Source organism: Hyla sarda, chromosome 7 (genome assembly GCF_029499605.1).
Source record: "Hyla sarda isolate aHylSar1 chromosome 7, aHylSar1.hap1, whole genome shotgun sequence".
Taxonomy (NCBI): Eukaryota; Metazoa; Chordata; class Amphibia; order Anura; family Hylidae; genus Hyla; species Hyla sarda.
In genome coordinates, this window is record NC_079195.1 from 64,477,528 (window position 1) to 64,549,616 (window position 72,089).

A 72,089-nucleotide genomic window follows, 5' to 3' on the forward strand; every position below is an offset into this window, starting at 1 on the left:
GCAGGCATCGGGGCATATCGCCCAGGGGGGTCATTATGCCCCCCCATGTCGGCGATGGCCGCAGATCGCTGGACAATTCAGTCCAGCGATCTGCGGCAGATTCCGGGTCAATCGGGTCTCCAGTGACCCGGTGACCCGGACTTACTGGCTGTTCGGGGCCGTCTCCGACGGCCCCGAACAGCCAGAGCCTGCAGGGGTGAGGTGGCACTGGTGCCACCTCACGATCGCCCTGATTCGTCGGCCGGATTACCGGCCGACCAATCAGGGCGCCTGCTGCGGGTGTCACTCCCGCAACCCGCTCCGCCCCTCTTCCGGAGGGCGTGAGCGGGTGCGGGACGTGCACCCCGGGTGCTGGGGACCCCGATCCCCGCCGTCAATGTTGGGATCGGGGCCCCAGGAGCGACGGCCGCGGCGGAGACGACGAGGGACTGACCTGCAGCGTCTGGATCGTTGGAGGTGAGTGACAGCCTCCTGCTGTTGCTTAGCAACAGCTCCCAGCATGCAAAAAGGGCATGCTGGGAGCTGTAGTTATGCAACAGCAGGAGGCAGACCACCACAACTCCCAGCATGCCCTTATGGGCATGCTGGGACTTGTAGTTTTGCAACAGCTGGAGGCACATTTTTTCTATGGAAAAGTGTACCTTCAGCTGTTGTGTAACTACAACTCCCAGCTTGCACCAACAGCTAAAGTGCATGCTGGGAGTTGTAGTAGTGCATCTGGTGGTTGCATAACTACAACTCCCAGCATGCCCGTTGGCTGTCGGTGACTGCTGGGAGTTGTAGTTTTGCAACAGCTGAAGGCACACTGAGTTATGTAGCAAGCCAGTGTGTCTCCAGCTGTTGCATAACTACAGTCCCCAGCATCCCCAGCCAAAGTAGTATGCCTCCAGCTGTTGCATAACTACAAGACCCAGCATGCCCTTCCGCTGTCCGTACATGCTGGGGGTTGTAGCTTTTGCAACAGCTGAAGGCACACTGGTTGCAAAACACTGAGTTTGTTACCAAACTCTGTGTTTCACAACCAGTGTGCCTCCAGCTGTTGCAAAACTACAACTCCCAGCATGCACTGATAGACCGTACATGCTGGGAGTTGTAGTTTTGCAACAGCTGGATGTTCCCCCCCCCCCAATGTGAACGTACAGGGTACACTCACATGGGCGGAGGATTACAGTAAGTATCCAGCTGCAAGTTTGAGGTGCGGCAAAATTTCTGCCGCAGCTCAAACTGCCAGCGAGAAACTACTGTGAACCCCCCGCCCGTGCGACTGTACCCTAAAAACACTACACTACACTAACACACAATAAAAAGTAAAAAACACTACGTATACACATACCCCTATACAACCCCCCTCCCCTCCCCAATAAAAATGAAAAACGTCTGGTACGCCACTGTTTCCAAAACGGAGCCTCCAGCGGTTGCAAAACAACTACTCCCAGTATTACCAGATAGCCACTGACTGTCTAGGCATGCTGGGAGTTTTACAACAGCTGGAGGCACCCTGTTTGGGAATCACTGGCGTAGAATACCCCTATATCCTCCCCTATGCAAGTCCCTAATTTAGGCCTCAAATGCGCATGGCGCTCTCACTTTGGAGCCCTGTCGTATTTCAAGGCAACAGTTAAGGGTCACATATGGGGTATCGCCGTACTCGGGAGAAATTGTGTTACAAATTTTGGGGGGTATTTTCTGCTTTTACCCTTTTTAAAAATGTAAAATTTTTGGGAAAAGAGGCATTTTAGGTAAAAAAAAAATTATTTTTTTTACATATGCAAAATTGTGAAACACCTGTGGGGTATTAAGGTTCACTTAACCCCTTGTTACGTTCCCCGAGGGGTCTAGTTTCCAAAGTGGTATGCCATGTGGTTTTTTTTTTCTGTCCTGGCACCATAGGGGCTTCCTAAATGCGGCATGCCCCCAGAGCAAAATTTGCTTTCAAAAAGCCAAATGTGACTCCTTCTCCTCTGAGATCTGTAGTGCGCCAGCAGAGCACTTTTCACCCCCATATGGGGCGTTTTCTGAATCGGGAGAAATTGGGCTTCAAATTTTGGGCGGTATTTTCTGCTTTAACCCTTTGTAAAAATGTAAATTTTTTGGGAAACCAAGCATTTTAGGTAAATTTTTTTTTTTTTTTTACATATGCAAAAGTTGTGAAACCCCTGTGGGGTATTAAGGTTCACTTTACCCCTTGTTACGTTCCCCAAGGGGTCTCGTTTCCAAAATGGTATGCCATGTGGGGTTTTTTGCTGTCCTGGCACCATAGGGGCTTCCTAAATGCGGCATGCCCCCAGAGCAAAATTTCCTTCAAAAAAGCCAAATGTGACTCCTTCTCTTCTGAGACCTGTAGTGCGCCAGCAGAGCACTTTTCACCCCCATATGGGGTGTTTTCTGAATCGGGAGAAATTGGGCTTCAAATTTTGGGGGGTATTTTCTGCTTTAACCCTTTGTAAAAATGTAAATTTTTTGGGAAACCAAGCATTTTAGGGAATTTATTTTTTTATTTTTTTTACGTATGCAAAAGTTGTGAATCACCTGTGGGGTATTAAGGTTTACTTTACCCCTTGTTATGTTCCCCGAGGGGTCTAGTTTCCAAAATGGTATGCCATGTGTTTTTTGTTGCTGTTCTGGCACCATAGGGGCTTCCTAAATGTGACATGCCCCCCAAAAACCATTTGTCGCTCCTTCCCTTCTGAGCCCTCTACTGCACCTGCCGAACACTTTACATAGACATATGAGGTATGTGCTTACTCGAGAGAAATTGGGTTTCAAATACAAGTAAAAATTTTCTCCTTTTTACCCCTTGCAAAAATAAAAAAATTGGGTCTACAAAAACATGCGAGTGTAAAAAATGAAGATTGTGAATTTTCTCCTTCACTTTGCTGCTATTCCTGTGAAACACCTAAAGGGTTAAAACGCTGACTGAATGTCATTTTGAATACTTTGGGGGGTGCAGTTTTTATAATGGGGTCATTTATGGGGTATTTCTAATATGAAGGCCCTTCAAATCCACTTCAAACCTGAACTGGTCCCTGAAAAAAAGCGAGTTTCAAAATTTTGTGAAAAATTGGAAAATTGCTGCTGAACTTTGAAGCCCTCTGGTGTCTTCCAAAAGTAAAAACTCATCAATTTTATGATGCAAATAGAAAGTAGACATATTGTATATGTGAATAAAAAAAAAATTATTTTGAATATCCATTTTCCTTACAAGCAGAGAGCTTCAAAGTTAGAAAAATGCAAAATTTTCAAATTTTTCATCAAATTTTGGGATTTTTCACCAAGAAAGGATGCAAGTTACCACAAAATTTTACCACTAAGTTAAAGTAGAATATGTCACGAAAAAACAGTCTCGGAATCAGATTGATAACTAAAAGCATTCCAGAGTTATAAATGTTTAAAGTGACAGTGGTCAGAATTGCCCTTAAGGTGAAAAAGGGCTCAGTCCTTAAGGGGTTAAGGGGTTAAAGCAATTTAAATTTTTTTTTTTTTTTTTTTTTTAAATAGCATTTTTGCATTGTTTTTCCTGCAGTTTTTGCATTGTTTTTATCAGGAGAAAATGTGCAGAAGTCAGATGTTTGCTGTAGGTCAACAGAAAGTTAACTCCACAACAAGCTGTTATTTGTGTCTTTTTTTTTTTTTTTTCCCCCTCCATTTGGTGCATTTTTGGTGAATTTTTTTTAAAACCCAGCTCACTTTAGTACTGGTTATGTTCAGATACCCTGTGTTTGTTTTCTTATATACCTCATTTTTTTGTTTTCTTTCTGTATGTGGCTCTGTATAAGAGGCAAAAAAAGGACATAAGTGTTAAGCACCCACAGCTAATTCAGTTTGATGTATAGAAATACACTTTCTCCATACTGCTACCCCTGCACCCCCTTTAGCTAAGCCCCTGAACAGAAGGCAGATTAATTGGGGAGCTTGTCCAGGTAGCAACCCACAATAGACTCTCTAACGCATCTAGCTGTATACTTACCGTCTTCAAGTTCCCTCCATCTGATGTGCCATAACGCCATTTTCAGAGGAGATCCCCTTAATGCCCATTATCACATGTAGTTAGTAGCACTGGCATCATTTTATTTTACATGGGAACGGTTTGGGAAGCGTAGCTAGAGAGGTGAGGTTTCCAGTGACCTAGCCACTACATTGGCTGGACACTAAGGGAAAGTGCTCCGAGGTCACAAGGTCACTAAAAACACCACTTTGGCGCATCTCACAAGCAAAGCACAGAGATAAAGAGTGAGTAAAGAGTAAATAAAGAGTACCCACTCTATTACAGATATAGGGGCCAATGTGGGTTTCTAGCAGGAAAACCTTTTCAATATGGCTGGCCGGTGATGGTGTTTTAGTAATTTAATGCTCATATTGATCTGCCTGCGCTCATGAATAGAAATGAGATTCAAAGCATGCAGAAACCTTTATAGGCAGTAAGAACACCTGCAGAGGACAAATACATTATTGTAACCTGACTGTTCAGGAATACACAGCTGTACTGTAGCTTTTATTACTTATAATGTTGAGCAGATACAGTATAATGTACAGAATACCTTGGAAACTTAATTTTTTTTGGACCAGAGTAAAGAAATGCATGATCCTAATATTATTAATGACTATTTAATATTTAGTAAGCTCTATTCACCATAAACTTCTAACAATGGTATCCTAAGAGGTATCTTATCAATACTGAGACATGTTAGAAGACTGGTAAGATCTGGCACAAAATGTTTCTCTAATAACTATTATGCAATTAAAATGCTAATGAACTTCCTGATTCCCTGTCGTGAGACAGCAAATATTTAAAAGACATTTTCTCTGCTGGTTTTATCTACAGAATTCCTCCTCGTAGCCTGCAGATGTCTCTGTTTAAAACACATTACATAATAGCATACAAGGTGAAAGACTTCTTTATAGAATGCATGGCACGTGCATAATGTGTCACTAAAAACTGGTAGGAGTGTTTTCAGGAATGTGTAAAATGTTTTTATCAGATATTTTGCACATATTAAGAAGGAAAATAAAGGTGGCTCTTTAGGGGAATTTGAAGAGTCAGTGTTTTTGCACCCCAATCCCATAATGTCATACAGAAACCAAGAACAGGCAAAGCCAGTTGTTCCAAAAAAGATATAATATAATATAAATGCTACTATTAATATTTTACTTTACTTTTAACAGTCTGTATCACTTGGGGTTGATGGTAAAGTATGTCCATCTGCCACCATGTTATGTTGCTCCAGTAAATCTGCCAAAATTGAACAACTTAGACAGGATAAAGTCTTACCTTTTTTTCACAAATCTGTTTTTATTGAAAATCAGTAAAAATATGAACAAACAAAGAGAGCAGTATCGCCTGAGGTCTTCTCAGGTGAAAGAACATATTAAGAAAATTGCTTTCAGGTTTACCACATAAACCTGTTTAAGCCATGGAAAGATCGCGAGGCTTTGGTGGCCACCCAGACTGGGCTTAAGATGTGGTGCAACCAGTTCCCCCAGTAACAACAGGTGAGACATTGTCAGTGCACCAGAAGCAGGAGGTGAGGGAATTCCTGCAGAGAAATAAATGCAAGTTTTCTGACCTAGCGGGCCGGACTCCCCTAATAAAACACCATATTAAAACTGAGCCTCACAGTAAAATGAACGTAAAGCCATACAGGATTCCAGAAGCATACAGGGAGGCAGTGTCCTCTGAGGTCAAACGCAGGCTGGAATTAGGTGTCATTGAGGAGTCTACTAGTGAATGGTCAAGTCCCATTGTGCTAATCCCAATGAGATGTGGAGATTCTGTAATGATTTCAGAAAATTAAATGAGGTCTCAAAATTCGATACATACCCCATGTCCCGGGTAGATGAACTTATCGAGAGGCTTGGGAGAGCAAGGTACATCACAACACTTGACCTTACAAAGGGTTATTGGCAGATACCGCTATCTGAGGAGGCTAAAGAGAAAACAGCATTTTCCACTCCAGAAGCAGTATGTTGTGATGCCATTTGGGTTACATGGGGCCCCTGCTACAGTTCAGAGGCTGATGGATCTAATCTTGAGACCACATCGTGATTATGCCGCTACTTACCTGGACAATGTGGTAATTTTTTCATCTGACTGGAAAAGTCACTTCTTTAAGGTACAGGCTGTGTTAGATCCCATCAGTGATGCAGGCTTAACTATAAACCCTGAGAAATGTGCAGTGGGTCTAGAGGAAGCAAAATACATTGGTTATATTATTGGTAGAGGGCTGGTTAAACCCCAGATCAATAAGATTGAGGCGATACAGAACTGGCCAGGCCATTAACAAAGAAACAGGTGAGGGCCTTCCTTGGCATAGACGGGTAATATTGTTGGTTTCTGCCCAACTTTGCCTCAATTGCTACACCATTGACAGACTTAACAAAAGGTGGTAAGTCAGTAATGGTGAAGTGGACCCCAGAGGCAGAAAAGGCTTTTCATAGCCTAAAGTCTGCCTTGTGTGAACAGCCAGTGCTTGTTTCCCCAGATTTCAGCAAACAGTTTCTGGTCCATACGGATGCGTCTGATACAGGTTTGGGAGCAATCCTGTCACAAGTGGTAAATGGGGAAGAACACCCAGTAATGTACCTGAGTAGGAAACTGACCCCAGCAGAGAAAAATTATGCCATAGTGGAAAGAGAGTGTCTTGCCATCAAGTGGGCACTGGAGTCCCTGAAATATTATCTGCTGGGTAGAGAATTTGAGTTGGTGACAAACCATGCTCCTCTGGCCTGGATGAAACAAAATAAAGAGAAATGCAAGAGTGACCAGATGGTTTCTCTCCTTACAAAATGTCAGTTTTAAAGTGGAACATAGACCTGGAAAATTACAAGGGAATGTGGATGCATTGTCCAGGGTGTACTGTATGGTCACTTTAAATCCCCAGACCTCTGGTCTGAAGAAGAGGGGGATATGTGGTAAAGTGAACAGGAAAGTGGTGAATGGGGTGTATATTTCGCCTGGTTTCCTCAGCCAGGCACAATAAAGGAAATTCAGAAGGTTATGCTGCTTTTAGCAGAGCTACTCTTCTAGGCCTCTTTTGTTTAAACTTCATGGGCTGGATTTCCTGGACTGGAGGCCAGGTAGGATGTGGGAGTGCTCCAGTCCACACCCCTAGTCCACTATGGGTTTCCCTATTTCAAGGTGTCCTCAGGTGAGGTTGGGTGGCTGCTGATTGCTGTAGAGACAGAGGAGAGAAAGCCAGAGCTTCAGCTGAAACCTACTGCCTGTGTGAATACTGTCATTGCTGACCCCACCGTGTGAGCTGTTCCCTACAAAGTGTATCTAGAAACAAATATAAACAAACAATGAACAATAAACAGCACATAGTCATGGTACAGTAGAAGTAGAAAAGTATAAGTGTACATTCAGTGTAATTCACCTACTGTGTATTGAAAATTGTACAATAAGCTCCGCTTTTACAGGGAACCATAGGAAAGAGGGGGGGGAGGCAGTGGATGCGTTAGTGGGAGTTGGTATATGTAGGGGGGGGGGGTAAGTAGAGCACTCCATAAGCATCTACATAAAGGCAAGGTGGTACAGCATAAAGGCATGTGTGTAGGGCATTTGTAAGAGATCCAGGGGCTCCATAAGGCTTAGAATTTGTCATGGGAGAGGGAGTGCCAGCTAGTCAATTCTTCCATGCAACATATTTTGTTCAGTTTCTCAATCCATTGAGCCTTAGAAGGCGGTTGCTGTTGTCGCCAAAGTAGCGGAATAAGTGACTTGGCAGAAGCTATCATGTGGGTGGGAAGAGACTTTACTGATGGTCTGAAGGAAGAGGAAGGTAAGGCCAGCACAATAATATCTATAGAGAGGGAGATGGAGCATTTACATATAGAATTGATAGCATCTTGCACTTCCTTACAGAAAGATTGGAGAACAAAACACATCCACCATATGTGTACAAACATACCCACCGCATCACCGCATCTCCAACATGTATTATTAGTAGATAAGCCAAAACAGAAAAAGGGTTTCCAGGATTACCATCTTGTAAGTAGTTTAAAATGGTTTTCCTGTATTTTGATGCAACGAGAGAAGCCGTGGGAACATCGAAGCACATGACGGTGGAGGTCGTCCATTAGGGTAACACCCAACTCCTTCTCCCAGGAAAGTAGGTATAGGGGAGGGGAGCGAGTAATATCCTGTGTCTAATGGTTGTAAAATACTGAGAGTTTGAGTTTAGATTTGGAACTATGGACATACAGCTCCTCTAGCCATGTCAGTGAGTTAGCAATTGAAAAGTTTTTTAGGAATGTGAGGCAAGTGTGTCTTGCAATGAAAGCAGGGAGTGTGGCGGAAGGGTGAGAGTCCACCAGTGACTGCAGCACCTCAACCTGGGGTAGCCATAAGAGGTGTGTTTTAATGTCACCTAGTTTGGCAGTCTCCAAGTCCAGGCCCTGGAGAATACCCCTATCCCATACCAGTTCCACCCATCATTTCAAGTGGGTGGCCTTATAGTATTGTTCTATACCTGGAAGTCCAAGACCGCCAAGGTTTTTCTTACGGATCAGGACAGAGTGTGCCAGCCGTGGTTTATCCGAGGATTTAGGGAGGTGAATGGGGATGAGGGATAGGGTATAAAGATATAAGGGGAGGACATATGTCTGTAAAAGATTCTTCTGGCCCCTCCACGAAAGGTAGGGAAGGTCGTAAAAATGTAGTGTTTATGTCAATTTCCGTAGAAGAGGGACATAGTTAGATTAAAAAAGCTTGGGAAGTTCTCTGGGGACTTGTATACATACATTTTTCATGGAGACTGAGGGCCATATGATGGGCGCTAGTTTTTTTTAAAGTCTGTGGTGGCATTGATAGGATAAGAGATGTTTAGTATCTCTGACTGTGTATAATTTACCTTGAAGTTCGATACCTCTCCGAACAATGACAGAACCCGAAGAACCCCTGGCAGAGAACTATCTGGGTTTGTAAGCAGTAGCAGAAGATCATCTGCAAATGCAGAGGTTAAGTGGACATGAGAGCCTACCTTTAAGTCTGAAATCTCAGGGTCCTGTCTAAAGCTCTGGAGGAGCGTCTCTACAGTCAAGACATATAAAGATGGCGACAGGGGGCAGCCCTAACGTGTCCCATTAGTTCTTTGGAAAGGGGGAGAGAGAGTGGTATTGACCTTAACCCGAGCATATGGCATAGTGTAGAGAGAGAAAATTGCTGTTATTAACTGCAGAGGGAAATTATATTTATGAAGGTATGTTCCATAAAATCCCACGCCATCAAAAGCCTTTTCGGCATCAGTACCCAGTAAAAGCATCGGGGTGTTGGTATCGTGTGGATAGCATGAAGAACCCTAATAACGTTGTGCCTCCCCTCTCTTCCCCTCACAAAACCTGTCTAGTCCGGTTTTATTAATTTTGGTAGGACTTTGCTAAGTCTAATCGCAATAAGTTTGGCCCAGATCTTCAAATCCATGTTAAGGAAGGATATGGGTCTATAGTAAGAACAGAGAGTTGGGTCTTTACTGTCCTTGGGAATTACAGTCATGTGTGCTTCTAAGGATTGTTTGGGAAGGCGGTCACCTCTGAGAAGTACATTGCAGGTCTAAGTCAAGTGCGGAGTTAAGACATCGATGAACTTTCAGTAATAAAGAATGGTGAACCCGTCAGGGCCAGGACTCTTACCAGAGGGGAAAGTAGTGATAGTATCTCTAATTTCCTGTTGCGTAATGAGCCTGATCAAAGTATCAGCTTCGTCAGGGGTAAGAGATGGGAGGCAAATCTTGTCTAAAAAGTTAGAAATTTGGAGGGACCTGTCTTGTGGGCAGGTGGATGATAGCGGAAGGTTTGTATAGAGATGAGTAGCAATTTGTAAAGAGTTTAGCAATATCTTTAGTGGAGAAGTGGGGAGGGGTGCCATCAGGGGCTTTAATTGTGTGAATAAATGACCATTCTCTTTGTTTCTTTAACCCCTTAAGGACCCAGCCATTTTACACCTTAGGACCAGGCCATTTTTTGCACATCTGACCACTGTCACTTTAAACATTAATAACTCTGTAATGCTTTTAGTTATCATTCTGATTCCGAGATTGTTTTTTCGTGACATATTCTACTTTAACCCCTTAACGACGCAGAACGATCGCGCCGCGATCCCGCATCATATCGCGTCCGTCCCGGCGCTCATCAACGGCCGGGACCCGCGGCTAATACCACACATCGCCGATCGCGGCGATGTGCGGTATTAACCCTTTAGAAGCGGTGGTCAAAGCTGACCGCCGCTTCTAAAGTGAAAGTGACCCGGCTGCTCAGTCGGGCTGTTCGGGACCGCCGCGGTGAAATCGCGGCGTCCCGAACAGCTGACCGGACACCGGGAGGGCCCTTACCTGCCTCCTCGGTGTCCGATCGACGAATGACTGCTCCGTGCCTGAGATCCAGGCAGGAGCAGTCATGCGCCGATAACACTGATCACAGGTGTGTTAATACACGCCTGTGATCAGGATGAGAGATCAGTGTGTGCAGTGTTATAGGTCCCTATGGGACCTATAACACTGCAAAAAAAATGTAAAAATAAAGTGTTAATAAAGGTCATTTAACCCCTTCCCTAATAAAAGTTTGAATCACCCCCCCTTTTCCCATAAAAAAAAATAAAACAGTGTAAAAAAAAAAATGTCCGAACTATAAAAATATATCATTAATTAAACCGCACGGTCAATGGCGTACGCGCAAAAAAATTCCAAACTCCAAAAAAGCGTATTTTGGTCACTTTTTATACCATTAAAAAATGAATAAAAAGTGATCAAAAAGTCCGATCAAAACAAAAATCATACCGATAAAAACTTCAGATCACGGCGCAAAAAATTAGTCCTCATACCGCCCTGTACGTGGAAAAATAAAAAAGTTATAGGGGTCAGAAGATGACATTTTTAAACGTATAAATTTTCCTGCATGTAGTTATGATTTTTTCCAGAAGTGCGACAAAATCAAACCTATATAAGTAGGGTATCATTTTAACCGTATGGACCTACAGAATAATGATAAGGTGTAATTTTTACCGAAATATGCACTGCGTAGAAACGGAAGCCCCCAAAAGTTACAAAATGGCGTTTTTTTTTTATTTTGTCGCACAATGATTTTTTTTTCCGTTTCGCCATGCATTTTTGGGTAAAATGACTAATGTCACTGCAAAGTAGAATTGGCGACGCAAAAAATAAGCCATAAATAATATGGATTTTTAGGTGGAAAATTGAAAGGGTTATGATTTTTAAAAGGTAAGGAGGAAAAAACGAAAGTGCAAAAACGGAAAAACCCTGAGTCCTTAAGGGGTTAACATAGTGGTAAAATTTTGTGGTAACTTGCATCCTTTCTTGTGAAAAATCCCAAAATTTTATGAAAAATTTGAAAATTTTGCATTTTTCTAACTTTGAAGCTCTCTGCTTGTAAGGAAAATGGATATTCCAAAAAAAAAAAATTTTATTCACATATACAATATGTCCACTTTATGTTTGCATCATAAAATTGACGTGTTTTTACTTTTGGAAGACACCAGAGGGCTTCAAAGTTCAACAGCAATTTTCCAATTTTTCTCAAAATTTCCAAACTCACTATTTTTCAGGGACCAGTTCAGGTTTGAAGTGGATTTGAAGGGTCTTCATCTTCGAAATACCCCACAAATGACCCCATTATAAAAACTGCACCCCCCAAAGTATTCAAAATGACATTCAGTCAGCGTTTTAACCCTTTAGGTGTTTCACAGGAATAGCAGCAAAGTGAAGGAGGAAATTCACAATCTTCATTTTTTACACTCGCATGTTCTTGTAGACCCAAAAGGAGAAAATGTATACTTATATTTGTAGCCCAATTTCTCTCGAGTAAGCACATACCTCATATGTCTATGTAAAGTGTTCGGCGGGCGCAGTAGAGGGCTCTGAAGGGAAGGAGCGACAAGAGGATTTTGGAGAGTACGTTTTTCTGAAATGGTTTTTGGGGGGCATGTTGCTCTTAGGAAGCCCCTATGGTGCCAGAACAGCAAAAAAAAAACACATGGCATACCATTTTGGAAACAAGACCCCTTGACCCTTGAGGAACGTAACAAGGAATTAAGTGAGCCTTAATACCCCACAGGTGTTTCACGACTTTTGCATACGTAAAAAAAAAAAAAATCACTAAAATGTGTTCCCCCCCCCCCCAAAATTTCACATTTTTGCAAGGGTTAATAGCAGAAGATACCCCCCAAAATTTGTAACTCCATCTCTTCTGAGTATGGAGGTACCCCATAAGTTGACATGAAGTGCACTACGGGCGAACTACAATGCTCAGAAGAGAAGGAGTCATATTTGGCTTTTTGAGAGCAAATTTTGCTCGGGGGGCATGTCGCATTTAGGAAGCCCCTATGGTGCCAGGACAAAAAAAAAAACACATGGCATAGGGGTGGACATAGGGGTATTCTACGCCAGTGATTCCCAAACAGGGTGCCTCCAGCTGTTGCAAAACTCCCAGCATGCTTGGACAGTCAACGGCTGTCCGGCAATACTGGGAGTTGTTGTTTTGCAACAGCTGGAGGCTCCATTTTGGAAACAGTGGCGTACCAGAAGTTTTTCATTTTTATTGGGGAGGGGAGGGGGGCTGTGTAGGGGTATGTGTATATGTAGTGTTTTTACTTTTTTTTTATTTTGTGTTAGTGTAGTGTAGTGTTTTTAGGGTACAGTCACACGGGAGGGGGATTACAGCGAGTTTCCCGCTGTGAGTTTGAGCTGCCGCGCAAAATTTGCTGCATCACAAACTTGCAGCCTGATACTCACTGTAAGCCCCCTGCCCATGCGAATGTACCCTGTACATTCACAGGTGGGGGACCTCCAGCTGTTGCAAAACTACAACTCCCAGCATGCACGGTCTATCAGTGCATGCTTGTAGTTATAGTTTTGCTACAGCTGGAGGCACGCGGGTTGGGAAACACTGAGTTAGGAAACAGACAATGTTTCCCAACCAGTGTGCCTCCAGTTGTTGCAAAACCACAACTCCCAGCATGCCCAGACAGCGAAGGGCATATTGGGAGTAGTGGTTACGCAACAGCTGGAGGAGAACAGTTTGGGGACCACTGTGTAGTGGTGTCCAAGCTGTAGCCCTCCAGATGTTGCAAAACTACAACTCCCAGTATGCCAAAACTGTCCAGGAATGCTGGGAGTTGTAGTTCTGCAACATCTGAAGGGCCAGATGTTACAGAACTACAACTCCCAGCATGCCCCTGGACAGTATGGGCATGCTGAGGATGTGTAGTTTTGCAACATCTGGAAGGGCACAGTGGTCTCCAAACTGTGGACCTCCAGATGTTGCAAAACTGCAACTCCCAGCATGCCCAGACACCAAGGGCTGTCTGGGCATTCTGGGAGTTGTAGTATACAGGTTCCCATTACAGCAATGCATGTCGCTTTACGGCGACGTGCATTGCTGTAAAGGGCCCGACCACGGCTGAAGAGGAACTCACCTGTCGCCGCCGCCGCCGTCTTCATCGCCAGAATCCGGGTCTTCAGGGACGAGGTTCTCCGGTCTTCCTCCCGTCCTCTCCGGATTTCCAAGGGCCGGGCAGGGCGGGAGGAAGTAACCCGATCAGCCCGGTATCGCCTCAGATCGCAGGGACGATTTGCGGCAATCGCCGACATGGGGGGCCTACATGGCCCCCCTCTGCGTTTGCCCTGGATGCCTGCTGAAGCATTTCAGCAGGCATCCGCTTCCGATCTCTGCCCGGGGCGCAGCAGAGACCGGAGAAACACCAGGACGTACTAGTACGTCCTCGGTCCTTAAAGCCCAGGCTGCCAGGATGTTCCAATACGTCCTGGGTCCTTAAGGGGTTAATAGGGCCGTCATCATCTTCCCTCCTTTTGTGTCTGTGGGTGTATATTTTCTGTTTAAGGTAAAGGAGAGATTTCGCACTATTCGCCTTAAGGAGATCTTTAAGTTTATCCCTAAGGCCGTTTAAATCATAAACTGCTTGTGCAGCCGACTGTTTGTGTTGTCTCTCTTTGTTTGTGTTTGTGTTCATCTCTTTGGCCTTTTTCCTCTTGACTCTGCTGCCCAAGGAAACAAGAAGCCCTCTCATATATGCCATGTGGGCCTACCAAACGTAAGGAGGGGTCAAATTAGGTGAGGTGTTAAGAGTGAAGCGCTCCTGTAGCTGCACATGGGCAGCTGAGTCAAGAAGAGTGTTGTTTAGTTGCCATGTCATTTCTCTTCTAGGTAAGGTAGTGAAAGCAATAGTTGCGTCTATAGGTGCATGATCTGAGAGGGTGACAATGCCAATACTGCCTGAGTGAAGGCAGGAAAGGAGGCTGGAGTGAATGAAGATGTAATCCAGTGTTTGGTGTGATCTATGGGGGCGGAGAAAAAGTTGTAATCAGAGTCCGAGTCTTCAAGTGTCGACCAGGCCCAATCCATTCAATTTACACTGAAAGCGGTTGAGAGCTGAGGAGTGCACAGAGCGGTGCCTAGAGGAGTCCCGGAGAGGGTCCAGGGTGAGATTAAGATCAGCACCCATAATAATGGGTCCCTCTGCAAATAGCTTAAGGCTCTCCAGGGTAGCTAGTAACCAGGGAATGAGACCCCCCCCCCCCCATATCGGCGATCGCTGCAAATCACTGGTCAATTCAATTCGCTGGTGATTCCAGGTCATACGGGTCTCCAGTGACCCGTAAAATAAGGGGGATTGGGGCTGTCTGGCGGTCAGAAGCAACCAACCGATCACTGAAGGGGGGCAGGGGGTTAATGTTCAGTTCCCCCACTTTGCACACCCATGGGTATCCGGGCAGAGCGGGGGAACGGTGGAGCCCACACGAACCAGGTGGCGGCGGCAGCGATGATGTTATACGGCGGCGGCGATCCTGATGTCATGGTGATGACCAGAACTTTAATGGCGGCGATCTCGGTATGTGGCCTGGAGGACCACAGTTTAGAGTCTTTAAGCTGTGGCCCTTCAGCAAATGGCTCTGTGGGCATGCTGGGATTTTTAGTTTTGCAACAACTGGAGGGCCAAAGTTTGGAGATCACTGTGCAGTGGTCTCTAAACTGTGGCCCTTCAGATCTTGCAAAACTACAACTCCCAGCATGCCCACACAGCCATTTACTGTCTGGACATGCTGGCATTTGTAGTTTTGCAACATCTGGAGGGCCACAGTTTGGAGATCACTGTGCAGTGGTCTCTAAACTGTGGCCCTTCAGATCTTGCAAAGCTACAACTCCCAGCATGCCCACAGAGCCATTTGCTGTCTAGGCATGCTGGAATTTGTAGTTTTGACACATCTGGAGGGCCACAGTTTGGAGCTCACTTAGTCGTGTGCCTCTAGTAGTTGCATAACAACTCCCAGCATGCACGGTCTATCAGTGCATGCTGGGAGTTGTAGTTTTGCCACAGCTGGATGCACACTGGTGAGGAAACACAGATTTAGGTAACAGACAAACTCAGCGTTTCCCCACCAGTGTGCCTCCAGCCCTTGCAAAACTACAAATCCCAGCATGCACTGACAGGTCGTGCATGCTGGGAGTTATAGTTTTGTAACAGCAAAGGCACACTGGTGGGGAAGCACTGAGTTTGTCTGCTACCTAACTTGGTGTTTCCTCAGCAGTGTGCATACAGTGTGAGTCCATGCTGAGAGTTGTAGTTTTGCAACAGCTGGAGAGGTTTGTGCACCTAACCCCGCCCCATGTGAATGTTACAGTAAGTTTTCTGCTGCAAGTTTAAGTTGTGGCAAATTTTCCACCGCAGCTCAAACTCCCAGCGGGAAACTCGCTGTGAACCCGGCCGTGTGAATGTACCCTAAAGAAAACTACACTACACATAATAAAGAGTAAAACACTACATATACACACACCTTTACACAGTCCCCACCCCATAAAAATTAAAAACGTCTCGTACAGCAGTGTTTCCAAAAAGGAGCCTCCAGCTGTTGCAAAACAAAAACTCCCAGCATGGGCTGGAGGCACCCTGTTTGGGAAACACTGCTGTAGGTTATTTGTGGTGGCGGAGGCAAGTGTAACGCTTGCATCCAGGTCTGCCCCTATGCAAATGCCTAATTTAGGCCTCAAATGCGCATGGCGCTCTCTCACTTTAGAGCCCTGTCGTATTTCAAGACAACAGTTTAGTACCACATATGGGGTATTACCGTACTTGGGAGGAATTGCTTTACAAATTTTGGGGGACTTTTTCTCCTTTTACCCCATAAGAACTGGAAAAGTTGGGGTCTACACCAGTATGTTAATGTAAAAAAATAACGGAAATACCCCATATGTGGACGTAAAATTTGTAACCCCAATTCTTCTGAGTATATAAATACCCGACATGTGGACGTAAAGTTCTCTGCGGGCGAACTACAATGCTCAGAAGAGAAGGAGTGGCTTTTGGAGAGAGAATTTGGCTGGATTTGAAGGCCATGTGCAATTACAAAGTCCACATGGTGCCAGAACAGTGGGCACCTCCGACATGTGACCCCATTTTGGAAACTACATCCCTCACAGAATGTAATAAGGGGTGCAGTGAGCATTTACACCCCACAGGTGTCTGACAGATTTTTTCAACAGTGGTCTATGAAAATGAAAAGTTTTACTTTTCATTTGCACAGCCCACTGCTCCAAAGATCTGTCAAACACCATTGGGGTGTAAGTGCTCACTGCACCCCTTATTACATTCCGTGAGGGGTGTAGTTTCCAAAATAGGGTCACATGTGAGGGGGAGGGGGTGGCCACTGTTCTGGCACCATGGGGGCTTAGTAAACGCACATGGCCCCCGACTTCTATTCCAACCAAATTCTCTCTCCAAAAGCCCAATGACGCTCTTTCTCTTCTGAGCCCTGTAGTGCTCCCACAGAGCTCTTTACATCCACATATGGAGTATTTCCTTACTCAGAAGAAATGGTGTTAAAAATTTGGGGGGGCTGTTTCTCCTATTACCCCTTGTGAAAAAAAAAAATGTGGGGTAATACCGGCATTTTAGTTAAAAAAATATCTAATTTTTCATTTTCCCGTCCCATTTTGACAAACTTTTGTTAATCACATGTGGAGTGTTAAGGCTCACTATACCCCTTATTACGTTCCTTGAGGGGTGTAGTTTCCCAAATAGCAAACCATGTGGGGGTTTTGTTGCTGATTTGTTACCATGGGGGCTTCCTAAATGTGACATGCCCCCCAAAAACATTTTTAGCAAAATTCTCTCTCTCTATGCCCAATGGCGCTCCTTCTGTTCTGAGACCTGTAGTGCGCCAGCAGAGCACTTTGTGAATCAATATATAGTTTACAGTCATGGCCGTAAATGTTGGTACCCCAGAAATTTTTCTGAAAATTGAAGGATTACAATAACACATGTTTTGCTATACACATGTTTATTTCAAAAAAAGGGAGGAAAAATAGCAAATTGGACATAATGTCACGCCAAACTCCCAAAATGGGCTGGACAAGATTATTGGCACCCTTTCAAGATTCTGGAAAAATAAGATTGTTTCAAGCATGTGATGTTCCTTTAAACTCACAAGTAACAGGTGTGGGCAATATAAAAATCACACATGAAAGCAGATAAAAAGGAGATAAGTTCACTTAGTCTTTGCATTGTGTGTCTGTGTGTGCCACACTAAGCATGGACAACAGAAAGAGGAGGAGAGAACTGTCTGAGGACTTGAGAACCAAAATTGTGGAAAAATATCAACAATCTCAAGGTTACAAGTCCATCTCCAGAGATCTAGATTTGCCTTTGTCCACAGTGCGCAAGATTATCAAGAAGTTTGCAACCCATGGCACTGTAGCTAATATCCCTGAGCGTGAATGGAAGAGAAAAATTGATGAAAGGTATCAACGCAGGATAGTCCAGATGGTAGATAAGCAGCCCCAAACAAGTTCCAAAGATATTCAAGCTGTCATGCAGGCTCAGGGAGCGTCAGTGTCAGCGCAAACTATCCGTCGACATTTAAATGAAATGAAACGCTATGGCAGGAGACCCAGAAGAACCCCACTGCTGATACAGAGAAATAAAAAAGCAAGAATATATTTTGCCAAAATGAACCTGAGTAAGTCAAAATCCTTCTGGGAAAACATCTTGTGGACAGATGAGACCAAGATAGAGCTTTTTGGTAAAGCACATCATTCTACTGTTTACCGAAAATGGAATGAGGCCTACAAAGAAAAAACACAGTACCTACAGTGAAATATGGTGGAGGTTCAATGATGTTTTGGGGTTGTTTTGCTGCCTCTGGCACTGGGTGCCTTGAATGTGTGCAAGGCGTCATGAAATCTGAGGATTACCAACGGTTTTTGGATTGCACTGTACAGCCCAGTGTCAGAAAGCTGGGTTTGCGTCCAAGATCTTGGGTCTTCCAGCAGGACAATGACCCCAAAAATACATTAAAAAGCACCCAGAAATGGATGGCAACAAAGCGCTGGAGAGTTCTGAAGTGGCAGCAATGAGTCCAGAGCTAAATCCCATTTAACACCTGTGGAGAGATCTTAAAATTGCTGTTGGGAAAAGGAGCCTTCAAATTAGAGAGACCTGGAGCAGTTTGCAAAGGAAGAGTGGTCCAACATTCCGGCTGAGAGGTGTAAGAAGCCAAGGGTGCCAATAATTTTGTCCAGCCCATTTTTGGAGTTTGGTGTGACATTATGTTCAATTTGCTTTTTTTCCTCCCTTTTTTTGTTTAGTTCCAATACACACAAACACACAAACATGTGTATAGCAAAACATTTGTTACTGCAATCCTTTTCTGTGGGAAATACTTCATTTTCAAGAAAAAATTCAGGAGTGCCAACATTTATGGCCATGACTGTATTTGGAGTGTCCATTTTCCTTACAAGCAATAAGAGTTTAAAAGTTTGAAAAATGCTAAATTTTCAAAAATTTCATGAAATTTTGGGATTTTTCACCAAGAAAGGATGCAAGTAACGACGAAAAATTACCACTATGTTAAAGTAGATTATGTCACGTCACACGGAGCTTCAGCCTATCACCGGCCGAGGCGGCCGGTGATAGGCTGAAGCTCCGTGTGACGTGCCGGGCTAACAGGAAGTAAGAAGAATACAGCCCGGGGACCGAACACCTGTACCGGAGTGTACCGGAGCTCCGGGGGCTCGTTGGCAGGTAAGAGAAAGTGTGTTTTATTTTATTTTGCAGCCCGGACGGGATAAAAGGAAAAAAGTGAGCGCCAAAGTACTCCTTTAAGGTGAAAATAGGCTGAGTCCCTAAGGGGTTAAGGAACAGAGATCTGCCATTGCCAGAGTCATATTTGTCTAAGAGAGTAAAAGGATATCATTGTATATAGCAACAGATACACCGCAAGAACCAGAGGACGGGCCAGTGCTGAGCCCAGAAAGAGTATGTATTAGTGGGAAGTTTAGGGACTTTATTATCTTTTGAAGTGTGTTTCCTGTAGAATGATAATGGAAGTGTGTTCTTTTCTAAGTAAGGATAAAATATGACTCCGTTTGTTAGGAGAATTGAGACCTTTCACATTATAAGAGAATACCTTTAGTGTAGCCATCATGGATTATATGTGGAGGAGCATGGGGAATTGTTGCTCTTGTTGCATATTGGGTTGATAGATTGATACGTAGGTTGTGGTCTGGTAAGTTTTGGCAACAGAAGTTGACCATGAATGCTGACAATATAAGTAGGATAACAAATAAACATAGTAAAGTCTCTTACCATTTTGAGCCTTCAGCTTCTACATATAACTTTGGGCCTCTATGGCTGCCGCTTAAAAAAGTCCAGTAAGTAAATAAGACTTTTATTTAAGTTCTTTCAAATGAGAGTAAATATCCACTCTACCCAAGGTCATAGAGATCCATACCCCTCATAATTCAGATCAAAATATATTACCCAAAGACATGTACAAAGTCAGGATATCCAGAAGAAGTTTCCCTAGGTAGATATTGCCTATTTAGGTGGTTAAACACCAGTCTTATTATGGCTACTTAGCTGGATTAGCACTTTGTTACTTTTTTTCGTTGCCTTTTCAATATTTTCTGGTTTGGCATGTTTATACTCTTTGCTATGTTATTTTTGTACTTATCCTTGATATATTTATATTTAAATTCTTAAATATTTGGCACAATATTTCAGCTAACCAATTTTTCAAACCATTTTTTTCTGCCTTTGTTATACTTAGTTCTAGAGTTAGACTGCTTCTTTATCTTTGGTTAGGTTTATTTATAGGCATCTGCAAGTTGTTGGTGCTAGTGAATTGAGCACACCAATACATTTATTTTTTTTTTTTTTAAGTCCCGAATGGACGGAGAAAATTACACCTCCAGAACATAGGCAAAAAATATTTACACAGTTATAGACTAGAATATTCTCTTTTGTGAATTTGTGATTTTCAACATAATAGAAACCAACTAAATATTTTAGAAGGCTTATAGCTGATCAAACACACCAATCTCAACAATTGTTGGAAGTCACAACTAGGCTGGGTTCACACCACGTTTTTGCAATACAGTTCCCGTATCAGGTTTTTGATTAAAAAAAAAAAAAAAGCGGATTCCTCAAAACCTGACTAAACTGTATCAAAACGTGTGTACAAATTTTTATCTATATACAGTTAAAAAACGTATACGGTTGGAAAAATGATGTCCAGTTGCATCCGTTCTTTTAGAAAAAAAGGTATACGTTTTGAACTTTTTACTCCATTATGAATAAAGTTTCACTTGTTTGATTGAAATTCCAAGAAAAAAACTGTGGAAAGTCAAAAACCGAATGGTGAAAATTGGATGGAACCGTATGCACATACGGTTCTGTACAGTTCCCATTGACTACCATGTTAAAAAAAAAAATGTATACCCAAATTTTCCCAGCCGCCATTAATGTCATACAGGAGAGCATACAACTTACGGGACAAATTGGTAAAAATGGATGTTTCACGAGAGGGTGCCAAATAGCTATTTATCCCCACGGCCAACAAAGGGTCCTTCCCCTGCCGGGGATGCATAAATTGTCCCTACATGCAAAAGGGCAACAGTTTTGTGCATCCCCAAACGGGTAAGGAATACCAGCTAAGATTTTATCTGACCTGTATCTCTGAATACGTAGTCTATGTATTGTGGTGCCCGTGCAAATTATTGTACGTGGGCGAGACCACATGTACATTTAAAACCAGATATAACCAACATAGATACAGTATCAGAAAGAAAAAACTTGATTTACCTGTCTCTAACCATTTCACAGAAGCAAAGCATACAGAAAACAATCTAAGATTCATGCTTCTAGACCATGTCCCATACCCCAAACGTGGAGGGTATAGGATTAGTCTCCTCAAAAGATTAGAGTTGAAATGGATTTTTGAGTTACAAACACTGAAACCGAAAGGACTTAAAAGGGTACTCCGGTGAAAACCTTTTTTCTTTTAAATCAACTGGTGGCAGAAAGTTAAACATATTTGTAAATTACTTCTATTAAAAAATCTTAATCCTTCCTGTACTTATTAGCTGCTGAATACTACAGAGGAAATTCTTTTCTTTTTGGAATGCTTTCTGATGACATCACGAGCACAGTTCTCTCTGCTGACGTTATTATAATAATAATAACGCTTTATTTATTGTTGTCCTTAGTGGGATTTGAACCAGGCAGCAGTGCTAACCACTGAGCCACCATGCTGCCCTTAGCATACATCTGCTATGCATGGTTGCTAAAATGGATAGAGATGTCAGCAGAGAGCACTGTGCTCGTGAAGTCATCAGTGTTCCAAAAAGAAAGGAATTTCCTCTGTAGCATTCAGCAGCTAATAAGCACTGGAAGGATTAAGATTTTTTAATAGAAGTAATTTACAAATATGTTTAACTTTCTGCCACCAGTTGATTTAAAAGAAAAATGGTTTTCACCGGAGTACCCCTTTACTGTTGACTTCAAGTTTACGTACAAAATATGTAATGCTTAGGCTACTGTTCCGCGTCACTTAAATGTATGTTAGTTTTGTCTGTTATTTATGCATATTAATATTTTGTTTCTTGTTTTTTTATATTGCAGATGGGGAGACAGAGGTTGGAGGTTTCCTCACTAGAACAAGAATATTCAAGATACGACTTCTTTCATAAAACTTTTTTCTAAGTATTAACATAATGTGATATTTTGTACATGGACGCTGATCTCTCTCTCTGAGTGGGACCTTTTATCTATATGCGACTTATTTTAATGTGACACCTCCTTGATGTTTATTACTAATCCTTGGGTCCTTGAATACGATAGTATGGATATGTGGCACTTCTCCCACAATATGCCAAAGTGCCGGTCCCCAATAGGTGCCAACGGTCCCACTGTCTTGATCCCCGTCCGGGGGTCATTCATTGAGACCAAATATGCCTGACGATGTGGGGGCTACCACATATGGAGCCCGGGCGCTGTCAGACTGTACCTGGGAACTTGGGAGATTGCTGTGCCTGCACGAATGTATCTGCATGCTTTTGGACTCAGCAAAAGGGCAAGATGAGTGATTTTCCTATACTAAGATGGAGCTGTAACTGACTGAGTGTGCATGAGCCGGATAATCCAATACTTGAAAACACTATGCGCCTGTGCATTTAATATGCGCACGGTGATACGCATCGTATATACGCTTAACGCGTTATGCACCTGCGTTAGCTCTTGATGTCACATGACCTGCACATGACTGTAACTCTGTTTCCGGCTTGCTCCCAGACAGAGAAACGGAAACAACCATGGCGTCCCATGTGGATTATGTTTACAGCCTGACAGCTATCTGGTGAGTGAAAAGCCATAATACCTCCATCGACTCCTCCTTCTGCAATATTTTATTGGATATTTTACACTGTACGCACAGTAATTTCATATTGCAATATTATCACTGTACATTTTATCGCCCTTATGGCCTCTTAGTGTGGACTGTATACACAAGTATACAGTTTTTTATGATCACTGTAACTTTACTATTGTTATTGTATTTAAATTCAATCAATTATGTAAATATTTTCATATGTACCATCCCTATATATTGTGAGCACTTGCACATGTTATTTGCTTGACAAAGACCGCGTGAGACAGTTGAAACGTCGTGGCATCTGATGAATAAAGCCTGACACGCTTTCATCTAATCTGGTGTGCTGCAGTTTTGTTTGAATTGGCTATATATATATATATATATATATATATATATATATATATATATATATATATATTGTCCTCTCGTGCTGTTACCTGCTATGGAGCAATAAAGGAGAAGCTATTTTGGTAAAACCCAGTTCCCATGTGCTGAGCAAATTTTCCTCTGGTGAGTAATGTAATTACTTCTCTCATCCCAACCTGTATATATATATATATGTGTGTGTGTGTGTGTGTGTGTGTCCTTAAACACTACCTGACTAGTAATTACAGGGCCAAGTAAAATAAAAGAGATGAGGGTGGGCAAAATTTATGGTTCCTTTACTCAAAGTTAAAGAGGAGGGTAGAAAACTAGAAAACCTGGGCTGTGTATTTCTGACAGTGGGATAGTTTTAGATGTATGATGATAACAGGGTATGAAACCTCCTCATCACTACCATTGTGTCCAACACCAGCCCCACTTTATATTGTTGAAATTTCATAAGCGGTTATTAATGAATATGCATTTAAAATAATAGTTCTATTTGGATGTTTAAGTAAAGTATACTACTAATAAAAACTGAATTCATACAGTCGCTTCCCTTATAACCCCTGATCGTGACCTTAACTGAGCAGAAAGAGATGGATATATTTTATGTATGACCTCTGTAATGTAGACATGCCGGCACAAGAGCAGATCCCTATTGTTATCATGTTTCTTAACCTATGTTTTCTAAGAAAAAACATACACCTGCGTGTTAAGTAAACTTCAAACATGTAATACACCACATTTGTATATTAATATCTAGAATGGATAAGAGGAGAAAATAGATTTTATGTCTATATATATGTACATGAACCACGGGTGTATCTATGGCAACTAGAGTGAAAACACCAGCTGTTTACATTGCAGGCTAGGTTTAGAAAACTAGGAAACAATGCAACATAGAGATTTGATTTATATGACAACATTAAGTAGCTCCTTATTTTACCGTTAACCAGTTTTATTTATACAAATACCGGTAGTTCCAATCGCTGTAGTATAAAACCACATTTAATGCATAACGGACTGTAATAAAAAGAGACCCGGTTGAAGTATTTCAGTAAAAGACATAATGTAAGTTTTACCATCATATAATGTAAACATCAAGGTTTATACTGCAGCATTCAGGGCCAGACTGGGCCTTAAAAGGATACAAGCCAAAACAGTGTATGTCTCATAAGGTGAGTGTATATAGCAGAGACGGGCTTCTGTCAGACATATTGGGCTAAGTCCAACATGTAAGACTCCATTTTGTCTCCAACAAGCCATCTTTATGTGAAGAGTAAACTGCTTCATTCAAAGATCAGCTTTAAAAAACATAATATGGAGTTACTTGAAATATGCGGACATCTATTCTAGCATGCTCCAATTCTACAATAACAAAAGGCCGATAATGAGAAAGTTCAAAACAATCTAAAGGTTACGGCCAAATCTCACAGTAAATGAGACCAGGTGGCCGCTATTGTCTAACAAAGCCAAAATATATAACACTTGTTGACATACTGGTAGAGGTCCCATGTCTCAATTATATCTGTGTGGTCACTGGTAATTTTCCTGTAGATGGGTACTGCATAGCGCCATCTGTAAGGGAATTTGAACAGTGCTGTCACGGGGGGCCTTCCTCTGTCCTGGGGAGGCCATTTATACCCATTGGTTAAGAAGTCTGTACCACGGGGTCTACTTGATTGACAGCAAGAGATGATAAAAGCACCTGGGGACAGGAAGTAATGGCGGTCGATGGGTACCGAGGACACCAGAAGATGTCATGAGGTAGTAAGCCATCTCCACCTGCCCCAAGAGGGGCGCAAGCCAAGATAGGGCCCTGAGAGACTGTTCCAGGTGCTGTTGTGTGTCTTGAAAAGATACCCGGTAACATTAGAGTAACATATTACGTCTTTTCCTCTTTTCTTTGTTTCTATATACAATAGCTACTTTGTAACATGTAACCGGTTACAACTAGTTAAATTCTTAGAGGGTAAGAATAAGAGTTAAGACATGGATGTAATTGTGGCAATTGACATAGCGAATAGATCTATTAAATCTCCAGGTGAGATTGTAGTAGGTTTTAGTATATAGAGATCATCCAACTTTCTTTAGCAAAGAAAGGGGGCATGGCCTATGCATATCAATGCATTAACATTAGTGAACATTTAGCATAGTTGCCGATCCTTTACTACCTTATTTGTCATAAATAAAAATATATCCACGGAGTTCCTCATAGGAGCTCCTGTCAAATTTAGTAACATTAGATATTTATTGTGCTGTATCTAAATTGTTGTTCCATTGTGTGTGGTTAGGCAGATGGGCTTGTGTTAACGTTTGGGTCACTTATATCCCCCAATAGTGTTAAAGATTGTGTCACTTGTATTTCCTATATCTAAAGAGTAGGGGGGGGGGGGGATGCCCATTCTGTATTCATCTTGGTATAATATTCTCTCTTGGGGAGTGATGCCATAGATTTGATTTGCTGACCGTGTGGTGACTGATGTAGCCTCTATATAGCTGCCAACTGCATGAGCTTAGCGTGCTTCTACACTACTCAAAAAAATAAAGGGAACACTAAGATAACACATCCTAGATCTGAATGAATGAACTAATTGCATGAAATACTTTCGTCTTTATATAATTGAATGTGCTGACAACAAAATCACACAAAAATTATCAATGGATCAACCCATGGAGGTCTGGATATGGAGTCACTCAAAATCAAAGTGGAAAACCACACTACAGGCCAATCCAACTTTGATGTAATGTCCTTAAAACAAGTCAAAATGAGGCTCAGTAGTGTGCGTGGCCTCCACGTGCCCGTATGACCTCCCTGCAATGCCTGGGCATGCTCGTGATAAGGTGGTGTCCAACTCCTGGACAGTCTGTGGTGCAACGAGACATGGATGGAGCATTGGTGGCTGGAGCGAGAGATGATGTCCCAGATGTGCTCAATCGGATTCAGGTCTGGGGAACTGGCGGGCCAGTCCGTAGCATCAATGCCTTCCTCTTGCAGGAACTGCTGACACACTCCAACCACATGAGGACTAGCTTTGTATTGCATTAGGAGGAACCCAGGGCCAACCGCACCAGCATATGGTCTCACAAGGGGTCTGAGGATCTCATCTCTGTACCTAATGGCAGTCAGGCTACCTCTGGAAAGCACATGGAGGGCTGTGCGGCCCCCAAAAGAAATGCCACCCAACACCATAACTGACCCACCGCCAAACCGGTCATGCTGGAGGATGTTGCAGGCAGCAGAACGTTCTCCGCGGCGTCTCCAGACTCTGTCACATCTGTCAAATGTGCTCAGTGTGAACCTGCTTTCATCTGTGAAGAGCACAGGGCGCCAGTGGCGAATTTGCCAATCTTGGTGTTCTCTGGCAAATGCCAAACGTCCTGCATGGTGTTGGGCTGAAAGCACAACCCCCACCTGTGGATGTCGGGCCCTCATACCACCTTCATAGAGTCTGTTTATGACCGTTTGAGTGGACACATGCACATTTGTTGCCTACGGAAGGCAGAGGTAGCAGTCCTGCTGCTGGGTTGTTGCCCTCCTACAGGCTCCTCCACATTTCCTGATGTACTGGCCTGTTCCCTGGTAGTGCCTCCATGCTCTGGACACTACGCTGACAGACACAGCAAACCTTCTTGCCACAGCTCGCATTTATGTGCCATCCTGGATGAACTGCACTACCTGAGCTACTTGTGTGGGTTGTAGACTCCGTCTCATGTGACTACTAGAATGAAAGCACCGCCAGCATTTAACCTCTTATGGACTTAGGGTGTACCTGTACGCCCTAAGCCCGGTGTGAAAAACGGGGTCACGCCGTGACCCCGCATCACACCAGGTCGGTCCCAGCTGCTAACGATAGCCGGGACCCTGGGCTAACAGCATGCGGCACCGATCGTTGTGCCGCGCGCTGTTAACCCTTCAGACGCGGCAGTCAAAGTTGACTGCCGCATCTGAAAACGAGGGTAAACGGTTCCAGGCAGCTCAGTCGGACTGATCGGGACATCGCGATAAAATCGCGATGTTCCGATCAGCTGGGACGCAGGCGGAGGTCTCCTTACCTCTCTCCACGGCGTCCGATCGGGGATTGATTGCTCCAAGCCTGAGCTACAGGCTTGAGCAATCGAGCCCCTATCTGACTGATCCCTGCAAAGCTATGGCTTTGCAGGGATCAGCATAGGAGATCAGTGTGTGCAGTGCTATAGTTGAATCATCCCCCTTTTCCCATAAAAATAAAAAATAAAAAGTGCGAATAATAATAAAAATAAACATATGTGGTATCGCCGAGTGCGAAAATGTCCAAACTATAAAAATATATTGTTAATTAAATTGCACGGTCAATGGCATGCGCGCAAAAAAATTCCAAAGTCCAAAATAGTGCATTTTTGGTCACTTTTTATATCATGAAAAAATGAATAAAAAGCGATCAAAAAGTCCGATCAATACAAAAATGGTATCGATAAAAACTGCAGTACACGGCGCAAAAAATTAGCCCTCATACTGGCCCGTACACGGAAAAATTAAAAGTTATATGGGTTAGAAGGTGAGAATTTTTTACATATAAATTTTCCTGCATGTAGTTATGATTTTTTTCCGAAGTACGACAATATCCAAGCTATATAAGTAGGATATCATTTTAAGCATACGGACCTACAGAATAAGGATAAGGTGTTATTTTTACCGAAAAATGCACTGCGTAGAAACGGAAGCCCCCAAAAGTTACAAAATGAAATTTTTTCTTCTATTTTGTCGCACAATGATTTTTTTTCCTTTTGCCGTGGATTTTTTGGTAAAATGGCTAATGTCACCGCAAAGTAGAATTGGTGGCGCAAAAAATATGGATTTTTAGGTGCAAAATTGAAAGCGGTATGATTTTTAGAAGGTGATGAGGAAAAAATGAAAATGCAAAGGAAAAACGCTGAGTCCTTCAGGGGTTAAAAGTGACCAAAAGATCAGCCAAGAAGCATAGGAACTGAGAAGTGGTCTGTGGTCACCACCTGCAGAACCACTCCTTTATTGGGGGTGTCTTATTAATTGCCTATAATTTCCACCTGTTGTCGGTTCCATTTGCACAACAGCATGTGAAATTGATTGTCAATCAGTATTGCCTTCTGAGTGGACAGTGAGATTTCACAGAAGTGTGATTCACTTGGAGTTACATTGTGTTGTTTAAGTGTTCCTTTTATTTTTTTTGAGCAGTGTATATATGCCCTATACATTTCTTATTTTACACGTTTCATATATGTGGTCATTGCGCTTACTGTATATATTAAATAACGCTTCAATAATATTCTATGTGTCATATTGATTAATGATTCATGTATGTATAATCTCTTAATATAAGGTACTCATTTTGTTTATTACTCATAACCAATAAATCTGCATAGTTAATACCTGTGTGTTATTTCAGGGTATTGCAAAACATACAGCCATAGCGTAAATCAATGAGCTTTGAAATATTCTGGGTAAATAGTCAGGCCCATAGATATGAATTGCATTATTGATATTTAAAGGGGTATTCCAGGAATTTTTTTTATTTGACTATGCTACAGGGGCTGTAAAGTTAGTGTAGTTTATAATATAATGTCTGTACCTGTGTGTGACGGTTTTCTCACAATTCTTATGTGATTTTCACCCCAATATTTATTTTTACCAGCATACAAAAATGACTGTTGTCTCGGATTTTTCCCAGCTTGCAATGCGGCCGAGACCTGACTCACTAGTCAGCTGATGACAGGGAGCCTGTCTGCTACAATGGGTGGAGGGATCAATCTGCAACTAATGCAACAGCTGGAGGCACCCTGATTGAAAACCACACTGATTTGAATGATGCAGCTCATTTATGTTTCAATGGGTGGGGTGGCTGATGTGTGGGAGGGAGGAAGATGGCATTGTGGGATTTGTAGTCAAAAAAAAGAAAAGTCAAACAGGAAATACCAGTTGACAAACAGCTAGTCACAGTGTTATGGTAATCTCACAACATAGCCCCAAGACAAGCGGAGATCCTTCCTAAGCATGTCCATTACTGCCTGGCAGGTACGTACTAAAATCACCTTATGCTGGACAACCCCTTTAAGCAGTTCATAAAATCACATATATTAAATTACTGGTGACTGAGGGTCATGATGTCACAATGACGTAATGACCACCAGCCATAGCGGGAAAGACCCAACATTCATATGGGGGTCATCCTGTGGGGGAACTAATCCTGTATTAAGGCAATTTGCCCACAGGGATGATTTAGATATGAATAGTGATCCCACTGTGCATAATCTCCTCCCACATATTTAAGGAGGTCCGCACATGGGTCACCATCGTGTGATCAATCAGACTGACATATTTGGTAGCTCGTACCGACATCAGATAATACTGACATTATTTGGTAGGTCCCACCGTAGATCAGATCAATAATACTGAAACTTCGGAAGGTCCAATGTGAAGAATAGCATAAATGGACTGCTCACCAGTATGGACATTATAACCATGGAGAATTTATAATAAACAAAAATAATCAATTAATTAAAAAATAAATAAAACAAACAGAGCAGCTGAACTGAAAAAACATAATAAATAACTCAAAACAGGAAAAAATATATACCCTAAGGGTAGAGTCACACATACTGTATTGTGCTGAGTATTTGCTGCTACATAATTATCTACCCATTGTAGTCATTGGGTAGCAAAATCAGCGCAGATAATATACAGCAAAATATGGCACGTGTGACCCTACTCTAAGGGTCCGTTCACATGGGCGGATTACCTGCCGATTTTCTGCTGCATATCTGAGCGGAGAACGCTTCAAACCCAGTGGGTCCCGACTGCTATCATCAGCCAGGACCCAGGGTTCATGGCATGCACCGCCGATCGGGCCAGTGCCTGGCTTTAACCCGTTAAATGCCATGATCAAAGTTGATCGCGGCGTCCAAAATGAAAGTAGAAGTGTCCCAGCAGTTCAGCGGAGCTGATCACGATGTCCCCATCAGGTGAGAGGACTGCGGGAGGGTACTTACCTCCCTTCTGGCTGTACAATCGGTTCTCGGAGCACCGACCACACTGATCAATGCTATGCTATACTATGGCATAGCATTGATCAGAATATACAATCAGAAGATTGCATGGTATAGCTCCCTATGGGGGCAAAAAAAAAAATAGTAAAAAGTGTAAAAAGAAAAAAAAAGTTAATAAATGTGAATAAGCCCCTCCCCTAATAAAAGTTTGAATCTCCCCAATTTCCCATTTATAAAATAATGTGATAAAAATCATATGTGGTACCGCCGCGTGCATAAATGTTCAAACTGTTAAAATATAAGGGTAGCTAAACCACAAGGTGGATGGCGTACACGTAAAAAAATACCAAAGTCCAAAATTGTGCATTTTTGGACACTTCATATACCACAAAAATATCAAAAAGCAACCAAAAAGTCGATTCAAAACAAAAATGGTACCAATAAAAACTACAGACCACATCACAAAAAAATGAGCCCTCATATAGCCCTGTATGCGGAAAAATAAAAAAAAAGTCATAGGGGTCAGAAAATGACAATTTAAAAAATACTAATTTTGGTGCATGTATTTATATGTTTTTTTAAGTAGTAAATAAATAAAAAAAACGACATAAATATGGACCTACAGAATAAAGATAAGGTGTCAATTTTACCAAAAAGTGCACTGCGGAGAAACTGAAGCTCTAAAAATTAGCAAAATGGCGTTTTATTTATTTCACTCCACAAATAAGTATTTTTTGTTCTGCCGCATATCATGTTATAAAATAAGTGATGTAATTACACAGTACAATTGGTGATGCAGAAAACAAGCCCTTATATGGGACTGTAGGTGCAAAATTTAACACGTTATGATTTTTAGAAGGGGAGGAAGGAAAAAAAAGTGCAAAAACGAAAAAATTTTGAGTCCTTAAGGTGAAAATGGGCTGAGTCCTTAAGGGGTTAAAGTAATGTAAACAAAAATAAACCAACATATTTGGTATTGTCGCATGTGGAAATTTCCAAACTATTAAAATATAATGGACCAAGAACAAAGGGATGTCCAGCGCACAAGATGCAGAACGTTTTCTTTATTTGCAGGTAAAACTTCACAGCATAGTAGACATGGACACAAACATGTGACGCGTTTCGGCCCTAGCGTCGGGCCCTAGTCATACCTTATATTAAAATATAATGTTAATTAAATCACACGGTCAATGATGTAAACGTAAAAAATTCCAAAGTCCCAAATTGTTGATTTTAGTTACTTAATATACCAGAAAAAAAATATAAGAAAAAGCTATCAAAAAGTCCAATTAAAACAAAAATGGTACCGATAAAAAATACAGATAATGAATACCCCTTTAGTTAGCTCTCTACCCTCTCTGCTGTATTGTCCTACTAGACCCAACCCTTTCTTCCCCTGATTCCCTTCCCCAGACCTAACTGTTATAATGGTTGTAAAATGTTTAATAAAGTCATTAAAAATAAAAAAAAATAAAAAAGATCACAGTGCAAAAAAATAAAGTTGAAAAATATACATATACAGTAAAAATACCCCATATACAGAAAAAAAAAGTTATAGGGACCAGAAGAGGACAATTTTTAGCATAATCATTTTCTTACAATGAAAGTGGTAAAATAAAACAAAACCTATAAGAATTGGATATCATTGCACTGTTGTGAACCAATAGAATAAAAAATAATAAAAGTAATAATAATAATAGGTAATTTTAATCTTAAAGTACAGTGTAGAAACAACCCAGACCCAACCCCCCACCACCCCACCAAAATTTTTATTTTTTCTTCTTAAATGGGATTTTTCAATTTCATCCCACAAATAAGTTTTCTTTGGCTTTGCTATATATTTTGTGGTAAAATTAGTTATGTCAAGACAACGAGCCCACATAAGGGTCTGTAGATGGGAAATTTAAAGAGCTATGGATTTGAAAGACGAGAAGAAGAAAAAAAAAACTTAGGATGCAAAAATGAAAAATTGCTGCTTCATTAAGGGGTTAAACGTGGAGTTGGCCTCTTCATAGGTTATAAATATTCGTATTTTGGCTATAGAAAGTTCTATCATCACCAACAGCCAGTTATATACAGTCATGGCCGTAAATGTTGGCACTCCTGAATTTTTTCAAGTATTTCTCACAGAAAAGGATTGCAGTAACACATGTTTTGCTATACACGTTTATTCCCTTTGTGTGTATTGGAACTAAACCAAAATAGGGAGGGAAAAAAAAGCAAATTGGACATAATGTCTCACAAAACTCCAAAAATGAGCTGGACAAAATTATTGGCACCCTTAACTTTATATTTGGTTGCACACCCTTTGGAAACAAAATAACTGAAATCCGTCGCTTCCTATAACCATCAATAAGCTTCTTACACCTCTCTGCCGGAATGTTGGACCACTCTTCCTTTGCAAACTGCTCCAGGTCTCTCTTATTGGAAGGGTGCCTTTTCCCAAAAACTATTTTAAGATCTCTCCACCGGTGTTCAATGGGATTTAGATCTGGACTCATTGCTGGCCAGTTCAGAACTCTCCAGCGCTTTGTTGCCATCCAATTCTGGGTGCTTTTTGACGTATGTTTTGGGTCATTGTCCCGCTGGAAGACCCAAGAACTTGGCGAAACCCCAGCTTTCTGTCACTGGGCTGTACAGTGCGACCCAAAATCCGTTGGTAATCTTCAGATTTCATGATTCCTTGCACACAATCAAGGCACCCAGAGCCAGAGGCAGCAAAACAACCCCAAAACATAATTGAACCTCCACCATATTTCACTGTAGGTGCTGTGTTCTTTTCTTTGTAGGGCTCATTCCATTTTTGGTAAACAGTAGAATGATGTGCTTTACCAAAAAGCTCTATCTTGGTCTCATCGGTCCACAAGACGTTTTCCCAGAAATATTTTGACTTACTCAAGTTCATTTTGGCAAAATGTAGTCTTGCTTTTTTATATCTCTGTGACAGCAGTGGGGTCCTCCTGGGTCTCCTGCCATAGTGTTTCATTTCATTTAAATGTCAACGGATAGTTCTTGCTGACACTGATGCTCCCTGAGCCTGCAGGACAGCTTGAATATCTTTGGAACTTGTTTGGGGCTGCTTATCCACCATCTGGACTATACTGCGTTGACATCTTTCATCAACTTTTCTCTTCTGTCCATGCCCAGGGAGATTAGCTACATTGCCATGGATTGCAAACTTCTTGATAAGGTTGCGCACTGTGGACAAAGGCAAATCTAGATCTCTGGAGATGGACTTGTAACCTTGAGATTGTTGATATTTTTCCACACTTTTGGTTCTCAAATCCTCAGACAGTTCTCTTCTCCTCTTTCTGTTGCCCATGCTTAGTGTGGCACACACAGACACACAATGCAAATACTAAGTGAACTTCTCTCCTTTTTATCTGCTTTTCAGGTGTGATTATTATATTGCCCACACCTGTTACTTGCCCCAGGTGAGTTTAAAGGGGTACTCCGATGAAAACCTTTTTTCTTTTAAATCAACTGGTGGCAGAAAGTTAAACATATTTGTAAATTACTTCTATTAAAAAATCTTAATCCTTCCTGTACTTATTAGCTGTTGAATACTACAGAGGAAATTCTTTTCTTTTTGGAATGCTCTCTGATGACATCACGAGCACAGTTCTCTCTGCTGACGTTATTATAATAATAATAATAACGCTTTATTTATTGTTGTCCTTAGTGGGATTTGAACCCAAGTCCCCAGCACTGCAAGGCAGTAGTGCTAACCACTGAGCCACCATGCTGCCCTTAGCATACATCTGCTATGCATCTGCTATGCATCTGCTATGCATGGTTGCTAAAATGCACAGAGATGTCCGCAGAGAGCACTGTGCTCGTGATGTCATCAGTGTTCCAAAAAGAAAGGAATTACCTCTGTAGCATTCAGCAGCTAATAAGTACTGGAAGGATTAAGATCTTTTAATAGAAGTAATTTACAAATATGTTTAACTTTCTGCCACCAGTTGATTTAAAAGAAAAAAGGAACATCATATGCTTGAAACAATCTTATTTATCCACAATTTTGAAAGGGTACTAATAATTTTGTCCAGCCCATTTTTGGAGTTTGGTGACATTATGTCCAATTTGCTTTTTCTCCTCCCTTTTTTGGTTTAGTTCCAATACACACAAAGGGAATAAACGTGTATAGCAAAACATATGTAACTGCAATCCTTTTCTGTGAGAAATACTTAATCTTCTTGAAAAATTTCAGGGGTGCCAACATTTACGGCCATGACTGTATTAGTACACCTATATTATGCTGTAGGTGGAAAAATAGTAGACTATCAAACTCTTGTACAATTGCTAATTTCCAGCGTGTATACAAATCTGTAAGTGTGTAAACTCTATGAAAATACAATACGTGCTATAATATTGTACAGAGATCTAATTTATCATTCAGAACAAGTTCTGAGAAAGTCCAGCATCACATCAAACTTAATATTAAGTTCCCCAAACCAACAAAATTGCAAGTGTGAATGAAAGGATACATGTCATACCTTAACGTTACATGTCCCTGGTTTTAATCCAGTGAAAATTGCATTTTAATGCTACATTCGAGTGTCAAGGGTGCATGGCCAGGGTACACAGAGCCCTCGAGCTGCAAACCCCTGTTGGTCAATCATACAGGGTGCAGGCAGGGCATCAGACTGGAGAAGAATTGTGGCCGAGGACACTGCAGACCCTGGGCCACACTGACATTTTTGCAAAAGTACAATTCCCAGCATGCCCAGACATTCTTTAACTGTCCTGGCATGCTTGGAGTTGTAATTTTGCAACATGGCACATGTTGGGTAAAACTCAGTGTTACAGCAGTGTTGCTGCAGGCTGTGTTCCTCCTGCAGCCTTGTCAATTAGCCATCTCGTGTCCATGACCCTAAACTAAGTTAAAGCTAAATTAAAACTAAATTAACTGAATTACAGCCACTGGATTCATTCACACCTGTGTATGTATGTCAGCGGTTTGTGGAGCTACTTCCAGGTGACACATTCACTTTAAAATTATCCATTTATGATTCAATTAAACCTACCAGTTCCATTATATTGCCCCAACTAAGGTTTAGCATATAGTGACGGACACATTTTCAGCAGTCTGACGCTTGTCCCAGTAGGTAGAGGTTAAGAAGCACTTACAATTTGCAGCCCAGTGTGAACCCCGCACTGACAGCATATATTCATTAGGTCACACTTCCCCCACCGATTGACTGTGCATAGAGAGAAGCTTGTCAATAGTCGGCAATGAAAGCAGCACCTAATGACTAGGCTGGACAGGATAACATGGTTGGAAGGTTCTCTTTAAAGGAGTTATTCAGAAACATGGAACCCCTTTATGACAAGATTCTATGCTGATCTGTCAAGTTCGAGAATTGTATAAGCAAGTGTGCTGTGACGCCAGAGTTTTATATATTTTTAGTTTTTTTTACCCCTTAAGGACGAGCGCCGTAAATGTACGGCGCTGCTAAGTACTTAGCGCACAGCGCCATACATTTACGGCGCAGCTTTCCTGGATCACAGCATCTCTGGACACGGTGATCGGAATGGGATGACTGCTGATATCTTTCAGCAACCATCCCGGCATATCGCCTAGGGGGGTCCTGAGACCCACCCATGTCGGTGATCGCGGCAAATCGCCGGTCAATTCAGACCAATCAGTCAATCGGGTCTCTGGTGACCCGGAAAAAAAGGGTGAATGGGTCCGAGACAGCCCCATTCACCCTTACCCAGCAGGAGTGAGGTGGCACGGGTGCCGCATCACAATCACGTGATTGATCGGTCGGAACGACCGACCAATCACGACCCTGCTGGACGGTGATCAGGACGGCGATCGGAGCGGAGATCGGCGCCGGAGGGGGTCTCTTACCTGTCCCTGATCCGGCAGGGGTCCCCTCGTGTGCGGTGGCGGCGACAGGAGCAGCAGGATCGGTCCCAGCGGCAGGATACAGAGGCGGCAGTCCCGGCAGCAGGATACAACAGGAGGTGAGGCCTGTTCACCTCCTACTGTTGCTTAGCAACAACTCGCAGCATGTACAGCCAAAGGGCATGCTGGGAGTTGTAGTTTTGCAACAGCTGGAGTTCCAACTACAACTCCCAGCATGCCCTTTGGTAGTCTGTGTATGCTGGGGGTTGTAGTTATGCAACAGCTGGAGGCACATTTTTCTATGAAAAAGTGTGCATTCAGCTGTTGCACAACTACAACTCTCAGCATGCACAGACTACCAAAGGGCATGCTGGGAGTTGTAGCAGTGGGCCTCCAGCTGTTGCAAAACTATGACTCTCAGCATGCACTTTGACTGTCAATGCATGCTGATTGTTGCAGTTTTGCAACAGCTGGAGACACATTGGTTGTGAAACAGAATTTACCTAACTCAGTGTTTTGCAACCAGTGTGCCTCCAGCTGTTGCAAAAATACAACTCCCAGCATGCACTGAGAGACTGTACATGCTGGGAGTTGTAGTTTTGCAACAGCTGGAGGTACACTGTACCGGGTACATTCATACGGGTGGGTTTACAGCAAGTTTTCAGCTTCAAATTTGAGATGTGGCAGCTCAAACTCACTCTAAACCCAACCGTGTGAATGTATCCTAAAAACACTACACTACACTACACTACACCTACACAAAATAAAAAGTAAAACACTACATATACACATACCCCTACAAAGTCCCCCCCCCCCCCCCCCCCCAATAAAAAAAAAATGTCTTGTACGGCACTGCTTCCAAAACGGAGCCTCCAGCTATTGAAAAACAACAACTCCCAGCATTGCCGGACAGCCACTGACTGTCAAGGCATGCTGGGAGTTTTGCAACAGCTGGAGACACCCTGTTTGGGAAACACTGCCGTATTTTTGTGGCAGATTAAAATCCCCAATTTAGGCCTCAAATGCGCATGGCACTCTGTCGCTTTGGAGCCCTTTCGTATTTCAAGGAAACAGTTTAGGGCCACATATGGGGTATCTCCGTACTCGGGAGAAATTGTGTTACAAATTTTGGGGGGCTTTTTCTCCTTTTACCCCTTATGAAAAGGTAAAGTTGGGGTCTACATCAGCATGTTAGTACAAAAAAAATACATTTTTACACTAACATGCTGGTGTTGGCCCATACTTTTAATTTTCACAAGCGGTAAAAGGAAAAAGTAAAAGGAAAAAAAAGATCCTCAAAATTTGTAACGCAATACACATGGGGTATTTCCATACTCAGAAGAGATGGGGTTACAAATTTTGGGTGGCATTTTCTCCTATAACCCCTTGCAAAAATGGAAAATTTGGGGGAAAACCAGCATTTTTGTGAAAAAAAAATTTATGTACACTTCCGACTTTAACGAAAAGTCGTCAAACACCTGTGAGGTGTTAAGGCTCACTGGACCCCTTGTTATGCTCCTTGAGGGGTGTAGTTTTCAAAATAGTGTGCCATGTTGTTGTTTTTTTTGCTGTTCTGGCACCATAGGGGCTTCCTAAATGTGACATGCCACCCAAAAAACCATTTCAGAAAAACTCTCCAAAATCCCATTGTCGCTCCTTCCCTTCTGAGCCTTGTAGTGCACCCACAGGGCACTTGACATCCACCTATGAGGTATTTTCTTACTCGAGAGAAATTGGGTTAAACATTTTGGGGGGCTTTTTCTCCTTTTACACCTTGTAAAATTTCAAAAACTGGGTCTACAAGAACATGAGAGTGTAAAAAATTAAGATTTTGAATTTTCTCCTTCATTTTACTGCTTTTCCTATGAAACACCTAAAGGGTTAACAAACCTTCTGAATATCATTTTGAATACTTTGGGGGTGCAGTTTTTATGATGGGGTCAGTTACTGAACTGGTCCCTGAAAAATTCCGATTTCGAAAGTTTTGTGATAAATTGGAAAATTGTTGCTGAACTTTGAAGCCCTCTGATGTCTTCCAAAAGTAAAAAACATGTCAACTTTATGATGCAAATATAAAGTAGACATATTGTATATGTGAATCAATATATCATTTATTTGGAATATCCATTTTCCTTACAAGCAGAGAGTTTCAAAGTTAATAAAATGCAAAATTTTCATGAAATTTTGGGACTTTTCACCAAGAAAGGATGCAAGTAACGACAAAAATTTACCACTATGTTAAAGTAGAATATGTCACGAAAAAACAATCTCGGAATTAGAATAATCGGTAAAAGCATTCCAGAGTTATTAATGCATAAAGTGATAGTGGTCAGAATTGCAAAAAAGAGCTGCGTCCTTAAGGTGAAAAAGGGCTTAGTCCTTAGGGGGTTAAGCTTGTATATGCATCAGCTTGCATTTCTGAAAACAGCTGATCTAAAAGTGTTGTGTTAATAAACTATAGTAATATAGTTTATTAGTCCCTTAGGTTATGTTTGCACACAGAATTATTTTTTTACCATGTCAGCAAACAGCTAAAAATGTGTGAAAACATATCCATAAACTAATAACTGTAATATCTATTAATGTACAACAAGAATAGGAGTTGTAAGTATAAATAAAGTTGCCAGGACAAGTCTGGGCCTTGAGTGAAATTTGAGACACTGAATATTATTCAAGAAGTGCAGACATAAAAGCTACGTCTCATCTGGCATACTTGTAAAGCCAAAAAGGTCTTTGAAGTTGTAGTTCTAAATGTGGTAAATATTGTTCACTCCACCAGCAACAGATCTCTTAGGACCTATCATGGCAGCTTTTTACTTATGACACTCCGATACATGAAGACCCATTATTACAGTTTCACTGCTTCTCTGAACATTGTGGTTTCTGTAAAATCACTGAATCTCCTACAGAAGACAATGTATTCTCCAAGATAAAATGGCTGACAATTCAGATGGTACACTGCACCAAGTTAACTAGAATATATTAATGTAAATATTATTCATAAAATTGTACAGGCGGTAAAAATGTTTAGGCCTGCTAGTTCTGTAAAATATCACCTGCCTGAAGTGTTATGAAAAAAAGGACTGGACAATCATAATAAATAACAATAATAATATAAAAAAAAAAAAAAAAAGTTACTGCAATTTTATTTTACAGTAATAAAAAGTTTTTCTTTTCTACTTAAAATATAAACAATCCCCGAATATTATACTGCCGATATGTCTTTTTGCGGCAGTCATTAAGGGTACTTATTCTAGCCCACTATGTTCATTAGGGCATTGCTAGGATAAGCTTTCATGGCTCTCCCGTGACTGCAGGAGCTCGGCCATCAGTATGGTAGCCGGGCTCCTGCTGTAACTACCAGAAGTGGAGAAACCTCTGTCCCAGTTAAACCAACCCTCTACATGCCAAAGTCAAATCATGGCCACGGCATTTGAAGAGTGCCACTTACCTACAGCAGCCCCTGCGATTCTTGAACCTCTGCAACCTTCAGCCCATTTCCATGGCAGCTGGGGTTCATGTGAAGGGCCTCAGGCCGGTCGTAGGTGTCTGTGTACCTGTCTGTGCTGTGCAGCATGGCCTGGTACACTGCCTGTCAGTGTTATGCTGACAGACTGAATACACAGCACTATGTACTAGCGCAGTGCATTATACCAGTAATTTGAAGATTGTTGTCAGTCATCTTGTGGGACTAGTTTAAAAAAAAAACAAAGTAAAAATGTACATGAAATAAAAATGTTCCCCTTATATACATGAGACATAAAATAAAATAAACATATACATTTTATTATTAATCCCGCAAATTACAAAAAAATAAAACATTCAGAATGGTACCAATAAAAACTGAGGGAGATTTATCAAGGTATTTAAAGGGGTATTCCAGGCAAAAACTTTTTTTTATATATCAACTGGCTCCGGAAAGTTAAACAGATTTGTAAATTACTTCTATTAAAAAATCTTAATCCTTCCAATAGTTATTAGCTTCTGAAGTTTTCTGTCTAACTGCTCAATGATGATGTCACGTCCCAGGAGCTGTGCATGATGGGAAAATATCCCTTGCATGAAGGGAAAATATCCCCATAGGAGCTGGACAGCTCAGAAGCTAATAACTATTGGAAGGATTAAGATTTTTTAATAGAAATAATTTACAAATCTGTTTAACTTTCCGGAGCCAGTTGATATATAAAAAAAAGTTTTTGCCTGGAATACCCCTTTAAGCAGCTTCTTTTTGCTTACAAAAGTTGCATGTGTGCCTAAGCAAATTTTTGTGCCACTTTTGAGGGTGAGCAAAAAATACCAATCTGCCCAACCTAAGGAATTTTCAGTTTTTACTTTGCAGCCGTCCTGAATTTATCATTGCGAAAGTCACACGTAAGCAAATAAGTCGCAAACCCCCTTCAAAAAGTTGCAAGTGTTAGCAAGGTCAGACCTGGCTTACAAACTTGCCTATGACAGCATTTTCAGCACTTTCAGTCGCACATGAGACTTTTTGTGCGACTTTTTTGTACAGCTCCGCTCCCCGGCACCCACTCACATCTACCACCTTCCTGCAAGGTGTTGGGGCTACAACACCCAGCATGACCTCACTGTAAGGGCATGCTGGGAGTTGCAGTCCTGCAATAGCTGGTGGGTGGTAGATGTGGGCGGGGAGCGAAGCTGTGCAAATAGTCATGATTACAACTCCCAGTATGTCCTTACTGTAAGGGCATGCTGGGAGTTGTAGTCATGCAGTGGGGGGCAGGTGACAAGCTTGTCAGCCACTTGCACATCTCGCCCCCCCCCCCCAGCCCTGCTGCATAACTACAACTCCCATTATGTCCTTACTGTAAGGGCATGCTGGGAGTTGTAGTCATGTGGTGCGGTGGAGGCGGGAAATATGCAGGTGGCTTACAATAAATGTACTAACCTATTTTTTTTTTTTACTTTTTTGTTTCAGATCCGTGTATCCTATGGACTACGACGATGACCAGTGATTTTTGTTTAATGTTAATAAAATGGTTAACGAGGGCTTGTGAGGGAGTGTTTTTTGGAATAAAAGTAAAGCTGTCTTATAGACGGAATCCATTACTAAGCCAGGGCTTAGCATTAGCACCAAAATCAGCTTGCGCTAACCCTCCATTGATACCCCGGTACCCACCACCACAGAGGTGCCGGGAAGAGCCGGTACCAAGAGGCCAGGAGCATCATAAATAACGCTCCTGGGCCTAGGCGGTAACAGGCAGGCGTTATTTAAGCTGGGGAGGGCCAGTAACAATGGTCCTTGCCCACCTTGATAACGTCAGGCTGTTGCTGCTTGGTTGTATTTGGCTGACAATGAAAATATGGGGAACCCTATGCGTTTTTTTCCCCCCATAAATAATTAAAAACGCATAGGGTTCCCTGTAATTTAATTCTCAGCCAGATACCAACCAAACAGCAACAACCTGATGTTACCAGGGTGTGCGAGGACCATTGTTACTGGCCCTCCCCAGCCTAAATAATGCCAGCCGATTACAGCCTAGGCCCAGGAGTGCCATTTTTGATGCTCCGAGGCTGTTGGTACCGGCTCTTCCTGACACCCCTGTGGCGGTGGGTAATGGGGTAATAATCGGGGGTTAGCGCTAGCTATTCTTAGGGCTAACGCTAAGCCCCGATTGATAATGGTCTCCGTCGGCTTCCACTACTAAGCCTGTAAAGTAAATTTAAAAAAATACATTTTTAAAAACTTTTATTCCTAAAAACCCTTCCCCACAAGCCCTAATTACAAAATGTTAATATTAAACAAAAAAAACGCTGGTCATCGTAGTCCACCAAATCTGAAGTAGCCCACAGGATAGACTGATCTGAAATGAACGGGTTAGTGCATTTAGGGGGGAAAATAAGTGGTAAAAAAAGTGGTAAAAAGTGTAAACACCACATTTACTTTGCTTATGAAAATGGTATTCTAAAGTGATTTTATTGGTTTTTGCTTATGTGAGCAAAATTTATCAACCCCGTCATAGTGTGATAATGCCACACATAAGCGAACCCAAAGCATAAAATATATAAATAAAATACCTACAGAACTCGCTTACCAAAGCAAACAATGATAAATGTTCCCCCCCCCCCCATAAGTTTTTCCACCAAAAAATAAGCCTTACCATAGCGAAACAAATTTTTTTTTTTCTATTATGGTAATATAATTAAAAAATAAATTAGAAATTTGTATTGCTGTAATCATACAGCTATATTTTAATTTTTACTATATGGTGAACGGCATAATTTAAAATGCAAAAAATGAAAAAATAAATAAAAATAAATAAATAAAAAACTTGAAGTTAACTAATGATATATAAACTTAAAAAAGTTGGTATTATAAAAGTACAACTCGTCCCACAAAAAAAATAAACCCTCATATGGCTTTCTCAACAGAAAAAAAGTTGTGGCAGCAGAGGAAAACCCAAAAAATAATTTTGGGCACTAAAACAGGCAAGGGAAAGGGGGTTAAGGCCACTTTCACACAGGCACATTTTGTTCACAATTTAGCATAAACTAATTTTGTTATGCCTTTTGACATAATACACTGGCTCTGATTTATGAAAATGTGCAAGAGAAAACCTGGAAAGATTTTGCCCATAAAAACCAATCACAGCTCACTTTTCTATCTTAACAAGCTCTTGTAAAAGTAAAACTTGAGATGTGATTGGTGGTTATTGGCAAAAATCGCTCCAGGTTTTCTATCACATATTTTGATAAATCATGGCCATGGACTTTTTAAAAAACTTTATCTGTTCTCATGCAGATTATATAATTCCACTCTTGAAACAGTTTAACCCCTTAAGGACCAAGCGTTTTTCTGTTTTTTCTCCTTACATTTTAAAAATCATAACCCTTTCAATTTTGCACCTAAAAATCCATATGATTGCTTATTTCTGCACCACCAATTCTACTTTGTAATGACATCAGTCATTTTACTCAAAAATCTACAGCGAAGAGGGAAAAAAAATCATTGTGCGACAAAATTGAAGAAAAAACACAATTTTGCAACATTTGGGGGCTTCCTTTTTCTACACAGTACATATTTCAGTAAAAATGACACCTTATCTTTATTCTGTAGGTCCATACGATTAAAATGAAAGCCTACTTATGTAGGTTTGATTTTGTCGTACTTTTGGAAAAAATCATGACTACATGCACAAAAATAAATTTATTAATTAAAAACATTTAAAAAATTGTCATCTTCTGCCCCCTATAAAACTTTTAAATTTTCAGCGTTTGGGGTGGTATGAGGGCTATTTTTTGCGCCGTGATCTGAAGTTTTAATCGGTACCATTTTTGTTTTGATCTGACTTTTTGATCGCTTTTTATTCCTTTATCTATGGTTTAAAAAGTAACCAAAAATACGCTATTTTGGACTTTGGAATTTTTTTGCGTGTACGCCATTGACCATGCAGTTTAATTTATGATATATTTTTATAGTTTGGACATTTACGCATGCGGCGATACCACATGTTTATTTTTATTATGTTTATATATTTATATGGAATTTGGGAAAAGGGGTTATTTAGACTTTTAATAAGGAAGGGGGTTAATGAGGTTTTTTAAATTTTTTTTTTTACACTTTTAGTCCACCTTAGGGGACTTTTAGGAGGAATCATTTGATTCCTCATACAGATGAATGTGGTTCTATAAAACCACATTCATCTGTGTGCTCCGCGCTGTATTGATAAAGCCTGGCAGGCTTTATCATTCAGAGCTCCGGAGCCAGCATGGAAGGAGAGGTAAGAATCCAGCTACCTCCACAGTGGATCGCCCCGCGCTGCGGGGGGGCGATCCACCCCACTGGACCACCAGGGATGGGACACAGGCACCTTTCGACGCCGCTGTCAGCTTTGACAGCGGCGATCTAAAAAAGGGGTTAATAGCCGGCCACGGCGGTCGCCGAATGTCAGCTATTAAAGCCGGCCCCCAGCTACAAGAATCAGCTGGGGGCCGGCCGGTATGACGCGGGCTCAAGTCAAGAGCCCGCGTCATACCCGGTTAATGGCCATTGAACGAGTATAGACGTCCATGGTCGTTAACCAGTTAACTGAACAGTTTAGCCCCATCTGCCAATTGACTTGTTCACTTGCAGTTTGACAGCCCATAGAATTGACTTACCGTATTTATCGGCATATAAAACGCACTGGCGTATAACATGCACCCCCATTTTAAGAGGGAAATTTAAGTAAAAAAGATAAAATGTAAAATAAATGACTTGGACTAAATGCCACATCATCCCCCCAACTTCCTTTTCTTCTGCACCTCAGTTTGGTCCCGTCCCCTCCAGTGCCCCATCATTCCTTCCCTTTTATCAGTCCCTGTGCCACATTTACCCCTCTCATCGCCACCCCCCATGTTTCATCATTTCCCCGTCTTAGACCACCACTAGCCATACAGACATTGAGCCTTTAGTGCCTCCCCCACCCCCATAATTTCCACCGTCTCATCCCCCCCATCATTTCCCCCCATCTCATCATTTCCCCGTCTCATCATCCCCCCCCCCCCCCCCATCATGTTCCTCCTATGGTATCCAGTGGTCTTCAACCTGCGGACCTCCAGATGTTGCAAAACTACAACTCTTAGCATGCCCGGACAGCTAACTGCTGTCCGGGCATGCTGGGAGTTGTAGTTTTGCAACATCTGGAGGTCCGCAGGTTGAAGACCACTCTTCCCCTTTCCTTACTTGTCTGCGCTTCGGCTGTCTTGCGGGGTCAGTGAAGCAGATGAGTTACGGCCTCTCCCGGCTTCTCTGTGCAGCATGTCACTTTTCGGCGGAGACTACAGGAAATGAAAAGTGACGTGAGTGATGCCGGGAGAGGACGTAACTCATCTGCTTCACTGCCTGCAAGACCCTCCGAAGCACAGACAGGTAAGGAAAATAAAACTATAAAAAGCAGGAAAGAGGGAATGATGAGGGAATGAAGTAAAAGTGAAACTCAATTGTTTTCTCCCGCACTATCCACAGGTACTGGTGGATAGTGCGGGAGACGCTGATTAAAAGGTAGCGCAGATCCGGACAAGGTAGGGCTCATTTTAATCAGCGTCTCCCGCACTATCCACCACACCAGTACCTGTGGATAGTGCAGGAGAAAACAAGTGACAGTGCAGGGAGGAGACGCCGCTGGTCACTGATTTAAAGTGGCCGCGGCCGTGCTGTTGATACATAACAAGCAGACGCTGCTGCGACCGCTTTAAATCAGTGACCAGAAGATTTATCAGCATATAACACGCAGGCAGACTTTTTGCCTTAAATTTAAGTTTTAAAAGTGCGTGTTATACGCCGATAAATACGGTACATAGAATTCTCCAAATTTGGCAAAAATTTATCTTAAACCTGGCATAAAACACAATCACCTAATGAATCATATAGGGCAGCAAAATGAGTTTCGAGCAAAGAAAACCTGGTCGTCTCTACATTAGCATTTCAAATTGACCCCTTAGGGGTGTATTCACACGTACATTATCCTGCATACACTTAATACTATGTTCAATCTATTCGCCTACATTGAACTCTGCAGTATAAAATCCTGTGCATCAAATATGGCAGGATACTGTATGTGCGAATAGACCCTAAGGGGGAGATTTATCAAAACCTGTCCAGAGGAAAAGTTGCTGAGTTGGCCATTGCAACTCTGCTTCTCTCATTTTTGAAAAGGCCTTTGCAAAATGAAAGAAGCGATCTGATTGGTTGCCATAGGCGACTCAGCAACTTTTCCTCTGGACAGGTTTTGATAAATCTTCCCCTAAGAGTATATTCACACAGAGTATAAAATACAACTGTAATTTACAGCCATATTTTCAGACTAATACGCAGGGGGGAAAAAATACAGCAGTTTTTTTTTTTTGCATATGTTTTTTCTTTGTAATATGCTGATTTTTTTTTTTTACTGTGGGTGAACATACCCTAAAGTTGCTAAATGCTAAATCTGCTTTTTAAATGGCTGGCTGTCCTTTTCTTTATAAAAAATTTATGTATGTATACAGTGATCCCTCAACTTACAATGGCCTCAACATACAATGGTCTTTTCTGGACCATTGTAACTTAAAACCAGACTCAACATACAATGCTACGGACAGATCCGTGAAATGTGTCAATGAAGAAAAGACCAATCAGCATGGACATTTCACTGGTAAAACCCCTGTATTCCTAAAGTGCATGCACTGACAGGCTGTCTGGTAGCGCCCTGTACAGTACGAGGCGGTACTACATGTTCTGTACTATTTACCTGTGCCAGGGATAGCTGCTCCAGGTGGGGGCAGCTCAATTTTACTTGGGACACTGTACTCTACAGTACCCTGAAGAATCTCCTGTCCTCTACACAGTGATTTACAGCTTCCAGAAGATCTTTCTTACTTTTATATGTAAGAACTTGCTTTCTGTATTAGTTATCTACTTATTTTTCTTTCATCCTCACCCTTTCCTATCTTTGGATGACATTTTAGGGGCTTCAGAAATAATTAACAATTTTCCATAGAGCTATGGTCTCAACATTCAACAATTTTAACATACAATGGTTGTCCTGGAACCGATTAATATTGTAACTTGAGGGACCACTGTATTTTATGTATCATAAAATGAATGCACTTCAAATGGAATAAATCAGACTACTGAAAATACACAAATATATTGTTTAAAATAAGACTAAAAAACGTGATAATCTTTTAATAGACAAAACTAAAAACAAAAAAAATTTATTTGCACAATAGGTTGGCAAAAAATAACAAGATGCATATATACAGCCATTCACAATAATTCACTTTTAATATCCATGAAAAATTAGCAATGTAAGCATATCAATTTCTTGGCAAATCATGCTTTCTCTATTTACATTCAAGAAAGAAAAATATTAAAGTCAGTCATTAGGTTACCCAATTCTGTATAAAAAAAAAAAAAAAAAAAAAAAAAAAAAAAAAAACACGATATGTGAAACAAAATTTGAATGCTTTTGTCTTTTTCAAGGCTTTCCGTCCAGGTAGTACTGGCATACAATTTTCTCAAAAAGGAAACGTGTACATTAGACATTATAAGACAATGCTGTAAAAATGTACACAGTACACACCTGAATATGTACCACAATTGCAGATTTCACACATTTATACATGGCTTTGTAAACAAGTTGTGCACCGTTAGATCTACGAACATTGGATTTACCAATAATGTACTTTAACACTCACTCGTCATTTCCAGTTACTACACATGCCAAAAGGACTGAAAATCTGTTGATTGTTTACTGTACAATTCGCAGAGCATATATTTTTTATGTCATAAAAAATGGGGGGAAAAAATTACAAAAAAAGGAAAATATTTCTTCCACAGAAATGGGGGAGGAGACTGCCTATTTGCAGTACGTGTTTGATCAACAACATATTGGACTTGGTTCTTATATGGAAAATATTGAGTATAGGACACATTTATGCTCTTTGAGATATAGGGAAAAAAAGAAACCGCAAGAGTAATCTTAAAGTCAAATGTAAAACAGCTAAAACAACGTGTTCCAATCTTTTGTGGCTTCCATTAAATGTCTTTGGCCATGTCCAACCCATTCATCCTGATTGTCAAATATCCGACCACAAAACCAACAGTTGAATCTAGTTTGAAGCTTGTTCGCAGGTGTATTTTTTACAATCTTGTAATTGTTCTTACTAGTTTTTTTTAAGGTTAACTTGAGAACAAATCTCTCTTTTACAGGGCTCACTGGTTTTGCCCGACGATGATGCCTTCTACTTAGTCCATAAGCAGAATTTAACAGCTTTGACTCTAAAAGAGCTTCAAGTGTTCTTTTGGACAGAGATACTTTTAGAACATGTCCGTTGAATTTTGAGATGGTTCTCATTAGATTAACAACTTCTGGAACATCGGCATCTGGATGGTTTAACACGACTACTGGTTGATCTCTTCGTGGATACTTTATAGATTGATTAGGACTGAAAGGATAAAGTCTTAATGTCCTTACAATTTCCTTAGAAGGTGTTGGTGTCTGATCCTCTGGAAGACTCTCCATATCGACTTCACTTGCATAAGACTTTGCTTTGCATTTTCTATGCAACATTTGCTTTCGTGGCACATCCACCAAGACGTCAACCACTCTTTTCTTTGTCTTGAATTCAACGTCCGCTTCATAGCTGCCAGCGTCTGATGCTTTTCGTTTACAAGTCTTGTTTTTAGAGTTTGAAGGAATCAGGTTACCTTGCTTACACCTAAGTTTAGCCAGTCTTGAACTACTTGAAGAAGCTTGTGAAACCGAATTATCATCATTTGAGGAATGTTCTTCTGCTTGAGCACCACTGGAAGTGGACCTCAGGAAAGGCTTTTTTTCTGCTGGCTTACTCTGCAAAGTGTCTGAATCGCTGACTTTATCTGTAGGCACATTACCACCATAACCATCAAGAGAACTGATGTCCTCCTCCTTAATGGATGCTGATGGAGTTGCACTAGCTTCACTACTACTCCTAAGGAAAGCAGGCTGTTGCACATCATCAGGCTTCTTTGGTAGGAGTTTCTGTTGGACTCTATTCAACTGAACAGGGTTCTGGGTATTTGCAGAAACAGTTTTTGGTAAAACATAATTTAAAAGTACTGCTTGTTTTCCATCAGGCAAAAGGGCATATACTGGCTGTTTCTGAAGTGTTTCAGGTTGTTTATTAGCTTCTAAAGTCCCAACTTGTGTTCTTGAACCATCAGAATTTATACAATACTGAAGGACATTTAAGTTTAGTGGAAGCTTACTTCCTACAGCGGAACCTGAAACAATATTGGCAGGCACACTATTTGGGGAAGCACTCACATTTGGTTTAAATCCATGAGGTACAGGAGGGCGCTGTAATCTAGGAAGCGCCATTTTACCTATATTGTTCACTGTACCAATCATCTGTGGGCTTCCATTGGTCACGTTTCGTATGGTACCGAAAGGTCCATTAGCAATAGTTAATACCATGCCAGGTTTTGTGTTAACCATGACTGGAGTATTAAATCTGTTGCCAGTAGAAAATGCTGCTGTGCTGGGAGCATTTGTCTGGCTTGAAATAATTTTTAATCCAGATTGGTTAGTTGGTACAATTGGCAGTACAAACCTATTAGAACCTGAAGGATATAAAACAGGGTTTGCTTGCGACATTCCGGAAAGCTGTGGATTGTGATAAAGCTGTAAAGGTGTTGGACCACTTGAAGGTTTTACCATGCAGTTCATTTTATCTTTTGCCAATTGCTGGCTGACTATTGCATCAGAATGCGTTTTCAGAAGTTCACTTACTCTTGAGGGTTGAGAGCTTTTAATACTGGATCCAGGAGATACTGGTTCCTGTTTTAAGAATACAGCTGAAGGTGTATTACCATTTTGTATACGGTTGTCAAATTTTGTAATAGGGCTTGACATCTGTTGTACTGGGCTTGACAATGGTTGCTTTGGAAAAACAAAGGCCTTATTGCCAGGATGTGGGCTTTGGGAGTTAACCATTCCACCTTTATCATTTAACCTTTTATTGTCCTGCAGCATGTTGTGTAGGTAAGTATTTTTTGCAACAGGTTTTGGGTCAGATGGACGATTCTGCAAAGAGAATACTGATGTAATCCTTGGCATGAAGGATATATTTTCAGGCTTATTCATTTCTGCTGACCTTGGCATTCTTTCATTTATCTGAGCATTTCTTATATAGCTGGGACTAGTACCAGTAAAATTTCCAAGACCACTTGTAGTTGCAGCACGCATCATTGGGCTGTTAAAGTTCTTGCCTCCATAAAATTGCTTAGGTCTTGGCCCACTAACTTCATTATTTTGTTGGGGTCTGACCAAGAAACCAGTAGTTGGGTCTATACTTAGGCGAGACGATCCAATAGATGAATTCATTCTATCACTAGGTGATTCATAAGTGTGATCAGTGTCAAAAAATTGCTTCTCATTTATGTTGTATTCTGCAGGTTCTTCCTTAATTTTCTGCACAAAATTTGAAGTTGATGGGTTTGATTTATTCATACTATTCAAATTTTTATGAATTGGTTCATGAAAATGTTGCCTATTAGTCGGAGCCGCCAACTTGGACATAGATTCATTTTTTCTTGCCATCAATGACCCAAGTGCCGTTGTTAGGTTTCGCAATGACCCAGGTTGTTTGTCTGCTGGAGTTGTAGGTGTAGAGGTCGTAATGGACGGTGGTTTATATGATGGCGTTGCCCTATTATCTTTAGTGTTAGATGCTGCATAAGATCCTTGCATTGAGCCCTGAGAGAAACGTGGCAAACTGTTTGATGACTGAGGTGATGGCTGTGTAGTATTTGCAGCCTGTTTATTTGTTGGCAATAATTTAATGACAAGGTTTTGCTTCCCATTGACCATCTTGTAACCCACAAAGGTTGCAGTGTAATTAGCTGGAACTGTTATTTTGTTGTTTTTCACCATTAATACAGTAGGGCCATGGACGGCATTCTGTAAGAGACCCATGTTCCCTTGAGCACTTGCATCATCTTTGTTGCATTTTATTGTGGTTACGGAAGGAATTCCATCATTTACAGTTTGTTCTGACTCCGTGTTAAATCTGGGAAAGTCTTTTGTAGGTTGGTTATCTGCAAATTTATGCTGAAACCCACTTGCATTATCATTGCTGTCTCCACCCTTTTCCAGGACAGGGTTTTTGCCATCATGCCTCCAGGGTGAGTTATCCTGACTTTCAGATTGATATTTTTTTAAGACAAGCTTTAGTCCAGCATTTGTCTGCACCATCTGTGGCTTAGAATTGTCCGGTACAAGATCGTCTCTTGTATGAATGTGTTCTCTGTGCCTTGTTAAAATGTGTTTCACTATAAAATCTTTCCGCATTGCACTGTAACTGCAGTACTGGCAGCTAAATGGTAACATGGTACTGTGCCCCTGAAGATGTCTCTGAAACTCAATTTTTGAGTAGCTAATGTGATTGCACTTCTGACATGCATACTCTATTCCATTGTGTCGATGGATGTGTTGAACAAAAGTTCCGACGTCTCTGGTAGAAAATCTGCATTTTGAACAGTTGAAGTGGCCATTAACACAGTGCATAACTGTGAAATGTTTTGTTAAGCCCAGTAACGTATATAAATAGTCATTGTTACATATTTCACATTTTACTAGTGCACTTCGGTGAGTTTTTCTATGTTGCTTAAATGCCTGAAAATCATTTGCGGTGAAGTTGCACATTTCGCAGGGATAGAGTGGCAGCTCTCCATTGTGACATATAAGAAAGTGTTTTTGAAGATCGTTGGGACTATATCTGATTCCATTTTTGCATTTCTGGCAGAAGAAGTGTAGAACCTTGGCAGATATATTGCCAGAATCATCATCTAGGTTTGGTTCTATTTTGATGTCTGCATTTTCCTCTTCGGGATTGCCGGGATCATTTAAATTTCCTTTAGCCAATGATTTCCTGGCTGTCTGTTTCTTACATAGTGACTTGGATGCCATTTCAGCCATGTCGCTTAAAGCAACATTTCCCCTTGTAAGATTTAGTGAAGCATCAGAGTGTTCTTCTATTCCCTGCATGATCCTTTCGTCTGCAGAAAACAACGAGGACAGAGTGTTGGATTCACCAGAAGCAAATGTGTTCCCGCTGAAGTCCCATATAGCATCTTTTGAAGATGCAGAACCTTCAATGTCCTTAAAAAAGTCTTTATTTGGTGATCTCATTATAAAAGGCGATTGAATAATTTTAGATTGTTGGATGTGAGACAAATTCTTGATTCAATTCACCTTTGATAAAAAATAAAAAATAAAAATTATTAAAATAAAATATTCAGAAAGATACAAAATCATATATTAATAAAATTATAAAGTATATCATCATACATGTTACAAGTTTATTATACTACAACACTAATATGTTATGTATAAAACAGTAGAATATGCAACAGTTTTATAGAAGACTTCAGTAAGTAATATTTGGATTAAAAAAAAAATGTTCTACAATCTTACAAGTTTTATTAAAACTGTATGGTAAAACAACTTACCTAAGGAAACATAATCATCCTCATAAATCCCCAGTTATACTTCTGAGAAAGTATGGAGAACCTAAAGAGGGAAAGAAACAAAACACTTTCAAGATGTGAAGATCAATCATGTTGACTAACAAAACAAGTTATATGATATTGCAATGTTTATATGATATTTTACTCATACCAAGGCATGTCTTACTATTGATGTATTTCTAGAACATCTTTAAAATACAGCCTAAAGTAAGCTTTTATATATCAACACTTAGGCATAGATTTTAATGATAACTGGTGCTATGATATAATATTTACATTAATTTCTCCCCAATGCAGCAAGAGTATATCAGCCTTACAAGGATGAATTATATCCACGTAACAATTACATTAATGTAATGCTCTGATTTATTCATATCTCTAATTATTAGGACAAAGAATTAATACTTATTTGGAGAGTACAAATTTACCACTGCAAAATATATTTCAAATATGTGCAAAATAAAATATCTACCACTGAATAAAATTAAATTAAATGACACATTGTACAGCTTTTAATTTGTGATGTTTATTTACCTCTTAAAGCTGCATTTAAAAATAAAATACAACTTAAAATGCAGCAGAGGCTGATAAACAAGCTAGCAAAAATTGACATGCTTTCAGACAAATACAAATGAATCACGAGATGAATATTTTACATTTCAAAACCTTTTGTGGAGAAACACACTAACACTTGAAACATATTTAAAAAGGAGGACATCCCCACCCTTTCCCCCGCATTTGTTATTAAATTTACTGGTGACTTCATAAAGTCTGCATTGATCTTCTAAAGCTTAGGCCATAAAAGACTATTCAAAATTAACCACTTTATGATATAAATATTACAGTGGTAGCTGACCAACTCTACTATTTCTTAATAAGGTTTTCACACATTTAATTCATTTAAACTAATATATATTAAACCACTGAACAAATGCAGCAGCATGCAAGATAAGAAGTTAGAACTTCATTCGTCAAAGTTCTAACACATTAATACTAATAAAAAAAACAGCCAAAGCATTTGTCACAGAATGGCATGAGGTACTGGAATGAATATTACAAAAAGTAAATAACGTCCAAGTATTTATTTAGATCAACAAGTAAATGCTAATTTTTAGCAGTGAGCAATGTTAATGCCCCAGCAAAGCCACCAACACCCAGTATTGATGGATAAAAATATCTTGACAACTGTACTGGCTAGCTGAAATTGCTTAACAAGAGTTAAAAAAAAAAAATATATTAAAATGATCTTAACTTGAGTATAAGTGTACAAATAAAACTGCATCTGGACATAGTAAACAGGAAAAACATAAAAGTATGGCGGCTTCTGATTAAGTCATATATACTAATATAGGAAGAGCCAAGGAAAAAGCAAATGCCCACTTAACTATTTTCCAAACTCTTCTAATGGTGTAATTCTTAGTCAGTTACAGATTTAAGAAACTAATGTACTAAAAAATATATCTAGAAATAAAATGGTTACAATTCTATCCATTACTAAGATATATGGATCTTCAGAACCTAAGTTTCTCATATGCCTGATCCAACCTAAAAATGGACCTGCCCCCGACTCTCTTACATTAAACTTCAATAGATATTACATTCTCTACTATCTCTCATCCTCCATGTTTTGTTTTTCGGGAGAATAGGTGTTTATGTTGTGGCTAATAATGTATTCCTATACAAGATCTTTTAGGCAGGTGTATACACTTATCTTTGTTAGTATTTTCATGTAAGTTAATAATTTTAAAACTAAACTACTCTACAAAGTGTTAACACAGTGAACATGTGATGTAGTTTTGTACTGCTAATAAGAAAAAGCTAAGTAAAAAAATTATACAAGCCAGAAACTCAATTCGATCCACTTTACTCACTGTGCTGCTTTACTTTTGCTATATTGTTTAGCTTACATCATCACCATGTGACATGTATAAAATTCCTTTCCCTCCCAAATCACTACTTTATATACAGGTCCTGAAACCTTTTACTGGGTTAGATACTTATCCTATCCTACAGAACACTTCATCGTTAGATTGAAATTTCCAATTCAAGAAACACTTCATATTCCAGATTTGCAAAGAGATAATTTTTCTCTTTTATAGGTTGCTCAGTACAATATACCAATGAACAACAACCCAATAAACATTACATAAATAAAACGGCATGTCATTGCAGTGACTTTACTAAGAGCAATTGCAACCTCATATTTTACCAAAAATAATTGGCAGCTGTAAATAGCTATATCCTACATTTAGAATCTGTACTGGTAACCAATATACCCAACTTGTAAGTGTGTGGTGGGGGGGGGGGGGGGGGGCTTGTAAATATATATATATATATATACACACATGCATACACACAAACACATATACATACACACACACACATATATATATATATATATATATATATATATATATATATATATATATAAATATATATATATATACATACACAGGATGGTATTCAGACAAAAAAAATTATAATTCTCACCGCATTACTGTGCTATTTTTGTTAAAATGCTGACATTCCTACACTTGTGAATTACAGGGGGGCAGCTTGTAAACTCATTACCAGCTTAGATGCAATTCAGAAAACTCACAGACCCAGTACTTTGCAGCACATACTTTGCTAGTGGAAAGGAGAATTCTGCCAACTAGTGCTGGGATATAACATTAACAGGTTAATTTCTCCAAGCAAAAGCTGCAAAGTGGGAGATGTCAGCTATGCACGAGAAAAAGAAAATGTCTGCTTAAGCTTACAGCCAGCCCTATAGAGAGTGTACTGGGCTATTACCCTGATGCAGGAACAAGCAGATGTTCATTCTTTTTTTTCTTTTGCTCAGAACCATTGTAAGTTTTCAAACAGGTTGAACATATCTACAGTAATCCAGTGAATCGGCAATCAATTAATTTAGTCTTGTAAATTAATTTCCTGGAAAAACCTAGAATGATACAGTCGTATTACTTATTCCATACTTCTCCAGGGAAGCAGAATGACTTTTACAAGACTAAATCAATCAATGGCCGATTCACTAGATTGGGGTTCGGTGGAGCTCCCTATAGATTTACTCAACTTGTAATAAACTCTTCACAATTATAAACACTTTAAACAATGTTGGAAAGAAGGGAACCCAATCTTTGGGCCCCCTCCCAAAAAAAAAAAAAAAAAAAAAAAAAGAAAACACAACAACATCAGCTTAAGCCTAGAACCAGTCTCACCGTTGCTCATGAATGTGACAATAAAGAGGTATAAAGCCTAAATTCAAAAATCGGTTTGACATGTCTGGAAAACTAAACATTTTTCAACTTGCAAAAGTTGCCAACATGGATTTTTAGTTGTGTATGAAACATATTTTCAGGCAATGCTACACAGGAAAAAATATGTAAAAGTATTCTACCTTCTTTGCATGAAACTAGATAACCCTGCCATGTATTACAAGTGACACCCCCCAACTTTCCTTCAAGTATTACAATACCCCAACTTCCCTTCACGTACTACAAGTGACCCCCTCCAACTTCCCTTCACATACTACAAGTGACCCCCTCCAACTTCTCTTCACGTACTACAAGTGACCCCCTCCAACTTCCCTTCACATACTACAAGTGACCCCCTCCAACTTCCCTTCACGTACTAGTGACCCCCTCCAACTTCCCTTCACGTACTACAAAGTGACCCCCTCCAACTTCCCTTCACGTACTACAAAGTGACCCCCTCCAACTTCCCTTCACGTACTACAAAGTGACCCCCTCCAACTTCCCTTCACGTACTACAAGTGACCCCCTCCAACTTCCCTTCACGTACTACAAGTGACCCCCTGCAACTTCCCTTCACGTACTACAAGTGACCCCCTCCAACTTCCCTTCACGTACTACAAGTGACCCCCTCCAACTTTCCTTCACGTACTACAAGTGACCCCCTCCAACTTCCCTTCACGTACTACAAGTGACCCCCTCCAACTTCCCTTCACGTACTACAAGTGACCCCCTCCAACTTTCCTTCACGTACTACAAGTGACACCTCCCAACTTCCCTTCACGTACTACAAGTGACCCCCTCTAACTTCCCTTCACGTACTACAAGTGACCCCCTCCAACTTCCCTTCACGTACTACAAGTGACACCTCCCAACTTCCCTTCACGCATTACAAGTGTCACAACCCAACTTCCCTTCATGTATTACAAGTGACACAACCCAACGTTTCTTCATGTATTACAAGTGACACCCGCCGATGTTTCTTCATGTATTAAATGTATTTCATGCATAGTAGTTGACCCTCCAAAACATACTTCCCTTCTCATATTACAGGTGACCCCTCTATCCTTCTTGAATTATAGGAGTCGCCCACTGCACCTTAATCTGAAAATCATGGTGTGGGGGGGGGGGGGGGGGAAACAATGACGGCTATAAGCATCACTACATTTCCAGGCCCTAAACCAGCTCATAATGGTGTGTGTGGCGGGAGAATTACCGCTTTGAGCCTCAATTCATTACCAAATACCCCGATTGGCTAATCGTAGGTGTAGAAATGGGGGGGGGGGGGGGGGGTAGTGACATCTAAGCCCCCCCCCCCCCCAGTCACCACAATGTGCTAATAATGAAAGGAGGTATAAAGACAGCTGAGCCTTCCCAGACACCCCAATATTCTAGGTGAGGTAGATGACCCCAAATGAAGCCTAAAACACAACAAGGTACAACATGAACACAATGGCCGCCAATGGCATTGATTACTTTCAATAGGCGTACTGCAATGACCCGGATGCACTGAACCCTGCTATGGTTTTTCTGGGGGTAAGAGGGACGGGGGTCACCCCCCAACCCAACTAAACATGGCATAATAGACCATTGACATGAACTTGTGTTAGGAATGATAATAAGTACACTAGACATTGACACATGTACATATACTGCACACTAGAATTGCTAAGCCTTGCTATGGTGTGACAGGAATGCATTGTGCAACAGTAAACAAAAAACATACAAAAAATGGCTGAGGAATAAGAGATGCAATGGCTGCAGGGGGGCAATGGCTGCAGAGGGGGGGGGGGGGGCAATTACATTGTGCAATGCATAGAGCATAGAAGTTACATGCCTGCAACAGTGCCATAGCCATGTACACAAGTGGGGTGAGAAGCAACAGAGAGCAGCCATTGGTGCAGTACAAGGCAGTGAGGGAGATTGGGCTCAGCACAGGGAGAAGGATTACAGAAGGGAAGTGTAAGAGGAGAAGCAGTGGGGAGCAGCGGCCAGGCGAGGCGGAGGGACACTGCAACCCCCTCATGTGACTGAGCACACAGAAAAGAGTGCGGCCATTTCGTGGGGCGTCAGCCATGCGGGCAGCGCTCGGGGTCCCCCCTACCCTTCACGCCGTCCCCCGCCGCCAAGTTTCCCAACTTTCGCTAACTTTAGCAGGCACTATTTCTCCGTTTTCCCCCGCCCGACATTCCCCCTCCGCCCACGTCCACTGTTACAAAGTCAACCGAACTTTCCACCTCATCCACTGAAGCGCAACCCGCCCTCACCCGTGAGAGACGCCGTCCTCAATGCCCGATCGGGTGCCCGCGCCCGGGCTGAAAATGAAATTACCTTGTTTTGCCCCCTTCATATGCTGCCCGAGTCACCGTTGGCGGCCATGACAGTTACATCCGGGGATTGTCCTGGTTTCGGTAGACCTAAAATGGACTCCCAAGCAGAGACGGCGGAGGGATCTGCGCTCCACCTTGTCTGTGTGATGGGGCCGCTCTCCCCTAGAATCATTGTTGCATAGAACCAATGTGTGTTCTGTGAGGGATTCTCCATCTCATGTCTAGAACGCCACAGCCGGGGATTCATTTCTTTTTACTTTGCTGCATGAGCTTTACAGCTTCCTGCAGCCATTGTGTGTGTGTGTTTTTTTTTTTTTGCAGTATCATCGACTTTGAATGCTTCCACATGGCATATACAAGAGTGTAGAGTGCTGGAACTATTTGTCATCATGGGCTACATTTTGTCTATGCTAAACATCCTGTGGAAAATTCCTTCTGTAAACCCCCTGTTCTCACCAGGCAAAGAAGGAAGCTTACAAGACAAAAATTACCAAAAATCATTGCAGTGCAATTCACTTCACAGACAGTGTAGAGATTCACAGGAGCCAAAGAGCTGTATATGACCACATAGACTTCTTACTGTCTGCATTGACTTCTTGGGTTTTTATTCTTTTATATTTTTTATTAAGTTGACTGTTAGTTGACGTTTCATGAGTAACTTGTGTAAACTATAGAAATATCCGTAATCTAAAGAGTAAAACAAATACTAAATTTACAAAAAAAAAAATAGTTTTGAAAGTTAAGTAATTCTTTGTATTTTTTTGCAATGAAGACTAGGAAGACGTAATAGCGATGTATCCATAATTAAAATACTAATTTAAGTTATTTATTTATTCCTAAATATGTTTACATACATAATTATTCATAAATACAAAATTATTTCCAGCATGGGGGGAGGGGGGTTCAGTTTTGTGGATCTTTGTAATATCATTTTTTAAGTCTCTGTTCACACCACTGTCATGACTAATGTAACTATGGAAGTCACAACAGCAGTGCCGGACCCAAAAAACAAAAGACTTCAACTGTACCCAACTAGTAATGGGTCCCTTGGGATCAATCGTGGTGTCCATGATTTTGACGGAAAGAATTGCGCAGCATGCTGTGCTTTTTCTTCCAGTCAATTTCAAATTTAAAAGAACTACCGAGGAGCCTCTGACAGTAAGGTGGAAAGAGCCTATTGGGGACATTTATCAAGGTTTGCATGCTATTTTTCGGGTGAAAGTCTTATTTTGTTTAAAAAAATTTAAATTTTGCATACTTTTCCAGTGTATTGCCCAAAAAAAAGGAAAAATTAAATTGAGAGCGTTTCACTAAATTTTTTAACTTTCTTTTTACGCTAGTTGTTTGGTGTAAGCATTGATATATTCCTCCCATATTTATCATTGTTTATTATTCTGGGGTACATCATGAAAGTATGTTCCCCATGTTTCGATTAGACACCGTGTGCCAAAATTTTGTTTTTGACATCCACCCCAATTCTGTTCAACTGTACAAACTATTTAGACCATTTTTAATATAGTTCACTTTGGGGCAAAACTTTAAAGGGGTATTTCAGACTTTAATAATAATAATCTGGTGTTTGGGGGAGGGATATAGAAAAAAAAACTATGCTTACTTAGCCTCGTTCCCCTGTTTGCCTCCATCTGGTCCCCACCATCCCCCACAACCCGGCATAATATGAAAAAAAAAAGTTGGACTAAACCTTAAGGGTAGGGTCACATGTGCCATATTCTGCTACGTATTTTCTGCAGCTGATTTTACTACCCAATGACTTTAGTGGGTAGGAAAACACGCAGCAGCAAATATGCAGCAACATACGGCACATGTGGCACTACCATTAGGGTACATTCACACAAGCAAATTTTGTGTCGATTTTCCGCATTGTATTTGCTGCGGAAAATCTGCAACAGATTTTGCTATCATTGACTTCAATGAATCAGCAGAAAGTCTGCAATAATGGCAGATTTTATGCAGACCTATTGAAGTCAATGGTAGCAAAATCCGCTACAGATTTTCTGCAGCTGCGGAAAGTTCACCCATGTGGACGGACCCTTAAGAATATTTTCACAGTGTAAACATTGCGAATTTTATGCAAAAAAAATCACAGGTAAAATCCTCAGCATGTAATTATAAAATCTGCACCAAATGATGTGGATCTGATGCTGCAGATTTTATGCAGTGTCCAATGATTGAAAGAAGAAGTTGAATATTAAGGCTAGGTTCAGACTACAGAATTTCCGACAGAAATTAAATTTTAAAATTTCCGTCCGAAATTCCGCTTGCTAAAAAGTACATGCGAGTCAATGGGATTACCGTGCACCTGTTCATACTTTGGATTTTTTCACTCGGAATTTGCGTGTCTAATTTCCGCTAGAAAATTTCCGCATGAAGAAAGGAGGTGCTCTTTCTTCAGAAGGATTTCCGCAGCAGAATCCCATTGACTTCAATGGGACTCTCATTTCCCGGCGGATTTTTGTTCAAACGTGGAATGTAGGCAGATTGAAAGCGGATTACATGTGGAAAATCCGTACGGATTTGAGTCAGAAATTTAAATATGATCAGCCCACTGGTTCTTGGACTAGCCCACATTGAAAAAATTGACTGACCTGGTTTGGGTCATGTGATCATATGGTCCAAAAGGGGCTGAATTTAGCTCTTAGCACTCACACTGTTTTCTGCTTGTAATTGAAGCGGAAATTTAAGGCGGATTTGGTGGCGTCATTTCCGTGCGGAATAGCGGCGGATTATTCGCGGAAATGACAAAATTACGCATTAAACTGAAAAACTCCTTTGGAGGCGGAAAATAGTCACGGAAAATTTAGCAGGCAGACAGTCGGAAATTCCGTAGTCTGAACCTAGCCTAAAATGCACTGATGAGGCTAGGTTTCCACACAGGTTTTTTCTGAAGTTTTTTGGAATACTGCCACTGTAGCTTTTGAGCTAAAGGCAGAAGTGTATTCAAAAGGATTAGGACATATAAAGGAAGGACTTACACTTCTCTTTCCTACTAGATCCACTTCTGACTTTGGCTTTAAAAAACTGCAGTGGCAGTTTTTCAAAAAACGCCAGAAAAAAAAACCTGCGTGTAAACCTAGGCTAATACACTGTGGATTTTTTTTTCTGCTGTAAAAATATCATAAACAGGTCTTACACATCATGCAATATAATTATGGAGACAAACAAGCCTTAAAGCGTAACTGCATCAGTAAGTTCCACAGACTTGCAAATCTGTATGCTGATCCCCTGTTGTCTTGGGCTACAATTACATGATTGCAGTTACGCTTTAAGGGTGCGTTCACACGCTATTACTAGCAGCGGGTTGCCCGCTGCGGGAATCCCGCTGCGAGTTACACTACCATTGATTTAAATGGGTCCACAGACAGTCCGCAATAGTGTCAGATTTGCGGACTGTCCGCGGACCAATTCAAAGGAATGGTAGTGTAACTCACAGTGGGTTTCCCGCAGCAAGTTACTAGCGTGTGAACGCACCCTAAATGTGTTATAAACTAATTCTTCAAAAAATTATAAATATATTTAATTTAAGAAAAACTGTCAATTTAATTTCTACTTAATTTCTACTTTTTCATTTTCACATACCTAAAGGGGCAGGGCTAAGTACTGTCGCTGCTTAAGCCATGTTTACAAAGCCAACAAGACAAATTTTGCTTGGGCGCAAAAAAGATATAAGCCAAGACAGAATGGTCTTTTAGAGTTAAAGGGGTACTCCAGGGAACTAAACCTATAGCCCATCCTTTCCCTCTCACCAACCTATGTATTTGTCTAAATATCATTCATTAGCTATATACAGCAGTTTCCCACTTTCAGCTGACATTTACAGGCAGGAAATGAGAGAAAAATGTAATTCTCAAATCCACCTTGGTGTAAGCCCCTTCACTGAGACTAGCCTCCTCCCTTCAGGACACCACCACCTGATTTCTGTCTGATTTCTGTTTGGTGTAGAGCTCTGGCTGTACAGCCACACCTCCCCCTTCCCTCCCTGTGTGAGGAGCTTGTGAGCTGTGAGAGAAAAGCAGTGAAGCTTCTTAGTCACAACTGAGTACATAGCTGCAGTTTTTCTGCTGAATATCTAATCACTGACTTCTGCTATTCAGAGCACAGCATGATTTATTGCTGGAGGAAGGATAGTCTGAAAGAAAAGACATGTACAGTGTGTGTAAGCTGCAGTGTAAGCATAGTGAAAGCAGTTGGCTGGGAGCAAATACACAGAGCTGCACTGACTGCTGAGAGTTCAAGTCTGTGCTGAAAACAAGGAAAAAGTATTTAGGCAACATCAGGCACCAAATAAGCTGCAAAAACCACATGAATAACTACAGAGAACACAGAACAGGTATTGTGGTGGCTTTGGGGCATTTTTCTTTTTCTTAACTTCCCTGGAGTACCCCTTTAAAGGAAATCTGTCACCAGTGTCACCTGCACTAACCTGTCGGTAGCGACAGATATTTCAGGTGACACTGATGACAACGGTACTCACCTTATCCCCGCCACAGACCAGGACCTCCTGTAAACTTCTTCGGTATCTTTGCTCCAGGCAGCAGCTTGGGGCATGGGCGGAGCTTAATAATGTAACCTCTGCTGCCCGGAACCCTGCAGAAAGCAGCAGCTACTTTGGGCATGGATGGAGCTTAGTGACATCACCACTGTTGCTCTCTGCAGGGTCCCAGGTCCTGGGAACAGCAGCAGTGACATCATTAAGCTATGCCCATGCCCCAAGCCGGTGCCCGGAGCGAAGATACCAGAGAAGATTACTGGATATCCCCGACACGGACCGGGACAAGGCGAGTACCGTTGTCATCAGTGTCACCTGCACTACCTGTCGGTACGAACAGGTTAGTGCAGGTGACACTGGTGACAGATTACCTTTAAACACTTTTTTGGTGCAGTCACGAAACGCACCTAATTTAATACAGACCAGATTTTATATCCATGCACAGATTATTGCAGTGTGTCTGCAAAATCAAGCAGAATAACAAATTCCTCTTGGTGTGCACAATATTTTTAGCAGTGACCACTAGGGCTGTTTTTACATAAATATATTTTGCATTCATGCATTACATACATTTTTTTGTGGAACATAATGCAGAATTAATGATAATCTATGGAGTTGCTCACATGGGCATATAAAATGTGTACATATTTTAAAAAATGCAGCATGTGCTACTTTCATTCATATTGATCGATATTGCATCTGTATTTTTATCTGTTTTTGAGGTTTTCCAAAATGTAAAATGTAGAAGACCACCCATCAGTATTTATGGAACACAAATATGGATGAAATGCCAAAACATCATAAATAAAATATTGATGTCTTTGGATCCGTAATATGTATGTATTTCAGATCCTCATTCCGAACAAATACCAAGATACTCAATGCAGTATTGGGCTGCATTATTTACAGCATTTTTTTTTTTTTTTTTTTAACATGTTAACATTAAAGCCTATAATGAAATATAAAAAAATCAGTACAACGTTTTGATTTACCTATATACAGTGTTTTTTGTAGCATTTTGGGGGTCACTGTTCAACATCCTATTAGTCATGGTGTCAGTTTTGCTTCTATAGACTTTAGTAGGTTTTTCATCCTGCATCTAAAAATGCATTAAGGCAGATTTATGAAACTGTCTAAAAGAAAAACTGTCTTGGTTTCCTATAGCAACCAATCACAACACAGCCCTCATTTTATCAGAGCATTTTAGGAAATGAAAGCTACGCTGTGATTGGTTGCTCTAGGCAACAAACAGTTTATCTTTTAAACAGTTTTAATCTTCCCCTTGTTTAACTGCAAATCACTTTTTTATCTAGTGATATGTACATGACAGCTATGTGATTCTACCTCTTTTGGTCACAATATTTCTAATGTGAGAAGCATACAAAAAAAATTGTCAAAAAGTACATATTTTAAAAACAAAATGCTTTAATAAACTGTGTTAAAGTTAAAAGATGCTGTTGTTTCTTCATGCATTTCTTCAAGCTAAAGAAATAATTATTTACTATATTATTATTATTATTTATTTCTTTACATACATTTGTAACATGCATTTTTTCTGGTGTTTTTCAAATCCTATAAAGAATCCTAAAGGAAAAATGCTATGCCTAGATCATGCAGCAATTAAAAAAATAAATAAACATGTGTGACATCTCCCTAAATTGATCATTATTATTTCTGATCAGTGTATTTAGAAAAAGGCGAGGCTGAGGGGGGCGTAATGTTCTAGTTTTTAATTGTAATCATTAAATATCAAGCCAGGGATTGATTTAAAAAGAGTATACATTTATTAAAGGGGTATTCCAGGCCAAAACTTTTTTTTTATATATCAACTGGCACCGGAAAGTTAAACAGATTTGTAAATTACTTCTATTAAAAAATCTTAATCATTCCAATAGTTATTAGCTTCTGAAGTTTTCTGTCTAACTGCTCAATGATGATGTCACATCCCGGGAGCTGTGCATGATGGGAAAATATCCCCATAGGAACTGCACAGCTCCCGGGACGTGAGTCTTCAGAGAGCAGTCAGACAGAAAACAACAACTCAATTTCAGAAGCTAATAACTATTGCAAGGATTAAGATTTTTTAATAGAAGTAATTTACAAATCTGTTTATCTTTCCGGAGCCAGTTGATATATAAAAAAAAGTTTTGGCCTGGAATACCCCATTAAGGTCCTGCTCCTTTGTCTGTGGTGTCATTTTGGCGGAAACCTTTGCGCAACTCAGCTTTTCCTTAAGGCTAAGTTTCCACTTTTTGGAAAACTGCCACTGCAGTTTTTGAGCCAAAGTCAGAAGTGGATCCATAAGAGAGAAGTATAAGGCTAAGTTTCCACTTGGGATTTTTCTGGCAGTTTTTTGAATACTGCCACTGAAGTTTTTGAGCTAAAGCCAGAAATGTATTCAAAAGGAATAGGACACATAAAGGAAGGACTTACACTTCTCCTCCCTTATGGATCCACTTCTGACTTTGGCTCAAAAACTGCAGTGGCAGTTTTCCAAAAACTGCCAGAGAAAAACCCAAGTGGAAACTTAGCCTAAATATTTCAGACTGGTTGAAGCTGAATACTGACTCCACTTTAGAAATGCACCTGGAGGTAATCGTTTTCAGAAGAAGAGACCGAAGACAAATCTATGCATTGCAACAATTTGATTTAGGTGCAAACTTAGTCCCAGATAGACTTCAGTCTACAAACTTACAAACCAAGTTTTTTGAAAGCCTTTATAACTTCTGTCAGACTTTTGCACAGTTGTAAAAATGTGTCTAATTTATCAAAGTCAAATACACTGGGAAATTTCTACAGAAAAAATACTGATATCAAAAACACATAAAAATTATAAATTCAACCCCCCCCCCCCCCCCCTTAGTCTTTTCTTTCTATATGTACTCCATTTGTAATTGTTTCTGGCTTTGTAATGTATGAACATATCCTTTAGATATGAACTTATTTGCTAATAATTATGTAATAATAGGTAAACTTTTTAATCAAAATCCAGGACTTTCACGTTACTTGGTGACTTTCACTGACTTTTATTCATTGAACCATAATATTAGTTTACCATATTTAGTTCTTTAATAAGCATAAGTAGCCAAACGTTTGAAACAGCATATACACATATAGGAACCATTGATTGACTAGTAAAAAATAACCAACCATTCACGTATTTTAATATTATATGATTAATATTACCATATTTATTAGTGTATAACACACATTTGTTAAGCAAATTTTTTAAGCTAAAAGTCTGTGTGTTACACACTGATAAACTCTTTCTGGCCATGCAGAAGCCGCTGCGCTTCAATGATTTAAAGCGGCCACTTTAAATGATGTACAGTGGGGATCAAAATTTTGGGCACTCCAGGTAAAAATTTGTATTAATGTGCATAAATAGGCCAAGGAAAGATGGAAAAATCTCCAAAAGGCATCAAATTACAGATTAGACATTCTTATAATATGTTAACAAAAAAGTTAGATTTTATTTCCATCATTTACACTTTCAAAATAACAGAAAACAAAAAAATTGCATCTGCATCTGGGAAGACCGGGTCATGTCAATCTCAAAGGTTTTAAATACCCAGACTCATCTGACCTTGTCCCAACAATCAGCACCATGGGTTCTTCTAAGCAGTCTAGAAATCTGAAACTGAAAATAGTTGACGCTCACAAAGCTGGAGAAGGCTATAAGAACATAGCAAAACATTTTCAGATGTCGATATCCTCTGTTCGGAATGTAATTAAGAAATGGCAGTCATCAGGAACAGTGGAAGTTAAAGCAAGATCTGGAAGACCAAGAAAAATATCAGACAGAACAGCTCGCTGGATTGTGAGGAAAACAATTCAAAACCCACGTTTAACTGCACAATCCCTCCAGAAAGATCTGGCAGACACTGGAGTTGTGGTACACTATTTCACTACAAATATGGTCTTCCTGGAAGAGTCATCAGAAGAAAACCTCTTCTACGTCCTCACCACAAAAATCAGCGTTTGAACTTTGCAAATGAACATATAGACAAGCCTGATGCAGTTTGGAAACAAGTTCTGTGGACCGATGAGGTTAAAATTGAACTTTTTGGCCGGAATGGGCAAAGGTACGTTTGGAGAAGAAGGGGAACAGAATTTAATGAAAAGAACCTCTGTCCAACTGTTAAGCATGGGGGTGGATCAATCATGCTTTGGGGTTGTATTGCAGCCAGTGGCACAGGGAACATCTCATGAGTAGAAGGAAAAATGGATTCAATAAAATGTCAGCAAATTTTGGATGCTAACTTGATGCCATCTGTGAAAAAGCTGAAGTTAAAGATAGGATGGCTTCTACAAATGGATAATGATCCTAAACACACCTCGAAATCCACGGGGGATTACATCAAGAGGCGTAAACTGAAGGTTTTGCCATGGCCTTCACAATCTCCTGACCTCAACATAATTGAAAATCTATGGATAGACCTTAAAAGAGCAGTGCGTGACAGACAGCCCAGAAATCTCAAAGAACTGGAAGACTTTTGTAAGGAAGAATGGGCAATGATACCTCAAACAAAAATTAAAAGACTTGGCTACAAAAAGCAAAGGGGGCAGTATAAGATATTAACCCTGCAGGGTGCCCAAACTTTTGCAGATGACATTTTTTAGTTTTCTGTTATTTTGAAAGTGTAAATGATGGAAATAAAATATAACTTTTGTTGACATATTATAAGAATGTCTAATCTGTAATTTGATGCCTTTTGGAGATTTTTCCATCTTTCCTTAGCTTCTTTATGTACATAAATAAAAAATTTTACCTGGGGGTGCCCAAACTTTTGATCCCCACTGTAACTGCAGCAGCTTCTGCGGGACCAGAGTCCCATGTCCCTCCCCAACCCTGGCTTTCATATTTAACTGTCGGCGCCATCTTCTGCAGGCTCTGGTCGCTGTGCACTTTGCTCTGAGGAGTGACGTCCTCAACGCGAGTCACTCATCAGGCTGCTGCGTGTTTTGCCCAGATAAATACAGTATTTACATTTTTTTCTCCTTTTTTTCCTTTTTTTAGGTTTAAAAAAGTTTGCTCTTTTGGACACAAGGTATTCATTTTATGATCAGTGATTACTCACACATTTGTCCTATACATTGCATAAACAATGAATTTGTTATGTAGTGTAGATTAAAGGGGTATTCTGCAAATAGACATCGTATCCCCTATCCAAAGGATTCTGTGCCGGCAAGCTGGTTTCCAGGACTGGAGACTTGATGTCACGCCACGCCCCCTTGTGACGCCACGCCCCTCCATTCATGTCTAAAGATAGGGGATAAGATGTCTATGGGTGGAATACCCCTTTAAATGGTCACCCTCATTAAAACAAGTTTTTGCTATTGCACTCCTTATGGTAAATAAAAAATATTTCTAATATACTTTGTTTTAAAAAAAAAAATGATGTTTTCTATGTTTTATTTGTGCTTAAAAAAGCTGAAGAGCACATTTTCCCCCCATCTCAATCACATACTTTGGACCGAAGCCCAAACACAGGAAGTGCAGCCTGGAGTGCTGAGGGGGGTGTGTCCAACCAAAAGCATATGGCAGTTAAGTGTGAGAGGAGCTATGGTTGGATGAGGCTGGACACGCCCCACTCAGCACTCCAGGCTGCACTTCCTGTGTTTGGGATTCGGTCCAAAGTCTGTGTATAAGTCTGTGTATAAGATGGTGCTCTTGAAATTTTTTAAAGCACAAATAAAACATAAAAAAAAATCCTTTTTTTAAACAAAGTATATTAGAAATATTTTTTATTTACCATAAGGAGTGCAATAGAAAACATTTGTTTTAATGAGAGTGAGAGTTACCCTTTAAATCAGTTTACTGCTGAAATAGACATTGTGGGGGAGATTTATCAAAACTTGCGCAGAACAGTTGCCCATAGCAACCAATCAGATTGGATATTTATTATTTAAAAAGGCCTCTATAAAATAAAGAAGCAATCTGATTGGTTGCTATGGGCAACTGGTCAACTTTTCCTCTGCACAGGTTTTAATGAATCTCTCCTACAGTGGCTATATATGGTGCAGTCCAGTGTTTAGTCCATACTGTGACCTACTTTATATGCTGGTATGTTAAAGTCATAGAATACATTTTTTGTAGTCATTTCAGGAATATAACAGCCAATGATCCCTGTGTATTAATGGCAAGAATGATGTGATGATCAGCAGCCACAGTCCCATTCCTATTCCTTGTTATATGACTATTAGTAAACCAGCTGCTGCATTATAATAATTAATGAATTGCTCATTGTAAATAATCATATTATCACTACATACTGCTTATTGATATTTTAGAAGTTCAGTACATTGGTTGAAACAACTTCATATTTTTAACTAGCTTGGCAGAAAAAATAGAAAATGTTTCTAGTATAATTTTATAATTACATTCAATTTAATTTCAAGGGTTATTCAGTCATAACTTGTAGGAATTAAAATGAATCTGTCACCACCTTCACCCACACTAACCTGCTGGTAAAGAATAATAGTGCAAGTGATGCTGATTTCAACACTGTTTACCCTTTCTTTCTTATGTGAACCTGTTCCTGAGTTATACACAAAAATCCAAATATGAAAGTAAAGGTGCACTGGGGGCGTTCCCTGGCCCTGGTGCACTCTTCTGCCCATCTGGCTATTATCACATGATCATCATCATGACCAGTTCTTCAGCCACATTCTCGTCTATCCTGTACTGCTCACCTCCGCTTCCACTGGTCACATGATTGTGACATCATCACAGGTCCTACACCTCCGGCTGTAGCAGATACAGAGCAGGTCCTGGTCGGGCACTCAATGCTGTTGTGTGTGTGTGTGTGTGTGTGTGTGTGTGTCTGTGCGGAGATCTCTGCTCCTTAATACCTGCCCGACCAAGACCTGCTCCACATCTGCTAGATGCAGTACAAGTGGGGGCAGAGCTCAACAGAGCAGGATATAGTATGGCAAAATGATGTCACTCTTTGGCCCTTATTTATTTAGTGTAGGTTTCTTTGTGGGTTTCAATTCCCTACAATTTATTTTCCACTGTATACATGCTCTGATCTCTCTGGATTTCCTCAGCTCAAATCCACCACATTTTATGTGGAAACCTTAGTAAATATGTTGGGTTTTTGTGAAAATGCCAGGAACACGCCCCTTTTTGGAGACCACGCCCCCTTTCCTCGCGGCCATGCCCCTTTTTAGTATTTTCTTACCAAAATGGAGAGTTAGTCAGGGGTTTTTCAATTCTGTCACAAATTCTGTCGCAGACAGAATTTCTGGTGCAATGCTACAGAATCTGGAGCAAAACCCGACATAACATGTCGGGTTTGCAATAGTAAACGAGGGCCATTGTGCGCATCCTGGAGGAAGATCACAAAAGAAACCCCTGAGTTGGTCCTAGGGTATTATAGCTATAATGCACATAAAACACTCTTGGAGAAAGAGACACTCTCAGCCTCTAGTGGCTGCAGGCATGCTGTTGCCTGTGGGCAATAGATATGAAAGCCTAGGAAATGCTAGGACATTTGTGGGGGTGCTAAGCCACAAGTGTCCTAACATGTCAAATCACCATCTTCCCTACCGGAATGCCGCAGCACTCCTGGTGGTTTCTCATGGCCTGACACCTCGATTGTGAACCAGTGGATTACAATAAGGCACAGCATAATATATTTCAAGCTTCTCCTGTAGACAATGTTTAACCATTTGCAGACCACCTTTACAATTGATGTATATGCAGTGCTCATTGAGCAATAAGACTTCCTGCCTGCTGCCATCACAATCATGTGACCACCAGGTACAAGGCAGCGGTGTCAGGGGGCTATATTCCCTCTCTAACTGGGGCTTATATGGCAGTCCAAGTTACTTGTTGTTTAGCGACACTTTGAGCTAATAATTTGAAAGAAACTGAAAAGTAAAAACACATTTTCCAATTTTTTTACAAATAAAAACTATTATAATCCTAATATTAGTAAGATAGTGAAAAAAGAGGTGCGCTCCTAGGGAAGTACTGTGGGTAGCTGGAGTGAGATGTGCAGATAGTTGCACATTACCATGTAGTGTTGTACTAAGAGTACAACACCTTGATGCGCCTGCAGACATGCTTATAGAGTGATGTCAAAGAGGTGGCAGCCTCGGCGTCCTTACCCGTGACCTCAAGGTACGGTGAGAAAATAGAAAGGGTAAGAGAAAAGTGGACTCTCCGGGGGGCGCCTTCCTTTCAAAGATGAGAAATTGCCGATGTATTTTTAAAAGGCAATTTAATTGGAAAACAAAAAAAGGCGGGTGCTTAATGAAGAGAGACTGGCCCAGTCTAGAAGTGGTTAATAGAATTTTCTCTGTGTGTTTTGTAAGCAAAGGACTGCAGGTTGGGACCTAAATTAATTCTGTAGGTTTTGCATTTTGATTAGCATTGCAGGGCCATGTTCACACAACGCAGATTCCAGGTTCAAACAAGGTTTACAGCTGATATGTTCAGTAGTAAAAACAAATTGGCATTTTTTATATTAAAAAAAAATAAAAAACATCTGGAAAAAATTGCCATTTTTCAACTGTTTTGTATAAATAATGGCAATTATTTTTTACAGGCTGGAAATCGTAATAAAAGCAGTTTTTCCTACCATAATAAAGAGAAAAAAGAGCACATCAATTAATGTGTGTGAGCGCTAACAGACATTTTACTGTTCAGTTCAATGGAACTTTTTTTTTAACCCGTAAAAACGCAATTTAAGGATACATTCACACATACCACATATCCATCTGCAGACCTGATGCCGCAGATCTGCTGCATATTTGGTATTGTAGATCTGCTGTAAATTATAATGGGCACTGTCAGATTCAAAAACTTTTTATCTTGGCAAAACATTAACCTTTCTAATATACTTCATAAGAAATTTTAATTTCCTTTTCATAGAAATCATGGCTTTTGCCAAGCTGAAGCACAGGCATGGACAAAGTCCAGTAAGTGAGGGTGAGATAGCACTCCTCTGTGCTCTCTCCTGTCTGATAGCACTCCTCTGGGCTCTCTCCTGTCTGATAGTACTCCTCTGGGCTCTCTACTGTCTGATAGCACTCCTCTGTGCTTTCTCCTGTCTGATAGCACTCCTCTGTGCTCTCTCCTGTCTGATAGCACTCGTCTGTGCTCTCTCCTGTCTGATAGCATTTCTCTGTGCTCTCCCCTGTCTGATAGCACTTCTCTGGGCTCTCTCCTGTCTAATAGTACTCCTCTGTGCTTTCTCCTGTCTGATAGCACTCCTCTGTGCTTTCTCCTGTCTAATAGCACTCTTCTGTGCTCTCTCCTGTCTGAGACCACTCCTCTGTGCTCTCTCCTGTCTGATAGCACTTCTCTGTGCTCTCTCCTGTCCTATCAGACAGGACCGAGGAGTGCTAGCCCACACCACTTACTGTACTTTGTCCATTCCTGGGTCTCAGCTTGGACAAAGCCATGATTTTATAAGCCATTATTTCTATAAATAGGAAATTTCTTATGAAGTATATTAGAAAGGTTAATGTTTTGCCAAGATGTACAACATATAAAAAGTTTTGGAATCTGACAGTGCCCATTTAAAGGAGACTCCTAAGGATATGGTATAAATGTCAGATTGCGGGGGCCACGGCTCTCCTGCTGTGGCCGACCCACCCCCTCATTGCAGCTTTATGGCAGAGCTGTAGGTTGCTGAGCGCAGTGCTTCTGCTCTCCCATAGAGCTGCATTAAGGGGACATGACAGCCACCGCTTCGTGCAGTGATCAACAATCCCATTCAGCAGGAAAGCTGGGGGCCCCACACAGGAGATAGCGGGGTCCCAGGGGTCAGACCCCCCCACAATCTGACACTTATCCCCTATCCTTAGGATAGGAGATACGTTTTGTATCCTGAGTTCTCCTTTAATATTGCAGATCTGCTGTGGATTGGATGCTGTGTTCAACTATTTGTATTGATTTAACAGCATGAAATCTGCACCCAAAAATCTGCAGCAGATGACGAAGCACATGGCGAAAATGTGCGTTTGGGGCTGGAGGGGAGATGTCTCTCCATTAGGTGCACAGTTCATCGTTAATTTTAGTATGTAGGTAGGCAGCTTTCCTTTTGTGCAGTCTATGTTTACTGTTTACCTAATGCTGTATACCCCTACATCTATAGACC

At 40.8% G+C, this 72,089-nt stretch overlaps 1 protein-coding gene across 2 annotated transcripts; it reads right to left on the reverse strand.

Moving 5' to 3' along the window:
- Positions 1-46,789: 46,789 nt before the first annotated feature.
- LOC130281986 (zinc finger protein 518A-like) lies at positions 46,790-58,084 on the reverse strand. 2 transcript variants are annotated; one of them, XM_056529793.1, is made up of 3 exons: positions 57,469-58,084; positions 51,869-51,929; positions 46,790-51,611 (listed from the first exon to the last, which is right to left on the reverse strand). In XM_056529793.1, exon 3 carries the CDS (start codon positions 51,546-51,548, stop codon positions 47,379-47,381), a length of 4,170 nt encoding a protein of 1,389 aa, XP_056385768.1. In that variant the 5' UTR covers positions 51,549-51,611; positions 51,869-51,929; positions 57,469-58,084; the 3' UTR covers positions 46,790-47,378. The 2 variants fall into 2 exon arrangements, with proteins under 2 accessions (XP_056385768.1, XP_056385769.1); XM_056529794.1 differs by lacking the exon at positions 57,469-58,084 and adding an exon at positions 57,405-57,423.
- Positions 58,085-72,089: the final 14,005 nt, after the last annotated feature.

Coding starts and splice junctions, on each gene's coding strand:
- LOC130281986 (XM_056529793.1), bottom strand. CDS start 51,548: ATGAGATCACCAAATAAAGACTTTTTTAAGGACATTGAAGGTTCTGCA.